The sequence below is a fragment of the Leptosomus discolor genome, unplaced genomic scaffold (genome assembly GCF_034619465.1).
Source record: "Leptosomus discolor isolate bLepDis1 unplaced genomic scaffold, bLepDis1.hap2 HAP2_SCAFFOLD_41, whole genome shotgun sequence".
Lineage (NCBI taxonomy): Eukaryota > Metazoa > Chordata > Aves > Leptosomiformes > Leptosomidae > Leptosomus > Leptosomus discolor.
In genome coordinates this window covers 59,505-130,105 of record NW_028237908.1, presented here as the reverse complement: position 1 = coordinate 130,105, position 70,601 = coordinate 59,505, and the positions used below count along the sequence as shown (strand labels likewise).

The 70,601-nt window shown below is 50.8% G+C and overlaps 3 protein-coding genes across 3 annotated transcripts; 2 read left to right on the top strand and 1 right to left on the bottom strand.

Moving 5' to 3' along the window:
* Nucleotides 1-14,587: 14,587 nt before the first annotated feature.
* On the top strand, nucleotides 14,588-15,385 carry LOC147412393 (olfactory receptor 14J1-like). Its single transcript, XM_086481383.1, has one exon. The coding sequence runs from the start codon at nucleotides 14,588-14,590 to the stop codon at nucleotides 15,383-15,385; it is 798 nt and encodes a 265-aa protein (XP_086337509.1).
* A 21,341-nt stretch (nucleotides 15,386-36,726) lies between these two features.
* LOC147412392 (olfactory receptor 14C36-like) lies at nucleotides 36,727-37,692 on the bottom strand. Its single transcript, XM_086481382.1, has one exon. The coding sequence runs from the start codon at nucleotides 37,690-37,692 to the stop codon at nucleotides 36,727-36,729; it is 966 nt and encodes a 321-aa protein (XP_086337508.1).
* Nucleotides 37,693-55,420: 17,728 nt separating this feature from the next.
* Nucleotides 55,421-56,041, top strand: LOC147412391 (olfactory receptor 14J1-like). The gene has a single exon (XM_086481381.1). The coding sequence runs from the start codon at nucleotides 55,421-55,423 to the stop codon at nucleotides 56,039-56,041; it is 621 nt and encodes a 206-aa protein (XP_086337507.1).
* The last annotated feature ends 14,560 nt before the right edge of the window (nucleotides 56,042-70,601 follow it).

Here is a 70,601-nt window from a genome sequence, read left to right as displayed (position 1 = left end):
AATGCCTGAGGGACATGTTGTCCCTTCCCAGAGTCTGGACATCAGGACCTGTATCCTTCATGGAACACCCCCAGGTTTCCTCTGCATCAGAGCCACCTTGACCTTGCCTTTGCCTGCCTGGGACAAAGGGAGCTCCTGGCAAGAGGGCAGTGCTGCCAAGAGCTCTGCAGTGTCCCTCTCCTCCCACAATCACAGAACCAAGGAGGCTGGAAGGCAGCCAGCCGCCACCTTTTCTGGGCTTCCCCTTCATGCTTGGTTTTAGCCAGCAGCTCCTTTCTCAGCCATGCCAGTCTCCTGCCACCTTTATGTGACTTCCAGAATGTCATAGGTGAACCATTGTGGATCATGGTAAGAAGATCCTCGAGCATCAAACAAGGCTCTGTACCCGTCTTCTCTGCAGGGCTGTAGCCAATGAGATTCTTCCAAGGAGATCCCTCAGCAGGCCAGAGTCTTTTCTCTTTTTGCCTTCTTCCCTTTTCTCAGGATCCTCAACTCTAACTTCTCATGGTGGACTTTTCCATTCCTCATCACCTCTTCCTTGTTTATAGATGTTGTGAGTTAACCCCAGGAAGAAATTAGGCACCACCCTGCAGCTTGATCACCTCCCTCGTCCAACCTGAGTGGGACGGGGGTAAAGGAAGAGTAAAAAGCAAGAAAACTTGGGGTTTGAGATGGTCATTTGGGGTCATTGGCCTGGTTGTGTCTCCCCCCAACCTCTTGCAGCCTCACTACTCCGGTCTATTCACTGGTGGGGCAAAGTCAGAAACAGAGCAGTCCTTGACACTGTGCAAAAAATCTTCAGCAACAGCTTCTGCCCAGGCTGCATCCCACCCCTTGTATTTCCCAACCCCCTTTGCTCTCACACTTGCCCTTAACATTCCCTTCTCTCGGTCACTCATTCCGGAGGCTGGTGCGTGACAGGGGATGTGGCACACCCAATCATTGCCACGTTCCCTGGCCCAGGGGCTTCTGAGGGTGTTTCAGAATGAATCCTGCTGTCTGCCTCAGGTCTTTCTGGGGTGCCACAGCACTTGCTCTTCAAGGCCCAGGATGGTGCTTTGGGGGGTGGTTTGGGTCACGGGGCATGTTGCCAACCATCTGGTTGTCACTTCCACCACAGTAAGCACATGGTGCTTGCCTTGGCAGGTTCGTGGCAGTGTGATATAACCCATCTGTGAGGCCTCTCTGTACTGATATCGCAGCCACCATCCTTCACACCACAGAGGCTTTGCTCGCTTGGCTCACTTGACTACGGTGCATGTTTCACACTCCTGAATAACACCTGCAATGGCTTCAGTGGTCAAGTCCACCCCTCCATCTCAAGCCCATCTGGACATCTGCTGGGGTGATTCCTCTAGTGAGTTGGGGCTTGGGTTCCTATCTCATCTCCGATGCCTTCAAGTGTGGTTTGTGTTCACATCCCAACCATGGTGTCCTCTAATGTTATGTCTGTGTCACAATCATGGAATCCTAAGAGGTGGCTTGGGTCCATATCTCAACCATGCTCTTCTGACAGCACCAAACAGTGACTCGATGGGTTTCACTGGAGTAGGCAAGGAACTCTTCTGTTAGGTAGTGTGTCCATGTAGCGGGATTACCTGCCTTTTCAGGCTGCAAAGAACAGGCACTGGGAGGTGATAACCACCCTAGGCACCTGCCCACACACCCTGACACCCAGGGACTGGCTGCCTCAGGGCATCTCTCAGGATCTCCTCACCATCAACTTCTCTCCTCTGATGCCACAATTCCACACCTGATTGCACAGGCATTAGGAGACAGGAACACTGTTCCCATATAATTGCTGCACCATTATCTGGAGACCCAAGACTTATCACCTCCCCTTACTGAGAAGAACAAGTGTTCAACAAAGAAAAGGACACCTCTGTTCTCCCAAAAGTAACAGATGGATCCACATTGAAGAGAAACACAAGTTGCTGATGCCCAATCACTTTGCACAAGTCAATGATGGAAACATAGAATCACAGAATCATGTAATTGTTTGGGTTCAAAGTGACCTCAAATATCATGTAGTTCCAACCATCCTGCTATGGCCGGGATTACTTCCATTGGACCAGGTTGCTCAAGGCTCCTTCCAACCTCATCTTGAAGACTTCCAGGGATGGAGGTGAGGCTGACAGCTCTGTAGTTACTCGAGTCCTCCTTCTTGCCCTTTTGAAGCCTGGAGTGAAATTTGCTTTCCTCCAGACCTGAGGCACCTCTCCTGTTCCCCATGACTTACCAAAGATGATGGAGAGTGATCTAGCAATGACTTCTGCCAGCTCCCTCAGTACCCACGGGTTCATTCCATCAGGGCCCATGGATCTATGTATGTACAGCTTGCTTAACTGATCCCTAATCCAGTCCTCATAAACCAAGGCAAACTCCTCCTTTCTCCTGACTTCCTCTGGGGCCTCAGGGGTCTGGGGCTCCTGAGGACAGTCTCCAGCAGTATAGCCAGAGGCAAGGAAGCATTCAGTAGCTCACCCTTCTTTGTATCCTCTGTCACGAGGACACCCTCCTCATTCAACGGTGGGTCTGCATTGCCTCTGGTGTTAGTTTCATCTGCAACGTGTTTGAAGAAGCCCTTTCTGCTGTCCTTGACCTCCCTTGCAAGGTTAAACTCCAAGGAGGCCTTAGCTTTCCAAGAGCCTTACAGTCCTCCCAAGTGGCCATCCCCTCCTTCCAAGATCTATAGACTCTCTTCTTCCACTTGAGTTTGACCATTAATTCCCTGTTTAACCATGCGGGTCTCCAGTTCCTTTTCTTGATTTCCTACCCACTGGGATGCTCACATCTTGAGCTTAGAAGAACTGTCCTTGAACATAAACTGACTACTTTGGGCCTGTTTACCTTCTAGTACCGTGTTCCATGGGATTTCCCCAAGCAATTGCTTGAAAAGGCCAAAGTTTACCCTGCTGAAGTCCAAGGTTGTGATCTTGCTTGCTATTCTGTTCCTATCGCACAAGATCCTGAACTCCACCATCTCATGGTCGCTGCAGGCAAGGCTGCCCTTGACCTTCACTTCTTCAACTAGTCCTGGCTTGTTAGTGAGGAGGAGATCCAGCAGTGCTCCCCTCATTGTTGGCTCATCCACCAATTGTATCAAGAAGTTATCATCGATGCACTGGAGGAACCTTCTGGACTGTGAATGGCTGGCTGTGTAGGCCTTTACAGCAGATATCTGGGTAGTTAAAAACCCCCTTGAGAACCAGGGTCTGTGATTGTGAGGCTGCTGTCAGCTGCCTGTACAAGGCCTCATCTACTTCCTCATCCTGGTCAGGTGGCCTGTAACAGACACCCACAACAGTATCTCCCATGCTAGCCTGCCCTTTGAGTCTCACACACAAACTCAGCTCGCTCCTCATCCACCCCTTGCCGGAACACCACACATTCTAGTTGCTCTCTTGTGTAAAGAGCAACTCCACCACTTTGCCTTGTTGGCCTGTCTTTCCTGAAAATGACACAGCCATCCATGACCACATTCCAGTCACATGAGCTGTCCCACCATGTCTGTGTAACTTCCACCAGATCATAGCCTCTGGCCCGCACAAGAGCGCATGGCTGGCTCATGGCCATCCTGCTGCCCACCAGGACCCCTGCCTGTCTTTCCTAAAGAGCCTATACCAGTCATAGGAGCTGTCCCACCACGTCTCAGTGATGCCTGTAACATCATCAGCATTGTAGATGTGCACAAATCTCTAACTCCTCTTATTTGTTCCCCACACTCCGTGAGTTGCATAGAGGCATTTATGTGGGCTCCTCCCCCCACTGAAGCCGACTTACGAGCTGGAGTGCTTTCTGGCTGGAATTCGTTCTCTTACACTTGATGTGCTCTCTCACTGGCCTGCGATCCATTTCCACGACCAGGGCATCTATTTCTGGCACTGGCCTCAAAGTGAGATGGATTGAGGATCCCCTCCCCAGCAAATCTAGTTTAGAGCCCTCCTTCCTAGATTGGCTAACATTTGTCCAAAGGTGTTCTCCCCTTCTCTGAGAGATGTACCCCATCAGCCCCCAGGAGACCAGGCTTCTCACAGGGAGTCCCATGGTCCAAGTAGCCAAAGCCTTGGCTGTGGCACCGCTCCTTCAGCCGTTCATGGATTTTCCTGAATCTGGTGGCTCTTTCAAGTGCCTTTCCTTTGACTGGGAGGACTGGTGAAAAGATGACCTGGGCCCCTGAGTCCTTCACTGCCTCTCCTAGGGCTCTGGAATCCCTCTTGATGCTCTTGAGATTGCTTCTGGTTGTGTTAATGATGCCCAAGGGAAACAGCAGCAATGGAGAGTGCTCCGTGGGAGGTGCCAAGTTTGATAGCCTCTCTGTGACATCCCTCATCCTAGCCCCCAGTGAGCAGCAAAACTCTCTAGACAGCAGGTCGATAAATGGGCGCCTCAGTAACCCTAAAAAGTGTCTCCCACTACTATTGCCCATCACTTTTTCTTGGTTGCCCTTGTAATTCGGGGAACCAATCTATCCGCCTTCCCCAACTCTAAGGCATTGTCTATGTCCCTCCTCATTCTGCAGAGCCATGAAGTGGTTCTGCAGGAGCACCTCAGGCTTTGAGGAAATCTTCTTCCTCCTTCTGGATCTTCCTTGCACCAGTTCCCAGTCCTCACTGTTGTTGGCTTCCCCCTTTGTTTTGGGTGTGCCAGTGGCAGAGTTTTGGCTCTTTGGCCGGAGGGAGCGGTTTTGGGTGTGCTGGTGGAAGAACCTCAGGCTCTTTGGCCAGAGGCTGTGGTTCCGCTGCTGCGTTCCCCTGCATCCAGCTAGCTCTCTCCTTGTTTGCCTCCTGGCGCTCTGCAGCCTTGTGACCATCTCCTGCAGCTCAGCCACCTGCCGCAGGAGGTCCTCCACCTGAGCACAGCTTTTGCAGCTGCGTTTGTTCCCCACCCCTTCCCCAGGAGGAAGGTCTAGGCACTTCCCCCAGGCTGAGGGCTGAACCGCAGCCTCTCCCTTCAGCAGCTCCGTCTGGCTGGAGGCACTGGTCACCGCCGGGGCCGGTGGTGCAGAGTGTCCAGCCAGAGCTGCAGCCTTGGCTCTGCCACGAGTGCCCACCCTTCTGCCTCGAGGGTCAGGGAGGATGAGCGCCCTCGGCCTCTCCAACTGGCGGAGCTTCAGCGCCCTCCCCGCACAATGCCGCGGGAGCTGCTCGCTCCGCTCCTTTGCTCCCCACAGGCTCCCGTTGTGGGCAGGCAGTGACAGCCGGGGACAGCCGTTGCTCTGGCCATGCCGACGGCCCCTCTGCCTCTCCCCGCAAGAGCTGCTGGCTCTGGGCGGGTCTCGTCGCTCCCCTGGTGTTTCCCTACAGCAGGAAAACCTCTGGAAAGCTCCTGAACACCGAGATCCGCTGGTGGCTGGGCCCAACCCCAAGCAGCTGATCTCAGCGACTGATGTTTAATATGTTTGAGTTTCATCTTGAGAAAATGTCATGTCATTTTCTGTGGCAGCAGAGTGTCATTTTCTGTATCTGCCTTCCTGTTTAAAGGAATGGATTTATTGCTGACAATATCTATTTCCTGAAATCCTTGAGTGTGAGGTTTTTTATGGTTGTGGGTTGGTTTTTTTTTTAAGACTGCTGTAATGATTCTATTAAAATTAGGTGGCAAACTGTTTACAGTTTCTTCATACGTTTGTTGGGAAGAAATGGACCTTAGGAATCAGAAAACATGTAGGAGAGCTCTGCCTTGTTCAGTGCAAGCTTACTTCTCAAATTCCAATTGCATGAAGGATTTGTCAGGTTTCTTTTGTAATGCTTTTTATTACATTGAAACTCTGTGCGTGTTCCGATGGGCAGTAGAGCACATTTTTAGCCTTAGTTCTTCCATCCAGAAGGTGTCAAATTCAGGAGTAATAGAGGAGGTTCCAGGCAGGGCCTTAATCATTCCTCACTGTGGAATCTTTCATCCTAGTCAGGTGTCCGCTTCTTGTGGAGTGTCTGCGTTTGTGGGGCGTGTAACAGGGGTCAGCTCGTAACCTTTGGAGTGAATCACTGACATGTGACGCCCAGCAATGAAGTAAAACATCCCTTGAGCTGCCTGAAGAACTTCTCTGGGGGAAAACTCATCCCCATGACTGCTCGGAAGAAGCTGCGGTTGGCTGGGGCAGACGTGGTAACCGGCTCCGTAAGGAAGTGTCAGTGTCAAAAGTGCAAGTGGAGCATTCCCCACCTCTGGTTTTTTGAGTGAGGTGCGTGTGAGTGAACTACACTCGCAGCTCAGACATGAAGGCTTTTATTGCCCAGAACAGGCTGCCGGAGGGCTAAAGTACTGCATGGGTCGCTGAGAGCCGCCAGACTCTCCGGAGTGCTCTGAGGTTCCTTTGTGGAAGGAAAATTCAGAATATTTGGGTCAGTGCTACCCCTGCTGTTCTTGCTTCACATTAAAACAGGACACTAAGCTAAATGGGTCGTGCTGGGTGGCGTCATAGGTGGCTGCACAGGGGACAGGTCAAGAGCAGCCCCTGCCTTGTGCAGCTCCTCCTGCTGTCCCTGATGGCTCAGGAGCTGCTAGGGCAGGAGTGTGCAGCAGGCTTGTGCCGCTGCAGGGGGTGTCAGTGATGGCTGAGGAGGGGACAGGACAGAAGCATGTCCTGGATCTCTTCCCGTTTCTGGCTAGCTCCTCTTGGCTGAGGAGCCAGGAGGTGCGGAGCAGGACCACGGCATGTGCAGCTGCTGGTGATGTCACCTGTGCCTGAGTAGGAGACAGGGCAGAAGCAAGATCCTGGCAGGTAGAGGTGCCTGTGATCTCACAGGGGGTTGAGGAAATGGGAGGCCAGGAGGCAGCCCCTGGGTTTGCAGCTGCTGCTGAGGTCCCAGGTGCCTGGGGAGTTGGGAGAGCAAGAGCTTGCAGCTGGGCTGTGCAGGGGCTGGTGATGGCCATGGTGGCTGAGGAGGTGTGAGGCCAGGGGCCAGCTGGGTCTTTGCCAAAGCAATGGTGATCTTCCTCTGTAACTGCACTACCACTACTCTGCCTGTCACACGCTGTATTTGATTTCTCTACCTTTTCATGGAATTTCACCTGTCCTGATAAAATGACCATTTCTAAAGTCATCTTTTCAGATGCCAGCTGCCCAGGCAAAGGCCTTTTCTATCATTCTCCATGTTCCACCTTCCTTTACACTTTGTTCATTCAGACACCTCTCACCTATGCAGCTGCTGTGAGCTTCAGGGGCTAAAAGAATTTCAGTAGTTTAGTTTTCTCTCGCCAGCTCATTCATTAGGTTTATACCTACCTTTGTGTATCTATTGATCTAACACATTTCTCACAGGATTATCCTTTGTCAAAGACACCTTATTAGAGACACCTTGTGCTTAGCACACAGTTGAGGAGTGTGTTTTATTGTTGATGAGACTTGGTCATTCTTTTGTTTTCTTTGCTTGCACATGGGAGAAGACCTTCTGTGCCTGTGTGCAGGCAGTTCTCTAAGGAAAGCAGGTGGGAGATGGTGCAATGGAGATGTGACATTTGTCTGCAGACTTGAGTGGAGAAGTCTGAGGTAAGAGAGGATGTAAATCCCCGTTGGCCAAAGACAGCAATGGGGAGGTAGAGGAGGTGAGCAGCAAAGCTGTCCGTACAGTGTCAGACCTCAAGGGACTGCTATTCCCAGCTGTCCAGAGCTCCTGAGGAGACACTGTGCATCAATATCAATTGCAGAATGCTTCTGTCACCTCTTCTCTAAAGTGAAAAGTAAATAAAGATACATTTTATATTTAATTTTAATTAGGTGCACATTTCGATTTTCATCTGTACCTACATTCTGAAAGGATTCCAATTAGCTGTAGAAATCTCTAAGACTTGAAAAAAAATGAAAGGAATAGAAATCGCTCCTTAGGGCTTTCTGTCTTTTAATGAGCCCCGTGGGGTATTTGGCCTTAAGTAAAGGAGTCTCAGCTACTTAGAAGAGACAGAGCAAACTTCTGAAGTCGTCAAAGTCAGAAGCAAATCCCGAAGTCCCTTGAAGGACTGATTGGCCCCACTGAGGGCCACTGCTGACACAGCCTCCCCAGGGACTCCTTAGAGCAGAGAACTGGAGGCTGTGCTTGCAGGCAGGCAAAGGCCCTGTGCAGGGGGCTGGAGTGCTGAGAAAACCCTGGCTTTGTTTCACCCAGCAGAAAGTCCAAAGCCTGAGCCTCAGGCCCTGGACAGGCAGATCCTGCCCCTCGCGGGGGGCTCAGGGCTCTTCCCGGGGGCAGTGGGGTGTGAGGGGGAGCAGTGCCAAAGGCAAGGAAACTGGACAAGCCCTCCCGCCTTCCCCAAGCAACGGGCAAGGAGAAACGGAAAGTTCTGCCTGGGAGGCCTTGGTGGCAGAGGCCACTGCCATAGCCAAGGGGCCCAAGGCCTTGCTCCTGTTGGGCCTTTGAGCCTTGCCAGAGCCCTCGGCCATCTCTGCTGCAGGCTGTCCTGCACTCTGCCACGCCTGCCCCTCTTCCCTTGCCGGCTGCACACACCCATCTTGCTTTCCCACACAGCTCTGCCCTCAGCATTTCTAGACCTTTACTGATGTCTGTCCACCCTCACCACCTGTTCCTTGAAACACAAAGCCATGGGCTGATCCAGACTCCCTCTGGGGCACCTCTTGCACCACAAGGCTACCCTTTGAGGGAAATTTCTTTTTCCTCATATGCAGTCTGTACCTTCCAAGCGGCACTTTGTGGAGGTTTCCTTCTCTTCCCACTAGCGACAAAAGCTCCATCATCTCTGGGACCACCCTTCAAGCAGTTACTATAGAGCCCTAGGCTTGCACTTCATCAGCCTAAAGAACGCCAGGTCCCTCAGCCCTCCACATAGGCCCCAAACCCCATCCTGGCAGATCCCATCTGGAGCCTCTCCCATTCCTTCTCATTCCTTCAGAACAGAGCGCTCCACTTGCAGATACACTAGTGCAGATGTGGCCACACCAGTGCTCAGTCAAGGGCCATGATAACTCCTGTCTGGGTGGCCACGCTCCCCCTAATATAACCCTGTGTGCAGCAGGACTTATTCATGGTCAGCATGTGCCACTGGCTAATGCAGCATCCCTCATCATGCCCAGGCTCCTCTCCTCAAGGTCACAGAATCGCAGAAGGGTGGGGGTTGGAAGAGAACTCTGGAGATCATCTAGTCCAACCCCCCTGCTAAAGCAGGTTCACCCAGAGCAGGTTACACCGGACTGCATACAGGTGGGTTTTGAATATCTCCAGAGAAGGAGACTCCACCACTGCCCTGGGCAGCCTGTTCCAATGCTCTGCCATCCTCAATGTAAACGAGTTTTTCTTCATGTTGAGGCGGAACTTCCTGTGCTAAAGTTTGTGCCCGTTGCTCTTGTCCTGTCGCTAGACACCACTGAGGAAAGCCTGGCTCCATCCTCTTGACACCCACCCTTTACATATTTATAAATGTTGATAAGCTCCCCTCTCAGTCTTCTCCAGGCTAAAGAGCCCCAGGTCTCTCAGCCTTTCCTCACAAGAGAGATGCTCCAGTCTCCTCATCATCTTAGTAGCCCTCCATTGGACACTCTCCACTAGTTCCATGTCCCTCTTGAACTGGAGGGCCCAGAATTGGATACAGCACTCCAGTTGTGGCCTCACCATGGCAGAGTAGAGGGGGAAGAGAACCTCCCTCCACCTGCTGGCCACACACTTCTTCACGCACCCCAGGATAACACTGGCCTTTTTGGCCACAAGGGCACATGACTGGCTTATGGTTAACTTGCTGTCCACCACAGCTCCCAGGTCCTTTTCTGCAGAGCTGCTTTCCAAGACATCGAACCCCGCCTGTACTGGTGCATGGGATTATTCTTCCCCAGGTCCAGGACCCTATATTTACCCTTATTGAATGTCATTATGTTCCTCCCCGCCCACCTCTCCAGCCTGTCCAGGTCTCACTGAACGACAGCACAGCCTTCTGGTTTGTCAGCCATTCCTCCCAGTTTATTATCAACAGCAAGTTTTAGTTGTATATTTTAGCAAGTACTGCAGCAGGTATCACCTAACTGAACGTTTCAAAAATCTAGGCAAGTGCAACAATCAGAATCATGGAATCGTGTTTCTTGAGCACCTCCAGGGATGGTGGCTCCACCACTTCCTGTCCAGCCTGTTCCAATGTTTCACAACTCTTTCAGTAAAGAAGCGTTACTTCATGTCCAACCTAAACTTCCCCTGGCGCAACTTGAGGTCATTTGCTCTTGTCCTACCACTATTTCCTAGGGAGAAGAGAGTGACCCCAACCTCACTACAACCTCCTCTCAGGTAGTTGTAGAGAGCGATGAGGTCTGCCCTCAGCCTCCTTTTCTCCAGACTAAAGAACCCCCGTTCCCTCAGCTGCTCCTCATAAGATCTCTTCTACAGACCCTTCACCAGCTTCGTTGCCCTTCTCTGAACACACTCCAGCACCTCAGTGTCTTTCTTGCAGTGAGGGGCCCAAAACTGCACACAGCATTCGAGGTGCGGCCTCACCAGTGCAGAGCACAGGGGCACAAACACCTCCCTATTCCTGGTGGACACACCATTGCTGATACAGACCAGGATGCTGTTGGCCTTCTTGGCCACCTGGGCACACTGCCAGCTCATGTTCAGCTGCCTGTCATGCAGCACCCCCAGGGCCTTTTCTGCCAGGCAGCTTTCAAGCTACTCATCCCCAAGCCTATAGTGCTGCTTGGGGTTGTTGTGCCCCAGGTGCAGGACTTGGGCTCTTGGCCTTGTTGAACTTCATACAATTGGCCTCAGCCTATCGATCCAACCTTGCCATATCCATCTGCAGAGCCCTCCTGCTCTCAAGGAGATCAAACTCCCACCCAATTTAGTGCCATCTGCAAACTCACTGAGGCAACACTCAATCCCTTCATCCAGATCATTGATAAAGATGTTAAGATCGGCCCCAACACTGAGCCCTGGGGGACACTGCTTGTGACCAGTCACCATCTGGATTGAACTCCATTCACCACCAACCCTGTGCTCGGCCATCGAGCCAGTTACCTTGACCCAACTTGAGCCAGTTGTCATGATCAGTAACTCCACACAACACACCTTTCCTGTCCTGCGTAACCACCATAAAAATCGGAACTGAAGTTATGGATGACATGAACTTAGTGGACACTTCACAGACAATTTCTTAGACATTTGAGAGGGGTGGTCCATAGGTAAAGCAATGATACCTGTCTGTAAACAGCAGGATTGAATGGGGGTGGTTGTATATGAAGGTATTTTGGTTAGTGTGGGACCTGACTATGACAGAAATGGGATGGAATAATGTGGGGAGATTGGACTGGGCCTGGCTGGGCTGGACTTCCTTCTTTTGTGAAAGCTCCTGTGGTGCTATGTCTCAGATTTGTGACTAAAACAATGCTGAGAACACACGAATGTTCTAGCTGATACTGAAAAGTGTTTGAAAAGCCTCAAGGCCATCTCTGTTTTGACTGTGCCCCACTAGGGAATAGAGGGGTGAGGGTGCAAGAGGTTGAAGACAGACACAAGCAGGCCAATGACCCCAAATCACCATCTTAAATATTCTTGCTTTTACTCTACATTTCCTCTTCCCCTGTCGCACCGAGTTTGGGGGAGGGATATAAGCAAGCTGCAGGGTGGTGCCTAACATCTAGTGGGGGTTAAACCACAATGTTTACAAATCAAGAAAGGCTGGTTAGGAATGGAAAAGTCCAGGGTGAGAAGGTAGATTGGAGGATGAGGAGAAAAGGGAAGAAGGCAAAGATCAGGGTTTCAAGAGAGCAGATTTTGGCCTGCTGAGGGACCACCTTGGAAAAATCCCATGGGCTACAGCTATCAGAGAAGACAAGTGCAGAGAGGTGTTTATGATCAAGGATCTCCTCTTCACAATCCAGAATGGTCCACCTTGACATGCTGAAGGTCACATTAAGGTGGCAGGAGGCTGGCACGGCTGAGAAAGGAGCTGCTGGCTAAAACCAAGCATGAAGGGGAAGCCCAGAAAAGGTGGCGGCTGGCTGCCTTCCGGCCTCCTTGGTTCAGTGATTCTGGGAGAAGAGTGACACTGCAGAGCTCTTGGCAGCACTGCCCTCTTGCCAGGAGCTCCCTTCATCCCAGGCAGGCAAAGGCAAGGTCACTCTGATGTTGAGTAAACCTGGGGGTGTTCCATGAAGGCTACAGGTCCTGACCTCCAGCCTCTGGGAAGGGAGAACAGATCCCTCAGGCGTTGCTCAGGCCTCTCCTGGGGGCAGTCTGATCTGCACGGTGCAATGGCAAGCGCAGGTGTGGGACACTGTAGGACATCCTGTGGTGGAGATGCTCAAGGGCTCTGGCAAGAGAAAAAGCCCCCAAGAGAGCTGAGGTCTTTATCCCCTTGGCTAGGGCTGTTGTCTCAGCCCCCAAGGCCTACCAGAAGACCCCTTTACCTTACGGCACCAGCACCTCAGTGCCTCCTCAGCCCACCCAGGACAAATGCAGAAGCAGAGCACCTTGGCCCTGCCCTTGGCACTGCACATCCCCACATCACCCTGCCCCAGGAAGAACCCTGAGGAATGGGTGAGGGACAGGGTCTGCCTTGCAGGGCCTGAGGATTCAGGGCTTTCTTTTGGTTTCCTAAAGAACACCAAGGTTTACTCAGGATCAGAGCCACCTTCACCTTGCCTTTGCCTACCTGTCCTCACTGCCTCCAGTTTTCTCCTTCAACCAGCCATCAGGGAGACTTTGTCAGTAATGTCCCTCAGTGGAACCCATTAGGTCTCCAGGAAAGTTTGGAGTTTGCATCTGACTTTGACTCCTTAAGAGTTTTCCTCAGCCTTCCCTCAGTGTCTGAGTTTCACGGACTAAGCACTAAAACCACCAGAGATATCATGTAAAGATCTTGAGCTGCTTCTCTGGTGCTGATCTGGGCTGGGCTCCTGGGACAGAGAGAGCTCCTAGCAAGCAGGCAGAGCTGCAGGGAGACAGCTCTGCCCAGCAGCAGCTGCTCTGCCAAGCGCAGCAGGGCTGAGGGGGCTGCCTGTGGGCACCAAGGAGAAAGGAGCGGGGCAGAGAGAGGTTGAAGGCAGGGGAGAGTGGGAGGATGGGTGAGAGCTCACTGGAGGAGAACTCTTCCCAGCCTCTGACACAGTAAGTCTCTGGGTGCAGGGCGATGTGTCGGTGGTTCCTTGCAGGATCTCCTGAATGTGTCCAACCTCTGGGATCTGTCTGTGATGGAGAAGAGGAAGACGGGCTGCAGAGCAGGGCTTCCCTAGTGCAGTGTGAGAGGGACAGGGCATGACGGCTGCCTTCTGGTGGGGATGGCTGTGGGGTGTGAAGCCCAGTGGGGGTGGCTTGAAGGTGTGAAGGTGGGTGTGCAGCCAGGGGTGCCCAGGGCTCTCCTTCCAAGCAGTGTCTCTTCACCTCATGTGGCTGTTACCTTGGGCAGGGAATCTGTCATCAGCCAGGATCAGCACTCAGCCTGCCCAGGTATCTCCTCATGCAGCTATGGGGAGAAGCTGCGGGTGGAAGGACAGATCCCCAGTAAAGATGCATCTCTCCTGACACATAAACCTTTTCCTTCTGCAGAGAAAAAGGACTGAGAGTAACTGGCCTGCGATGTCACCAATGTGGAGGTGCTGTGTTCTGCTGTGTAAGGAGAAGGCTTTCCTGAGTGCCAGCTGTCTTCCTCTGCTGTTTCACATTCAGAGAAGGATCAGGGTATTTCCCTGCAATTCTTCCTGCTCTTTTTCTTGCTTGTGGAAGTTCTGGATTGTCGGGAGAGTGTAACGTATCACAGATACATTTGAGACACTGTTCCTGGCTGCCTCTGGGCAATTCAGTGTGTGGGACTTGGAATCAAGTTAAGGCTCCATTTAGGAGATGCTGGGCACTGTCTTTTGTGCACCTGACCATCTCCCTGGGATGATGAGTTTGAAGTGACTTTCGCCTGTGCTGGGGGCAATTCAGCAGGGGAGGGTGGGAACCTAGTGACAGCCCCATTCTCCCCCACAGGCATGGTGCTGTTATGTCTGGAGAGAGCCTGGAGATGGAAAATGGGGGGGAGAAAGGTTCTGTGTCGGCCGTGAGTGATTCCGACCCAGACTTTGCTGTTCAGGAGAGCAGAGTTGGAAGGGCTGGGTCCCTCCCTGGGCTCTTCCCTCTCAGACACAGCTGGTCTGGGTGCTGACTCCATCGCACTGCAATAAACAGGGACAATTTTCACACAGTCACTGAGGCAAATACCTCTCACTGGACTGAAGGCAGCCATTGCCAGGAACACCTACCGAATGCACGGGCTGTTTGACAGCACTGCAATAGCACAGGTCTGACTTCTCTGGAGCCCATGGGCAGAGCCCCTGCTCGTCAATCCTGAACTCACAAAAAGGTACTGACTGAAGGTCTTCTAAAAAAAAGTAGCCATTGCGGGGATTATCAGTGAGAAACGGCATAAGACTGGCTCAGAGAAATCTGTCGTCACTTGTCAATGTCTTCTCATCTTTCAACAGTTCACCATTCCTGCAGTGAAAATGTCGAATGCCAGCTCCATCACCCAGTTCCTCCTCCTGGCATTCGTAGACACACGGGAGCTGCAGCTGTTGACCTTCGGACTCTTCCTTGGCATCTACCTGGCTGCCCTCTTGGGCAACGGACTTATAATCACCACCATAGCCTGTGACCACCACCTCCACACCCCCATGTACTTCTTCCTCCTCAACCTCTCCATCGTCGACCTGGGCTCCCTCTCCACCACTCTCCCCAAAGCCATGGTCACTTGCCTCTGGAATACCAGGGCCATCTCCTACTCAGGATGTGTTACCCAGTGTTTTCTATTTGTCCTCTTGATTTCAGCAGAGTTTTATCTTCTCACAGTCATGGCCTATGACCGCTACGTTGCCATCTGCAAACCCCTGCACTACGGGACCCTCCTGGGCAGCAGAGCTTGTGTCCACATGGCAGCAGCTGCCTGGGGCAGTGGGTTTCTCTATGCTGTGCTACACACGGCCAATACATTTTCACTGCCCCTCTGCCGAGGCAATGCTGTGGACCAGTTCTTCTGTGAAATCCCCCAGATCCTCAAGCTCTCCTGCTCAGATGACTATCTAAGAGAGGTTGGGTTGCTTGTGGTTACTGTAATTTTTTCTTTTCTTTGTTTCGTGTTCATCGTGCTGTCCTACGTGGGGATCTTCATGGCCGTGCTTAGGATCCCCTCGGAGCAGGGACGCCACAAAGCCTTTTCCACCTGCCTCCCTCACCTGGCCGTGGTCTCCCTTTTTGTCAGCACTGCCATGTTTGCCTACCTGAAGCCCCCCTCCATCTCCTCCACATCGCTGTACCTGGTGATGGCAGTTCTGTATTCAGTGGTACCTCCAGTAGTGAACCCCCTCATCTACAGCATGAGGAACCAGGAGCTCAAGGATGCCCTGAGGAAACTGATGACTGGTTGCTTTGCAGAAGCATCAATGAACTGCCCATCTTCCCCTGCATATCATTAATAAAAGAACCCATTACAGGGCCAGCCTCTTTCGTAGGTTGTTTGGTTTCTTTGGTTTTATCTTTTCTTGGTTGTATTAAGGCTGTCCATAAACCCTCCCTATATTTTTATTTTTCATCGTATTTCTATGTCAGTGTCTGCCTGCCTTGTGTGACCCAGAGACTTTGTGTAAATAAGGAGCTGTGCTCTCCACGTGTTTAATCCAAATAAAGGACCCTGCACCGACTTGCTTGTCTGAGTTAATTTCTCCAAGATCTTCTGTGGAGCTGCGGGGGCAGTGTCTGTGTACTGAAGGGGAGGGGGCACTAGTTACCCTGAGCTGGGTCTGCCTCTCAACCTCACCAGTATGGCCCTGGCTACCACAGCCCACTTGCTCTGCAGAGCAGCACCACCAGTTCAGGGGCTGTGGGAGCCTGGGGAGGGGGTGCAGGAATGGCCATCTGGGTCAACATAGATGAGCTCTGTAGGGAAAAGTCTCTGTGGGGAGATGGGATGTCCAAGGAGAAGTGCAGGGCACCATTTGTGTGTGCAGGGGGGACATGGAAGAAGAAACTCTTTGGTGTGGGTGGCAGCTCGGGTCAGGCTGCCCTTTCCCTGGGGCAAAAGGACCTTCCTGAGGATCCCCAAGGCCAGTTGTTTCTTGCTGTCCTGGGGAGCAAGTTTGGCATATGGGGCTGCAAGGTGCCCGGCGTGGGGATCTCCTCAGCATGCCGGCTGGATGAACGTTCTCAGTGGCCTCCGTTCCCTGCTGTGGGACCAATCCCAGCAGGGCTGCTTTGCTTGTGGGGACAGGGCAGGAAGGTGCCAATATTCAGAGCAGCTCAAGTGTGTGACTGTGCAGGGTAGGGGGCACACAGCAGTGACCTGCACAACCAAGCTCCTGTGAGAGACCCGCAGAGCAGAGTCTGGCTGTGCCTGTGCTCCCTGCACACCCCAGAGGAGCTGCCCCAGGGCCATCCTCACAGAGCGGCCAGTAACAATCACCATGTCCAGCACTGGCCTCTCACCCCGGCTCACAGAGGTTGCTTGTTCCTCCACAGAGGGACACCAAAGGACTGGGTCAGGAGTCCATGTTCGCATTGTACAGAGCAGACATAAGCATGCCCATCGTGTATGTGTAGGGAGGTCATCCTGAGCAAGCATAAGGGCCATCAGCTATTCTTAGGGGTGCCATGAAGGCCTGTGAGACAGACAGTGTCTTGAGGTCACTTCTCATTGAGAGTAACTTCCCCTGGGAAACACCTGAATGCAGTCCTGGGATGGGCTTCCTTGAACCAAGATCAGAAGTAGCGCCCTGGCCTGCAAAGGTGCTTTTGAGACAACTTCTGTCTGAGTATGGGATAGTGGATGAAAGGCCATGTGGCTTGTAAAGGTGCTTGTGTTGTCCTATTTCCATGGAGATGTGAGTGGGCGGGAGGAGGCAGCTGGGTTGTGCAGGAGCTTGTGATGTCACTTGTGGCTGAGGAGCTCTTAAGATTCCTTCAGTTGTCAACAAGCTGCTTGTGATATCACATGATCCCAAGCAGGGTACAGGCCCAGAGGTGTCCCCTGGCATGTGCATCTCCTTGTAATGACCGTGGTGGCACTGTAGCTATTAGGGTAGGAGCAAGCTCATGGTTTATGCAGGTGCCTGTAACGTCCTAGGTGGCTGAGCCCTGTCTCCTGCCAGGTTCCGGCCTGGCTGATGTGAATAGCTCCCGTCAGGAGGCTCTTCCTGCCCAGGGCTGTGGATGGAGCACAGACAGATTCAGATTTTGAGAAAGCCTTGCTGATCTGGGGCAAAGCCATGGCAGCTCCCCTCCCCTCTCCTCCTTTCTATCCTTTCCCTTTTTTCCACCCTGTCTTCCCCCCCTGAGCAGGCTCAGACATCAGGCGTGGATCTGTGTTCTACATCAACTCGTGTTTTGAACACCTCCACCACCTCCCTGGGCAGCCTGTTCCAACGTTTGATCACTCTTTCAGTAAAGAAATTTTTCCTCATGTCCAATCTAGAACTTCCCCTGGTGCAACTTGAGGCCATTTCCTCTTGTCCTATTGCTCGTTACTTGGGAGAAGAGACTGATCCCCACCTCACCACAACCTCATCTCAGTTGTAGAGAGTGATGAGGTCTGCCCTCAGCCTCCTCTTCTCCAGACTAAACAACTCCAGTTCCCTCAGCCGCTCCTCGTAAGAGCTGTTCTCCAGGACGCTCACCACCTTTGTTGCCGATCCCTGGAGACACTCCAGCACCTCAGTGTCTTTCTTGGAGTAAGGGCCCAAAACTGTACACAGCAGTAGAGGTCCCACCAGTGCTGAATACTGGGACACGATCACCTCCCTACCCCTGGTGGCCACACCATTGCTGATACAGACCAAGATACTGTCGGCCTTCTTGACCACCTGGGCACACTACCGGCTCATGTTCAGCCGCCTGTCGACCAGCACCCCCAGGACATTTTCTGCCAGGCAGCTTCCCAGCCACTCATCTCCAAGCCTGTAGCGTTGCGTGGGGTTGTTGTGCCTCAGGTGTAGGACCCAGCACTTGGCCTTGTTGAACCTCATACAATTGGCCTCAGCCTATCGATCCAACCTTGCCATATCCATCTGCAGAGCCTTCCTGCTCTCAAGGAGATCAAACTCCCACTCAATTTAGCGCCATCTGCAAACTCACTGAGGCAACACTCAATCCCTTCATCCAGATCATTGATAAAGATGTTAAGATCGGCCCCAACACTGAGCCCTGGGGGACACTGCTTGTGACCAGTCACCATCTGGATTGAATTTCATTCACCACACCTGTCCGTATTCTGCTGTTCAGACAGTTTTTAACCCAGTGTAGAGTGGACCAGTCTAGGCCATGAGCCACCAGCTTTCCTAGGAGAATGCTGTGGGAGACGGTGTCAAAGGCTTTACTCAAGTCCAGATAGACAACATCCACAGCCTTTCCCTTATCAACTACTTGGGCTCCCTGGTCATAGAAGGAGATCATGTTGGTCAAGCAGAACCTGCCCTTCAAGAACCCCTGTAGACTGGGCCTTATCCTCTGGTTGTCCTGCACATGCCATGTGAGTTCCATAATCTTCCCCGGTACCGAGGTCAGGTCGACAGGCCTGTAGTTCCCCAGAACCTCCTTCCGGCCCTTCTTGGAGATGGGTGTCACATTGGCAAGCCTCCAGTCATCCGGGACCTCCGCTATTGTCCAGGACTGGTGATAATGATGGGTAGTGCTTCGGACAGCTCCTCCGCCAGCTCCCTCAGTCCTCTTGGGCAGATCCCATCTGGCCCCATAGACTTGTGAATGTCCAGGTGGCAAAGCAGGGCATTAACTACTTTCTTCTGAATTACAGGGCAGGTATTCTGCTCTTGGTCCCTATCTTCCAGCTCAAGGGGTTGATTACCTTGCAGATTGCTTGTCTGACTATTAAAGACTGAGGCAAAGAAGGCATTAAGTACTTCAGCCTTTTCCTCATCCTTGGAGGCAAAGTTCCCCCCCACATCCAATAGAGGATGGAGATTCTCCTAGGCTCTCTTTCTGTTGTTATTGTATTTGCAAAAACATTTGTTGTTGTCTCTCATGACTGTGGCCAGCTTGAGTTCTAGTTGAGGCCTATTTGGGGTTTTACCCCTCTAATTTTCCCTCTGCATGACTGAACAATATCCCTGTCCTCTTCTCGAGTTGTCTTCCCTTTCTACCAAAAGTGGTAAACTCTCCTTTTCTCCCTGAGTTCCAGCAAAATCTCCCTGTTCAGCCAGCCCGGTCATCTTTCCCACCGGTTCATCTTCCAGCACATGGGGACAGCCTGCTCCTGTGTTTTTAACAGTTGCTCCTTGAAGAATGTCCAGCCTTCCTGGACCCCGTTGCCCTTCAGGACTGTCTCCCAAGGGACTCTCTCGACCAGTGACCTGAACAGCCCAAAGTCAGCCCTCTGGAAGTCCATGGCAGTGATTTTGCTGCCCCCCCCCTCCCTTATTTCACCAAGAATCGAGAACTCTATCATTTCATGGTTGCTAAGCCTAAGACAGCCTCTGACTACCACATCTCCCACCAGTCCTTCTCTGTTCGTAAACAGTAGGTCAAGCGAGGCACCTCCCCGTTAGGCTCCCTTACTGGCTGTGTCAGGAAATTACCTCCCACACACTCCAGGAGCCTTCCAGGCTGTTTCTGCCCTGCTGTGTTTTATTTCCAGCAGACATCTGGTAAGTTGAACTCTCCCACAAGAACATGGCCTAGCGATTGTGAGACTTCTCCCAGTCACTTGTAGAATGCTTCATCTGCCTCTTCATCCTGGTTGGGTGATCTACCCCAGCAGGATATCTGCCTCCTCTGGCTTCTCCCTCATGCTTACCCATGGAGAGTCGTTTGACCATCTCACTCAGCACTCTTGGGTGGATCCCTTCTAGTCTCTAGACTTGTGGATGTGCAGGTGGCAAAGCAGGTCTTTAATATATTCCTCCTGAATTACAGTGATGGTCAATCATAGGACAAGGGGCAATGGGTGCAAGCTGGATATTAGGAAGTTTCACATTAACATAACGAAAAACTTTTTCACTGTGAGGGAGACAGAGCACTGGAACAGGCTGCCCAGGGAGGTTGTGGAGTCTCCTTCCTGGAGACATCCAAAACCCAACTGGGTATGTTCCTGTGTGACCAACTGTAATTGGTCCTGCTTTGGCAGGGGGGTTGTACTAGGTGATCTTTCAGGGTCCCTCCCAACCCCTAACATTCTGTGATTCTGTGATTCTGTGATCAAGGATAATGAGAGCTACAACCAGTTCTTAAATACAACACACCTTCCCCACCACCACCCCTCTGGTCTTGACGGGCTCAGCTCTCTTCCCCCCCCCCCCAGCAGTGCAGGGGGGTGGCAGGGAATGGGGGTTGCAGTCAGTCTGGCACAAGATGTTTCCACTGCTCCTTCATCCTCAGAGAGAGAGCTCCTCGTGGCCCACCCCTACCCCACCGTGGGGTCCCTTTCATGGCAGACATTCCTCCACCAACTGCTGCAACGTCAGTCCTTTCCCGTGGGGCCGCAGCTCGCCATGAATCACCCCAGCGTGGGTCCCTCCCGGGGCTGCCGCCCTCCCAGTGACGGGCTGCTCCAGTGCAGCTGGAGTCATGGTCTGCTTCAGGCCCAGTCCCCACTCCGGCCTGGGCTCCTCCACAGGCTGCAGGCCAACCTCTGGGCCAACGCTGGTCTCCATGCTCAGCAGGGGCTCAGCCCGCCACCCCACCACAGGCTGCAGGGGAATCTTTGCCCAGGCACACCTCCCCCTCTCCTTCCTCACTGACCTGAGTGTCCACATGGTTGTCTCTAACCTGCTCACCAAAACAAACAGACAAAACAAAGAGAGCAATCAAACGCTTCTTTCACTCTTAAATAGTTACTTGCAGAGGCGCCATTGGTCTGGCCTTTGCTAGAGGAGTGTCCAAAATTGGAGCTGGGAGAGCTTCTCCAAGCCTCTTAAAGGAGCCATCTCTGTAGCCCTCTTCCCCGCTACTAAAATCACACCAAAACCCTGCCAGACATCAAACTACCACACCTCGTGAAACCCCACCTGGAATACTGCATCCAGTTCTGGAGCCCCCAACAGAAGAAAGACACGGATGAGCTGGAGCGAGTCCAGAGGAGGGCTACCAAGATGGTCAGAGGGTTGGAACAGCGTTCCTATGCGGACAGGCTGAGAGAGTTGGACTTGTTCAGCCTGGGAAAGAGAAGGCTCTGGGGAGACATTTGATACCTTCCAGTACCAGAACGGGGCCTGCAAGAAGGCTGGGAAGGAACTTTTTACAAGGGTCTGCAGTGGTAGGACGAGGGGTAATGGTTAGAAGTTGGGAAAGGGCAGATTTACACTAGGTACAAGGAAGAAGCTGTTCACCCTGAGGGTGGTGAGGCACTGGAACAGGATCCCTGATGAAGGTGATGATGCTCCATCTCTGGCAGTGTTCAAGACCAGGTTGGACGGAACCTTGAGCAACCTAGTCTAGTGGGGGGTGTCTCTGTCATGGCAGGATGGTTGAAACTAGGTGAAATTTGAGGTCCCTTGGAACCCAAACTATTGCATGATTCTATGATCTATGTTTCCATCATTGACTAGTGCAAAGTCATTGGGCTTGAGCAACTTGTGTTTCTCTTCAATGTAGATCCATCTGTTACTTTTGGGAGAACAGAGGTGTCCTTATCTTGATTGAAGACTTGTTCTTCTCAGGAAGGGGAGGTGATAAGTCTTGGGTCTCGATATAATGATGCAGCAATTACATGCTAAGAGTGTTCCTGTCTCCTAACGCCTGTGCAATCTGGTGTGGAATTGTGGCAGCAGAGGAGAGAAGTTGATGGTGAGGAGATTCTGAGAGATGCCCTGAGGCAGCCAGTCCCTGGGTGTCAGGGTGTTTGGGCAGGTGCCTCGGGTGGTTATCACCTCGCAGTGCCTGTGCTTTGAAGCCTGTAATAGCAGGTAATCTGGCTACACGGACACACTATCTAGCAGAAGGGTGCCTTACCTACCCCAGTGAAACCCAGCAGCTCCTGTGGCTGTACTGGGGCTTGGCCTGTGTCTATCGGTTCAGTGCTATCAGAAGAGCCTGGCTGAGATATGGACCCAAGCCACCTCTGAGGATGCCATGACTATGACATGGACATAACACTGGAGGACACCATGGATGGGATGGGAACCCAAACCACACCTGAGGGCACCTGGGATGAGATAGGAACCCAAGCCCAAACTCACTAGAGGAATCACCCCAGCAGTAAAGAAGCAGCACTAGACACAGAGGTGGACAGGTCTGTACCATCTATTAGTAAGGCAGGAGAACAAGTTGAAGTATGAAGCTGTTCTTTGGCATGGATATAGAAGGAAGAATTGATAAAAATCACCAAAATAGACCAAAACTACGAGGTCACTGAACTTGAGAGACCTTGGAGAAATGCAGCAATATAACAGGTGCCAGAGAGGCAAGCAGAGCGGTGCCTGGCTCCTCCACTACTGGAATGGTGGGGCCACCAGTCAGGAGTTAGAGGGTGAGGTAGTTCAACAGCTGGAGTCGCTCACCAGGGGCAAGGGAAGTGACAGAGAAATCCCTGAGGAACATCAACACAACAAGCAAGTAGACCAGGTACAACAATGGAAGTGGCTGAGGTGGACCTAGACTGGGAACACAACAGAACTAGTCATAACTTGGTGGAATCCTGTAGGGTCAGGACATCTAGGGAGAGCTTCAATGTCCAGATGGGCTTGAGATGGAGGGGTGCACTTGACCACTGAAGCTATTGCAGGTGTTATTCAGGAGTGTGACACATGCACCATAGTCAAGTGAGCCAAGCGAGCAAAGCCTCTGTGGTGTGAAGGATGGTGGCTGCGATATCAATCCAGAGAGGCCTCACAGATGGGTTATATCACACTGCCACGAACCTGCCAAGGCAAGCGCCATGTCCTTACTGTGGTGGAAGTGACAACCAGATGGTTGGCAACATGTCCCGTGACCCAAACCACCTCCCAAAACACCATCCTGGGCCTTGAAGAGCAAGTGCTGAGGCACCCCAGAAAGACCTGAAGCAGACAGCAGGATTCATTCTGAAACACCCTCAGAAGCCCCTGGGCCAGGGAACGTGGCAATGATTGGGTGTGCCACATCCCCTGTCACACACCAGCCTCCGGAATGATTGACCGAGAGAAGGGACTGTTAAGGACAAAAGTGAGAGCAAAGGGGGCTGGGAAATACAAGCAGTGGAATGCAGCCTGGGCAGAAGCCACCTGCCTAGTTAATACCAGAGGATCAACTGACTGACCTGACCCTGCCCAAACAGAAACCTCCCTATTGTAGAAGGAGATAAGGTCCTCATAGTGCACGTAGGGACCAGGCTGAGAAAGACAGTATGGGTTGGAAATGGACAACCTGGTTGTGGGATTGCTTTTGCTCAAGGGTGCACTGTGTGGATGATGGGGGAATATGACGTGTACCTCCAGTAGATTTAACCTGGGTCAGAAATAATCTATGATTTGAGTTACATATTTTAGGAAGTTCTACAGCAGATACCTCCTAAATGTACCTTGTAAAAAGCTGACCCAACCTGAGCTAGGTTTCCTGTTCAGAAACTCCACACAACACACCACTCTTGTCCTGAGAAACCACCATACCAAATGGAACCCAAGTCATGGACAACATGAACTCAGTGGACACTTTATGGACAATTTATTGGATATTTGAGAGATATTTGATTGATATTTTGTGGCAAAACCAATGCTGAGAACAAACTGATGTTCCAGCTGTTTGCACAGCATCAAGGCCTGCTCTGTTTCTGATTCTGCCCCTTCAGTGAACAGACTGGGGGGGTGGGGGTACAAAAGCCTGGGAGTGGACATAACCAGGTCAATGTACCAACTGAGCATGCTCTTCAGCTGTTTGAATGAGGTTGGAAGAGGGAGGTGACCAAGCTGCAGGGTGGTGCTAAATATCTTGCTGGAGTTAACACGCAACATTTACAAACATTACAAAGGAAGAGCTAGTGAGGAATGGAAAAGTCCAGGGAGAGAAGTTTGGGTTTAAAATCCTGAGAAAAGGATAGAAACAAAAGATTAAAGCCTCTGGAAGGCAGATTTTGGCCTGTTGAGGGACCTTCTTGGAAGAATCCCGTGGGCCGCAGCCCTGCAGAGAAGTCGGGTGCAGAGAGGTGTTTGATGTCAAGGATCTCCTTGTCAGGATCTACAATGGTCCTCCTTGACATGCTGGAGGTCACATTAAGGTGGCAGGAGGTTGGCACGGCTGAGAAAGGAGCTCCTGGCTAAAACCAAGCATGAAGGGGAAGCCCAGAAAAGGTGGAGGTTGGCTGCCTTGCAGCCTCATTTGTTCTGGGATTCTGGGAGGAGAGGGACACTCCAGAGCTCTTGGCAGCATTGCCCTCTTGCCAGGAGCTCCCTTCGTCCCAGGCAGGCAAAGGCAAGGTCAAGGTCGCTATCATGGCTTTAACCATGGGTCACCTGTCACAAATGTTTATGAACTTGTCCATAAAGTGCCCGCTCCTTTGATGTCATCCATGACTTGGGTTCCATTTGGTATGGTGGATACTCAGGACAAGAAAGGTTTATTTTGTGGAGTTACTGGTCATGACAACGAGCTCAGGTTGGGTCAGGGTAACTGGCTGGAGGACTGAGCACAGAGTGGTGGTGAATGGAGTTCAATCCAGATGGTGACTGGTCACAAGCAGTGTCCCCCAGGGCTCAGTATTGGGGCTGGTCTTGTTTAACATCTTTGTTGGTCATCTGGATGAGGGGATTGAGTGCTCCCTCAGTGAGTTTGGAGGTGGCACTATATTGGGTGGGAGTGTTGATCTGCTCAAAGGTAGAGAGGTTCTGCAGAGGGATCTGGACAGGCTGGATCAATGGGATGAGGCGAATGCTATGAGGATCAACAAGGCCAAGTACCCGAGTCCTGCACCTGGGTCACAACAACCCCACGCAGCGCTACAGGCTGGGGATGAGTGGCTGGAAAGCTGCCCGGCAGAAAAGGCCCTGGGGGTGCTGGTCGACAGGTGGCTGAACATGAGCCAGCAGTGTGCCCGGGTGGGCAAGAAGGCCAACAGCATCCTGGCCTGTATCAGCAATGGTGTGGCCAGCAGGCGTAGGGAGATCATGGCGCCCCTGTGCTCTGCACTGGTGAGGCCACACCTCAAATCCTGTGTGCAGTTTTGGGCCCCTCACTGCAAGAAAGACGTTTTGGTGCTAGAGCGTGTCCAGAGAGGGGCAACAAATCTGGTGAAGGGTCTGGAGAACAGGTCTTGTTAGGAGCGGCTGAGGGAACTGGGGTTGTTTACTCTGGAGAAGAGGAGGCTGAGGGGAGACCTTATTGCTCTCTACAACTACCTGAGAGGAGGTTGTAGTGAGGTGGGGGTCAGTCTCTTCTCCCATGTAAGAAGTGATAGGTCAGGGGGAAATGGCCTCAGATTGCACAAGGGCAGGTTTAGATTGGATATGAAGAAATATTTCTTTACTGAAAAAGTGGTCAAACAATGGAACAGGCTGCCCAGGGTAGTGGCGGAGTCACCATCCCTGGAGGTGTTCAAAAAACATGATTCTATGATTCCATGATTGTTGCATCTGTCCAGATATTTGCAACGCTCATTTAGGTGACATCTGCTGCAGTACTTGCTAAAATAGACAACTAAAATATGCTGTTGATATTAAACTGGGAGGAGGGGCTGACACGCCAGAAGGCTGTGCTGCCATTCAGCGAGACCTGGACGGGCTGGAGTGGTGGACAGAGTGGAATCTCATGAGGTTCAACAAGGGCAAGTGTAGGGACCCACACCTGGGGAAGAATAACCCCCTGCACCAGTACAGGCTGGGGGGCAACCTGCTGGAGAGCAGCTCTGCTGAGAAGGACCTGGGAGCTGTGGTGGACAGCGAGTTAACCATGAGCCAGCCATGTGCCCTTGTAGCCAAGAAGGCCAGTGGTATCCTGGGGTGCGTGAAGAAGTGTGTGGCTATCAGGTGGATGGAGGTTCTCCTCCCCCTCTGCTCTGCCCCGGTGAGGCCAAATATAAAGTACTATGTTCAGTTCTGGGACCCCCAGGTCAAGAGGGACAGGGAACTGCTGGTGAGACTCCAGTAGAGGGCTACAAAGATGATGAGGGGACTGGACCATCTCTCTTTTGAGGAAAGGGATAGGACCCTGGGTCTGTTTAGCCTAGAAAAGGGAAGAAATTTTTTGTGCGCATCACCTCCTATAACCATTCTACCTGCAAAGCCAAAGCAAGAAGTATTGCCATAGCTAGAACCTACCAAATCTAATTCCTGCGGATCCCGCGGTAATGTTTTGTTGAGGTGTTGAATGATCAATGCCGTTGTCAACCCCGTCTTATTTTTACCTCCTTTTTTACAATTAGGCAGAACCTGGGTTTGTTTGAATATTGCAAAGCATGTGCGATTGACAACACTTTCGATTAAGATGGAACTATTTGAGACAAACCTGGTCCAATCTTGCGGATTGAAATATGGAACTCCAACCAAGCATGTTCGAAAAGGATCAGAAGGAGTGGCCATAGATAGACAAAAGGCATTGTTCCCTGTTTCATTGGCCCATGTTACCCACATATTCTGTCGGATGTCAATTCTATGCAGAGCAGTTGTCATCGTCAGTAGACTGCAGGCTATCACTGTTTGTCTCCACATCCTTGTTTGTGTCCGGTATATATGGCCTCACCCACTTTGCTGGAACCCACAGTGGTCCATTACCTGTAAGTAAGCACATATATCCCCTACCCGTTACTTTTAATTCTGCTGGTCCTTCCCATTTTCCTGTTTTTAAATCCTTATAGAGCACTAGGCCTCGTGTTTCTTCCTTCCAGCACGAACCCATTCCTCTGCCGTGCATTAACATAGGTGGCTCCTCACTGTTCCCTGCTAAACGTAAAAAATTCAAAACATACAATGCTTTCATTAATCGATCATTAGGTGACCAACCCTGGGTTCCTCCTTTTTGTTTTAACAACATCGCTTTTAGTGTCTGGTGAGAGCGTTCAACAATTGCCTGACCGGTAGGAGAGTGAGGTATACCTGTATGATGGTTAATACCCCAAAGATTGCAAAAGCGTGCCAAGCGAAGTGAAGCGTAAGCAGGTGCATTATCTGTCTTAATTTCAAGTGGAATACCTAAAACAGCGAAGCATGCATAAAGATGTCGCTCAACATGTCGTGTGGTTTCTCCAGTCTGTGCGGTAGCCCAAATTGCCATAGAGTAAGTATCTATACAAACATGCACATATTTCGAACGTCCAAATTCTGCAATATGAGTTACATCCATTTGCCATAGCTGAAGCGCATGCAATCCTCGTGGCTTGACACCTTGACCCAGACCAAAGCCTAATTTCTGACATGAAGCACAGGATTTAACTATACCTTGTGCATCTGCTAAGGGAATATGGAATTGTTTGTGAAGCACTTTAGCTGACTGATGGAAAAAATCACGAGACATGCGAGCTTGTTGAAATGCATCTACAGGTGGTCCTGCCCATACAGGCGCTACTAACTGATCAGCACGGTTATTTCCTACTGCCAAACCTTCATTAGCTAGATGACTACGAATACGCATGATAAAGTAAGGATCAGAATGCATGTTCAATAAATGCAGTAACTGACTTAACAATTTGCCTAAAATTGGATTAGATACTGTTTTTAACATAGCTCTCTCTAAACGACGCACTATACCTACTACATACAATGAATCCGAAACAATATTAACAGGTTGTTGCGTCCAGTTTGAAAATGTCCGTACCACCGCTTGTAGTTCAAGAGTCTGTAGTGAATCATTTGAGTCTCCTTGGATGATGTGTTCCTCCCAGGTACCTGTAGGTGATTGCCATGTACTGACAGCCTTTTTTGATTTTCGTCCTGCATTGGTGAATATTGTAAGTCCTTCCACTGGAACCTCAGATAATTTTGGAGTTGAAACAAAATCTTGATTAGTTAAAAATGTTAACATTTTGTGAGCAGGAAATTGATCAGTTAATTGGCCTGAAAAGTCACATAATGATGTTTGTGATTCCATAGAATGTCGTAAATTCCAATCAAGCCAGACAGATGCTACTGGTAACACTATTATTTCTGGATCTTTCCCTGAAATCTCTAGTAGTCGTGATCGTCCTTTCATAATCAGAAGAGCAAGTAATTCAATTCTTGTTACAACAGTTTTATGTAATTGCCTAGGTAAGAAAAGCCATTCCAAAATTGATAAAGGGTCAGTTTTTGATTTGTCCCATTGCATAATAAAAGCAAATGGATATTTTCTGTTTTGACTAGAATTAACAACCATTAACATAATTGGTTCGTTCTTTACAAATCTTGATCCATAATGAGATGTTAATTTTGCTGAAATTTTTTGTAATGCAGTTTTTTGAGATGGGCCGATTTCTCTAAACTCATTTGCATGATTGCTCGTTCCCAACAGTTGAATCAGAGGGCTTAAATCATCATTAGTAATTCCACAAATATTTCGTACCCACTGGGTGTCACCAACCAATCTTTGTACATCTGACAATGTTTTAATGTCTGTTTTCAATTCAATTTTCTGTGGCCTTATTTGGGATTCAGTTATAATCCATCCTAAATAGTACCATGGAGCTTTTTCTTGAATTTTTTCTGGAGCAATTTTCAATCCTTTTTCTCCTAATTGGGCGATGAGTTCAAATATGAGCATTTTTGTGTCCAGGTGTTCCCCAGCAATTAATATATCATCCATATAATGATATATCAAGTACTGTGGATACTTTTTCCGAATTGGTTCTAGCGCCCAGGCCACAAACATTTGAGACATTGTAGGTGAATTTTTCATGCCTTGTGGCAGCAAAATCCAATGATATCTTTTTGCTGGTTCAGCTCTATTCACAGAGGGTACTGTAAAGGCAAAACGTTCCGCATCATCTGGATGTAAAGATATTGTGAAAAAACAATCTTTTAAATCTATTACCAGTCAATTCCATTTTTCTGGAATCATGGATGGCAATGGTAAGCCTGGTTGTAAGGCTCCCATATCCTCCATTACTGCATTTATAGCTCGTAGGTCATGTAGCAATCTCCACTTTCCATTTTTCTTTGGTATTGTAAAAATTGGAGTGTTCCATGGACTTACTGACTGCACAATATGGCCTGCACACAATTGTTCTTGTACTAATTCCGAAATTTTGAGAAGCTTTTCACGGGTGAGCGGCCACTGATCAATCCACACTGGTGTCTTTGTTTTCCAATGTATCTTGAGGATAGGCTGCTCCCCAGTAGCCGCAACTAAAAAGGGTGAGTCACAATTTGTGCTTTCATTTGGCTTAGTAGGTCTCTACCTACCAGTGTAATTGATGTATTCATGACATAGGGCCTAGTAGATACCTGCGCCCCATCTGGAAATGTGAATAAAATTACTTCTTTGCTAATTCTAGTGGATTGTGTCCCTCCAATACCAAACACACCCAATTGAGAGCTAAGAGTTGGCCAAGTAGTGGGCCAATTGTGTGCAGCTATGATTGTAACATCAGCGCCAGGATCAATTAACATTTTTCTAGTTATTTTAAGTCCATCTGGTCCTGTCATCATTATCATCATTTCAGGTTTTGTCCGTTTTAGATCCAAAGCAAAGTATACGTCTGGTCGACCAATAGAGCTGAACCCTCCATCGTTGCGTTCAATGTCATTGGATGAAGGTACACAGGCATGGAAAGGCACTTGTTGAGCAATTTTGCCACCTTTTGGAATAAGAACAGGTGGAGTTAATGTATATACCATGATTTTAATTATCCCTGTGTAGTCTGCGTCAATAACTCCTGGTAATACAAAAATACCTTGACGTGATGTGGATGACCTGCCAATTAATAATGCTGATAGTCCCTTTCCTAATGGTCCCTTTAAATTTGTGTCTATTAAGGCTACTTCAGTATTGAAAAGTGTTGAATCTATTGTGGTTTCCAGATCCACTCCGGCACTTCCTGAGGTGGCAGCATGGAGGGAACTGATTCCGGATTTGATTTTTGAGTCAGAATTGGAGAGTGTGCAGGTAATCCCTGATTTACTGTCATCACACGAGGGAATAACGCGCTCGATTTCCAGTTTCCCTGCCTATGGCAGTCACGAGTGTGGTGATTATCCTTTTTGCAATTTACACACCAGTTTTTACCAGCGTGTTGAGCGTGCTGTTTACATTGGCTCACAAGGTGACCCATTTTTCCACAATTGAAACATTTCTTTTGCTTACTTCCTGCCATTCTATTAAAGAAGGGTCGAACTGCACTGTATACCACAGCAGCAAGCATAGATGCAGTACCAGTAGTGCGTTCTACAACTTCAAGCATATCCGCTACTTGAGCATCTCTAGGTAGTGTACTTAAAACTCTTTTTGTTCTATCATTAGCATTTTCAAAAGCAAAAATTTTAAATACCTTTTCCTTCATTGCCTCATCCAAATCTGGATGACTTTTAATAACCTGATGTAAACGGTCAATGAAAGCAGAAAAGGTTTCTTGTGGATTCTGCTTAATATTGGCAAAGGAATATACTTTTCCTGGTTCCCTGATTGAAAACATTGCTTGGTAAGCTAACCGCTGTGATAATTGTAATGCCTCTCCTAAAAAACCTTGTTGTAAAGCCGCGTTTGCAAAAGGACCTTGGCCTGTTAGCATTTGTGCTTGTACCCCATACAATGGATCCCCTTGCTGCCTTGGTCGTGCAGCCTCCTGGTCACAGAGTTGTTGCCAGGCCTTGGAGAACATAAGCTGCTGAGAAGGGGACAAAAGAATGTTAGCAATCTGTTGTGAATCAAGTGGTAACAAAACACCTGCTGTAAAAATAGTTTGTAATAATTGCTGAGTATAACTAGATTGAAGCCCATATTGTGATACTGTTAAACGTGCTTTTTCAAAGATTTTCCAATCAAATGGTTCCCATTTTCTACCTCCTGCTTGATCTGTAACAATAGGAAAGGCAGACGGAAGAAAATTTCCTTCAATTAAAGCATCACGAATAACTCCTTTCCATCTTCATCCTGGTTCTTGTTCATTTAATAACGTATTTGAAAATGAAGTAGTTGGCACAGGCATTTCTGACAAAGGCACTGGTGGTGACGATGGTACAGCAAAAGAATTATTTTGAATAATAGTGTCCGGAGACTCTTGTGGATGTTTTTTATTATCATCTTCTCTAGTGTTCAATTCCGATAGCTTGTTCACGACTTACCGCAAAAGCTCATCAAACAGCTCTTTTTTTTTCTCTTTCGTTTTCCGGAAGAGAAAACTCTTCCTGTTGGCGAGAGGGGCGGGATTCTGGGTGGGATTCTGGGTGGGATTCCGGGTGGGTCGCTGTGATGCGGGGATAAGGGCGGGATTCTGGGCGGGTCACTGTGACACGGGGGTAAGGGTGGGATTCTGGGCGGGTCGCTGTGACGTCGCCATAAGGGCAGGATTCTGGGTGGGTCGTTGTGTCGTCAGGATAGGGGTGGGATTCGGGTGGGTCTGCTGGTTCTCGTACTTCCCCCTTTTCTTTGCCCACGCCCCCTGGTAGTTTTTCCACGTTCTCTTCTGAGTCCCTTCTCATTGCGATCGGGTCGGCACCATTATGGCGCACCTCCTCCTCCGAGGGTGCGGTCCCCGCAGAGGCCCCACTAGCCCCCAAACTCGCTGTCTGTGTCTGATTAGCAGGGGTCAAGGGAGGTGGAACAGGAACAGAAATTCACGTAGAAAAGGTAGAAGTAGTAGTTGTTGGCAAAAAATCGCCTGAGGAGGGGGTAAAGGCAGCAAAGGCAGAAGCTGCAGCAGCCCTTTCAGCTTTCATACTATGCAACATCTCCATAAGCAATTTCCATAACGTGGTGTACTTGCCTGCTTCTTTTGCTCTCGCTCCCCCCGAGCTTATATCTTCCCATAACTCTTTCCCTATGGCCTCCCACATAGCGAGTTCAAAAGCAACTCCCATGGAAGAGATTAAACTTCTATTCCATGCCCATAATAACAGCCCTTTAAGAGCCGAGGATTCATACTTGAGTCCTCTCACTAAGAGTATGTGCTGGAGCAGATTTAGGACAGCCTCCTGTTGCTTGTCCAACCCCATCTGTCTCCCCGACCGCTCACCTGGTGAGGGTGAGATTCCATAACCGTTTCACGATGAGGTGCGCACCTTCCTTTTCTCTCCTCCTTCCTGGTAACTATGTGAGTCACCGCGTAGCGACTGGGCGGATCGCTGATACTCTTTGTATCTTTTTTTTTTTTTTTTTTTTTTTAATTACTCCGCCGGGACAGCGGATCTCTTTCGGTCGGCCTTCCACCCTCTTCCTCTCCAAGTATTGCAACTTTGTTCTGAGGAATCTGAGGGTCCCTGTTCGGGCACCACTTGCGGGAGCTGCGTGAGGACACTGACACGATCAATGTGATCTAACAAGTGAACCTTTATTTCCGTGTTTCCAGTGCAATTTATAACCCTCCACCACACCCAATAAATACTGATTGGCTTCATCGCAAATAACGGCCCATAGTCCAACCCGACTGGCCACATTGTGAGTCCTTTTCAAGTCACGTTCACAAATGTTCACACCCATCTTCTTTAGGAAATTAAAACTGCGTCATTAATGGCGGCTGTCTCTTCTCCTGCCCCTGTAAGATGTTCATGCCCCCTGCACCGCAAGTTGTTTACGCTTTCAGCAGTTCCGGTACGTCCCAGCTCGGATTCTCTGGAAAGGCTGGATTGTTCACATGTCCCTTATTTCATGAGTGTCCTCCCACACACACCAATCTTTGTCATTAAGATAAAGACTGGGAAATGACACTTGTTACATGACCTGAGGCAGATCAACGCTGTGATAGAAAGTATGGGAGCCTTACAACCCGGAGTCCCCTCTCCCACAATATTTCCATCAAATTGGCCGATAATAGTAATGGATCTAATTGTTTCTTTACAATTCCCCTCGCAAAGCAGGATTGTTTTCGCTTTGCTTTCTCCGTTCCAGCTATTAACAATAGTGCACCCATGCAACGCTGTCACTGGACTGTCTTGCCTCAGGGAATGAAGAACAGCCCTACTATCTGTCAAATGTGTGTGGCAAGGGCACTCTCTGGGGTTCGTGAACAGCCCCCGCAGATACTGGTGTATCATTCTATGGACGATATCTTGATTGCAGGGACTGAGTTGACAATTTAGAAGGAAGTGGTCAATGAAGCGTTGAAGGCCCTACAGTTTTATGGACTCGAGGTAGCACCTGAAAAAGTACAAGAGGAACCCCCTTGGCGCTACCTGGGGTGGAAAATAATGGAACGAACTGTAGAACCCCAGAAGGTGGTCTTGAAATGGGAAATCACAACGCTAAATGATCTGCCAAAAATCTTAGGTGCTGTCAATTGGGTTAATCACTACTGGGAATCAATAATGATACTTTACAGCCTTTGTTCATGTTGTTGAAGGGTGATCTTGCCTTGGATTCGTGACGTAGTCTAACACTGGAAGCGCAACAAGCTCTAGCCCTTGTTGAACTTGCAATTCAGTCAAGGCAAGCAGGCCGACTAAGGGAGGGTCCTGGCCTCCAACTTTTTATTATAAACACATCCTCTCAACCCATGGCATTATTAGGACAATAGGTGGAGACTGAAGCAGACCCCCTCATCCTCATAGAGCGGATCTTCCTGCTACATCAGCCAACAAAGACCATTATAACCAGGGCAGAGATGTTTACAATGTTAATTTGTAAAGGGCGGAAACGGGCAGTACAATTACAAGGACAAGAAGTATTAATTCTCTATGTACCATTTACAAAAGACTGTCTGGGATGGAGAATGGCAAATAGTCTACCCCTTCAAACTGCGCTGCTGAATTTTACTGGAAATATCAGTATTCATTTACTGTCACACAAATTATTCGTGTCTTTTAAAGACAAGCACATCATCGCCCGACCCTGACGCAGCCCAGTTCCCGTACCTGGGCGCACAGTATTTACCGATGGCTCAGGAAAATGAGGACGAGCAGTGATAGTTTGGAAAGAAGGATGAAAATGGGAGAGGGAGATTCGTACAGTCTCAGGAATGCCCCAAATTGTAGAACTGGTTGCAGTTATTAAGGTGTTCCAAAGGTGGAGTGAACCTTTGAACATAGTCACTGACTCACAGTAGGTTTGCAGGCTCGTTCAAAGAATAAAAAAAGCTTCATTAAAAGATGTCAATAATGAGCAGTTATTTTCCCTGTTTAAACAACTATGGAGTTTGGTCAACAACCGGGTAAGTGATTTTTACGTACTACATATACGAGGCCGTACTACTTGACCTGGAGCTATAGCAGAAGGGAATTGGGAAGCAGACAGATTGACTGCCCTGGCCTGGGCGGCGCCTACACCACAAATCTTCAAACAAGCCCAATTATCACATGAATTTTTCTACCAATCTGCTCGAGCTCTTCAAAAACTACTTTGTTTTTCCTGCAATGATGCTCATGCAATTGTGCGTATGTGTCCTGATTGTCAACAATTTGCGGCCGCAGGCCCAACTGGAGTTAACCCTCGAGGTCTCCAAGCGCTTAAATTATGGCCATCAGATGTGACACATCTCAGAATTGGGAAGCCAGAAGTGGGTACGTGTTTCAGTTGATACCTATTCAGGGACGATATGGGCAACAGCTGAATGCAGGGAAAAAAGCAAGGGACGTTCTTAGACACGGGACTGCTGCCTTTGCAGTATTAGGAATACCAGCAACTATAAAGACAGATAATGGTCCCAGATATAACAGCAAAAAGACACAAATGTTTTTACAAATGTGGGGTGTAAAACACGTCATGGGCATTCCACACTCTCCACAAGGACAAGCAATCGTTGAACGCACTCACCAAATTGTAAAAAACATGCTGCAAAAACCAAAAGGGGGAATGCAGGGGGAAAGCCCGCAGATAAGCTTATGGAAGCTGGTCTGTGTCTTGAATTGTGTAGACCTTAGAAACGACATAGGGGACCAACAACCACCTCTAATTAAACATTTTTTAAGCCTAGGTTCCAGAATGTCAGATACACTAAACCCAAATGTGAAGGTCTGGGTGCGTTCGCTAGAGAGAGGGAAATGGGAAGGACCATTCATGTTAATAACGTGGGGTAGAGGGTATGCTTGTGTTTCCTCAGATGAAGGACCAGAGTGGATTCCAGTGCAGTGTGTAAGGCTGTGGCTTGAAAAAACAAAATATGGGGATGGCGATCTACCTAATCACGCTGCTGGGAGTGGAAGTGTTGATCACATCAATACAGACTATGGGACATATGATGAAGACGCTGACACCGACGCTGACACCCCAGAACAGCAGTAACATACGGGTATCTTTGGCTCATGCCTTGAACCAGACAGCCTTCTACGTCTTGATGGCACAACCAGAACAGCCTTTTCACACGTGCCTTGTTGGACTACACATAGATAATGTAGAAGTAATTGGGAAAGAAGTAACTGGATTACGAGGGTTGATAGGTGTGCATTGTAATGCAGCTAGCATCCTCATGGCTCCTTTGGCTACCTTATTAAACAATCGGGGCCTGAGGGAACGGTTGGAGATCTTAATCAAGGTTGGGTTATTGATTTTATGTATAATCACATGTATAATTTTAATATTACCATGTTTCTTATCTTGCATATAGGGAATGATCCTCTGAACGTTAGTAACTGTCTATACGGTAGAAAAACGAAAAGGGGGAATTAAGGAGGAACAAGGGATGGAAAGAGTTGACAGGATTCAGGCAGGTCCTGCCCTGAGCCTTGAAGAAGAGTAAAGGAAGAGAACAGGGAAGTAAATAGGTGCAGACCCTTAGACTCGAGAAGAACACAAGCCTGCAGGACAGCACCCAATGGTGTTAGTGGTAGTGGCACGTGGACAATGCCTGTACACCAGTCACAGCTTACTTAGTGGTGCGTGTGCTAGTAGAGAAAAGGATATAATGATGCTGTGGCAAACAATAAAGGTCTTCAGTTTCTCCCCAATAGGAGTCCGTGCCCTAAATCCGCCCCAGCTCAATGCTGTTTCCTGTCGGGGGCACTCGCCAGCCCAGCCAGCCCAGCCCTTCCCTGAATCTTGACTCCTTTCTGCCGTCTCCCCAGTCGAGCCCAGCAAAGCAGCTCTGCTAGGACTGGTGTCACAGAAGGAAACGGAGGCCACAGAGAACCTTCATCCAGCCGGCATGCTGAGGAGATCCCCAACCCAGGTACCTTGCAAACCCATGTGCCAAACTTGCTCCCCACGACAGCAGGAGAAAACTGGCCTCGGGGATCCTCAGGAAGGTCCTTTGGACCCAGGGAAAGGGCAGCCTGACCTGAGCTGTCACCCACACCAAAGGGTTTCTCTTTCCATGTCCCCCCTGCACACACACACACGGTGCCCTGCTCTTCTCCCAGGACATCCCATCTCCTCACAGAGACTTTTCCCTACAGAGCTCATCTCTGCTGACCTGGACAGGCATTCCTGCACCCCCTCCCCAGGCTCCCCACAGACCCTGAACTGGTGGTGCTGCTCTGCAGAGACAGTGGGCTGTGGTGGCCATGGCCATGCTGGTGAGGCTGAGAGGCAGACCCAGCTCAGGGTGGCTACTGCCCCCTCCACCTCTGCACACAGATGCTGACCTTGCAGCTCCAGAAAAGAACTTGGAGAAAGGAACTCAGACAAACAAGTCGGTGCAGGGTCCTTTATTTGGTTTAAACACGCAGACAGCACAGCTCCTTATTTACACAAAGTCTCTGAGGCACACAAGGCAGGCAGAGACTGACATAGAAATAGGATGAAGAATGGCAACATTTTTGAGGACAGAATACTCCCCGAGCAAGCTAAACCCCAAAGAAACCAAATCAAACAACCCACCAAAGAGAGGCTGGGCCTGTAATGAGTTCCATTACTAGTGATATGCAGGGGAAGATGGGCAGTTCATTGGTGCTTCTGCAAAGCAACCAGTCATCAGTTTCCTCAGGGCGTCCTTGAGCTCCTGGTTCCTCATGCTGTAGATGAGGGGGTTCACTGCTGGAGGCACCACCGAGTACAGAACTGCCAGTAGAAGGTTCAGGAGTGGGGAGGAGATGGAGGGAGGCTTCAGGTAAGCAAAGAAGCCAGTGCTGAGAAACAGAGAGACCACGGCCAGGTGAGGGAGGCAGGTGGAAAAGGCTTTGTGGCGTCCCTGCTCCGAGGGGATCCTCAGCACGGCCCTGAAGATCTGCACGTAGGACACCACAATGAACACAAAACACCCAAAGCCTAAACAGACACTGACCACAAGGACCCCAGCCTCCCTGAGGTAGGTGTCTGAGCAGGAGAGCTTGAGGATCTGGGGGATTTCACAGAAGATCTGGTCCACAGCATTGCCCTGGCAGAGGGGCAGTGAAAATGTATTGGCCGTGTGCAGCACAGCATAGGGAAAAGCAGTGCCCCAGGCAGCTGCTGCCATGTGGACACAAGCTCTGCTGCCCAGGAGGGTCCCGTAGTGCAGGGGTTTGCAGATGGCAACGTAGCGGTCGTAGGCCATGACGGTGAGAAGACAAAACTCTGCTGTGATCAAGAAGATAAAGAGAAAAACCTGGGCAACACATCCCGAGTAGGAGATGGCCCTGGTGTTCCAGAGGGCATTGGCCATGGCTTTGGGGAGAGTGGTGGAGAGGGAGCCCAGGTCGATGAGGGAGAGGTTGAGGAGGAAGAAGTACATGGGGGTGTGGAGGTGGGGGTCACAGGCTACAGCAGTGATGATGAGTCCATTGCCCAGGAGCGCAGCCAGGTAGATGCCCAGGAAGAGCGTGAAGGTTAAAAGCTGCAGCTCCCATGTGTCTGCAAATCTCAAGAGTAGGAACTCTGTGATGGAGCTGCCGTTGGACATTGTTTCACCGCAGGAATGGGAGACTGTTGAAAGAGGAGAAGACATTGACAAGTGAGGAGAGTTTTGTCTGAGCCTGTTTTATGCCATTTCTCAGAGAAAACACACAAAATGACTTCTTTTTTGGGAGGAACTTCGATCAGTTCCTTTTTGTAGGTGCAGGATTGACGAGCAGGGGCTCTGCCCACGGGCTCCAGAGAAGTCAGACCTGTGCTATTGCAGAGGTGACAAACAGCCCGTGCATTCGGTAGGTGTTCCTGGCAATGGGTGCCTTCAGTCGAGTGAGAGGCTTTTGCCTCAGTGACCATGTGACAATTGTCCCTATTTATTGCAGTGTGATGGAGTCAGCACCCAGACCAGCTGTGTCTGAGAGGGTAGAGCCCAGGGAGGGACCCAGCCCTTCCAACTCTGCTCTCCTGAACAGCAAAGTCTGGGTCGGAATCACTCACGGCCAACACAGAACCTTTCTCACAGCCATTTTCCATCTCCAGGCTCTCTCCAGACATGATACCAGCAGCGTGCCTGTCGAGGAGAATGGGGCTGTCAGTAGGTTCCCATCCTCCCCTGCTGAAGTGCCCCCAACACGGGGGAAGGGCACTTCAACCCCTTTACCCCTGGGAGATGCTCAGGTGCCTGAAAAACTCTGCCCAGCATCTCCTGAAGGGAGAGTCAGCTTGTTTGTAATTTCCACACGCTGCATTGCCCACAGCCTCCCAGAGCCAGTATCTCAAAGTGCATCTGAGATATCCCCACAACCCAGAGCTTCCATAAGCAAGAAAAAACAGCAGCAGAAAGAAGAAAAGAAAAACACGAAGCAATACCCTGATCCTTCTGCAAATGGGGAAAAGGAAAGAAAGACAGCTGGCACATGGGAAAGCCTTCTCCTTACACAGCAGAGCACAGCACCTCCACGTTGGTGACATCCCAGGCCGGTTGCTCTCAGTCCCTTTTCTCTGCAGAAGGAAGAGGTTTATGTGTCAGGAGAGATGCACTTTGGCTCTACTGCAGCTCTTGCTGCAGAAGAGACAGCATCTGCCCTGGACCCCCCTCAGCTTGAGGGCAGAGGGTCTGCTGGGGGGCAGAGGTGACCAGGGAGGCTTGCTCAGAAGCAGCTCTCTGTGTTGGGTCAGGAGCTTTCTGAATTCCCGCTGCCATGACATTTCTAGTTTTCTCTGCCCAGGTCTCTGCTGCCTGGAGCTGTCCCTGTCAGGAACTCTTTCTCTGTCCCCACATCTCCTCCCTGGCAGCACTCACACACCCCATCCCATGCTCTGTGTACGCAGCTCAGCCTTGCATACACCTCCTGGCAGCCAAGAACTGCCCAGGGGCACCTCCGTGGCACCAGGCTCTGATGGGAACATGAGTTCATTGCTGATGAGGATGGAGAGTTGATGCTGGGAAGGCCTGTAATCCAAAGGTGGTTTGTTTTTGATACTCCCGGACTTAGAAAGCTCCAAGTGAAACACATCTGGAGTTTCAGTGTCTTCTCCCAAACGGAGAGAATAATTTCCATGTCCAAACCCTCCCTCCACCCCTGAGGTGATTAAGAGTAGAAGACTGAAAGCACAGGTTCCATCCCATTCAGGTAAACCCTGCCTTGATGTGTTTCTTGAGAAGCTTCCTCTGCCATTGTTCTGGGGGTGATCTGGAACAGTGAGAAGTCCTGAGCAGCACAGCACCCTTTGAACAGCAGAAGATCCTTGCCCTGCCCTGCTAGGAATCTCCCTTCCACCCACAACTTCTCCCCACAGCTCCATGAGGAGCTCACTGGGAAAGCTGAGTGCTGATCCTGGCTGATGACAGAGTCCCTGCTCCAGGTCACAGCCCCCTGGGTGAGGACAACCTGTTTGGGAGGACAGCTCTGGGCACCGCAGGCTGCATGCCCAGGTCCATAGCCCACAGCCATCCCCACCAGAAGGCAACCGTCATGCCCTGTCCCTCTCACACTGCACTAGGGAAGCCCTGCTCTGCAGCCCGTCTTCCTCTTCTCCATCACAGACAGATCCCAGAGGTTGGACACATTCAGCAGATCCTGCAAGGAACCACCGACACATCGCCCTGCACCCAGAGACTTACTGTGTCAGAGGCTGGGAAGAGTTCTCCTCCAGTGAGCTCTCAGCCATCCTCCCACTCTCCCCTGCCTTCAACCTTTCTCTGCCCCGCTCCTTTCTCCTTGATGCCCACAGGCAGCCCCCTCAGCCCTGCTGCGCTTGGCAGAGCAGCTGCTGCTGGGCAGAGCTGTCTCCCTGCAGCTCTGCCTGCTTGCTAGGAGCTCTCTCTGTCCCAGGAGCCCAGCCCAGATCAGCAGCACAGCAACAGCCCAAGAACTTTTTAATTATCTCTCCGGTGGTTTAGTGTGAAGTTCATGGATCACAGAGACTGAGAGGAAGTTGAGGAAACCTCTGGAGGAGTCAAAGTCAGATGCAAACTCCGAAGTTTCTTGAAGCACTAATGGGTTCCGCTGAGGGACGTTACTGACAAAAACTCCCTGGGGGCTGGTTGAAAGAGAAACTTGGATTCAGTGATGACAGGTAGGCAAAGGCAAGGTGAAGGGGGCTCTGATGCTGAGTAACCCTTGGTGTGCTTTATCAAGCCAAAAGACCAAGCCCTGTCCCCCAGCCCCTGCAAGGCAGACCCTGTCCCTCACCCATTCCTCAGGGTTCTTCTGGGGCAGGGTGATGTGGGGATGTGCAGTGCCAAGGGCAGGGCCAAGGTCCTCTGCTTCTGGGGTTGTCCTGGGTGGGCTGAGGAGGCACTGAGGTGCTGGTGCCGAAAGGCTGAGGTGTCTTCTGGTAGGCCTTGGGGGCTGAGACAACAGCCCTAGCCAAGGGGAGAAAGACCTCGGCTCTCTTGGGGGCTTTGTGTCTTGCCAGAGCCCTTGAGCGTCTCCACCACAGGATGTCCTACAGTGTCCCACACCTGCGCTTGCCATTGCACCGTGCAGATCAGACTGTGCCCAGGAGAGGCCTGAGCAATGCCTGAGGGACATGTTGTCCCTTCCCAGAGTCTGGACATCAGGACCTGTATCCTTCATGGAACACCCCCAGGTTTCCTCTGCATCAGAGCCACCTTGACCTTGCCTTTGCCTGCCTGGGACAAAGGGAGCTCCTGGCAAGAGGGCAGTGCTGCCAAGAGCTCTGCAGTGTCCCTCTCCTCCCACAATCACAGAACCAAGGAGGCTGGAAGGCAGCCAGCCGCCACCTTTTCTGGGCTTCCCCTTCATGCTTGGTTTTAGCCAGCAGCTCCTTTCTCAGCCATGCCAGTCTCCTGCCACCTTTATGTGACTTCCAGAATGTCATAGGTGAACCATTGTGGATCATGGTAAGAAGATCCTTGAGCATCAAACAAGGCTCTGTACCCGTCTTCTCTGCAGGGCTGTAGCCAATGAGATTCTTCCAAGGAGATCCCTCAGCAGGCCAGAGTCTTTTCTCTTTTTGCCTTCTTCCCTTTTCTCAGGATCCTCAACTCTAACTTCTCATGGTGGACTTTTCCATTCCTCATCACCTCTTCCTTGTTTATAGATGTTGTGAGTTAACCCCAGCAAGAAATTAGGCACCACCCTGCAGCTTGATCACCTCCCTCGTCCAACCTGAGTGGGACGGGGGTAAAGGAAGAGTAAAAAGCAAGAAAACTTGGGGTTTGAGATGGTCATTTGGGGTCATTGTCCTGGTTGTGTCTCCCCCCAACCTCTTGCAGCCTCACTACTCCGGTCTATTCACTGGTGGGGCAAAGTCAGAAACAGAGCAGTCCTTGACACTGTGCAAAAAATCTTCAGCAACAGCTTCTGCCCAGGCTGCATCCCACCCCTTGTATTTCCCAACCCCCTTTGCTCTCACACTTGCCCTTAACCTTCTCTCGGTCACTCATTCCGGAGGCTGGTGCGTGACAGGGGATGTGGCACACCCAATCATTGCCACGTTCCCTGGCCCAGGGGCTTCTGAGGGTGTTTCAGAATGAATCCTGCTGTCTGCCTCAGGTCTTTCTGGGGTGCCACAGCACTTGCTCTTCAAGGCCCAGGATGGTGCTTTGGGGGGTGGTTTGGGTCACGGGGCATGTTGCCAACCATCTGGTTGTCACTTCCACCACAGTAAGCACATGGTGCTTGCCTGGGCAGGTTCGTGGCAGTGTGATATAACCCATCTGTGAGGCCTCTCTGTACTGATATCGCAGCCACCATCCTTCACACCACAGAGGCTTTGCTCGCTTGGCTCACTTGACTACGGTGCATGTTTCACACTCCTGAATAACACCTGCAATGGCTTCAGTGGTCAAGTGCACCCCTCCATCTCAAGCCCATCTGGACATCTGCTGGGGTGATTCCTCTAGTGAGTTGGGGCTTGGGTTCCTATCTCATCTCCGATGCCTTCAAGTGTGGTTTGTGTTCACATCCCAACCATGGTGTCCTCTAATGTTATGTCTGTGTCACAATCATGGAATCCTAAGAGGTGGCTTGGGTCCATATCTCAACCATGCTCTTCTGACAGCACCAAACAGTGACTCGATGGGTTTCACTGGAGTAGGCAAGGAACTCTTCTGTTAGGTAGTGTGTCCATGTAGCGGGATTACCTGCCTTTTCAGGCTGCAAAGAACAGGCACTGGGAGGTGATAACCACCCTAGGCACCTGCCCACACACCCTGACACCCAGGGACTGGCTGCCTCAGGGCATCTCTCAGGATCTCCTCACCATCAGCTTCTCTCCTCTGATGCCACAATTCCACACCTGATTGCACAGGCATTAGGAGACAGGAACACTGTTACCATATAATTGCTGCACCATTATCTGGAGACCCAAGACTTATCACCTCCCCTTACTGAGAAGAACAAGTGTTCAACAAAGAAAAGGACACCTCTGTTCTCCCAAAAGTAACAGATGGATCCACATTGAAGAGAAACACAAGTTGCTGATGCCCAATCACTTTGCACAAGTCAATGATGGAAACATAGAATCACAGAATCATGTAATTGTTTGGGTTCAAAGTGACCTCAAATATCATGTAGTTCCAACCATCCTGCTATGGCCGGGATTACTTCCATTGGACCAGGTTGCTCAAGGCTCCTTCCAACCTCATCTTGAAGACTTCCAGGGATGGAGGTGAGGCTGACAGCTCTGTAGTTACTCGAGTCCTCCTTCTTGCCCTTTTGAAGCCTGGAGTGAAATTTGCTTTCCTCCAGACCTGAGGCACCTCTCCTGTTCCCCATGACTTACCAAAGATGATGGAGAGTGATCTAGCAATGACTTCTGCCAGCTCCCTCAGTACCCACGGGTTCATTCCATCAGGGCCCATGGATCTATGTATGTACAGCTTGCTTAACTGATCCCTAATCCAGTCCTCATAAACCAAGGCAAACTCCTCCTTTCTCCTGACTTCCTCTGGGGCCTCAGGGGTCTGGGGCTCCTGAGGACAGTCTCCAGCAGTATAGCCAGAGGCAAGGAAGCATTCAGTAGCTCACCCTTCTTTGTATCCTCTGTCACGAGGACACCCTCCTCATTCAACGGTGGGTCTGCATTGCCTCTGGTGTTAGTTTCATCTGCAACGTGTTTGAAGAAGCCCTTTCTGCTGTCCTTGACCTCCCTTGCAAGGTTAAACTCCAAGGAGGCCTTAGCTTTCCAAGAGCCTTACAGTCCTCCCAAGTGGCCATCCCCTCCTTCCAAGATCTATAGACTCTCTTCTTCCACTTGAGTTTGACCATTAATTCCCTGTTTAACCATGAGGGTCTCCAGTTCCTTTTCTTGATTTCCTACCCACTGGGATGCTCACATCTTGAGCTTAGAAGAACTGTCCTTGAACATAAACCGACTACTTTGGGCCTGTTTACCTTCTAGTACCGTGTTCCATGGGATTTCCCCAAGCAATTGCTTGAAAAGGCCAAAGTTTACCCTGCTGAAGTCCAAGGTTGTGATCTTGCTTGGTATTCTGTTCCTATCGCACAAGATCCTGAACTCCATCATCTCATGGTCGCTGCAGGCAAGGCTGCCCTTGACCTTCACTTCTTCAACTAGTCCTGGCTTGTTAGTGAGGAGGAGATCCAGCAGTGCTCCCCTCATTGTTGGCTCATCCACCAATTGTATCAAGAAGTTATCATCGATGCACTGGAGGAACCTTCTGGACTGTGAATGGCTGGCTGTGTAGGCCTTTACAGCAGATATCTGGGTAGTTAAAAACCCCCTTGAGAACCAGGGTCTGTGATTGTGAGGCTGCTGTCAGCTGCCTGTACAAGGCCTCATCTACTTCCTCATCCTGGTCAGGTGGCCTGTAACAGACACCCACAACAATATCTCCCATGCTAGCCTGCCCTTTGAGTCTCACACACAAACTCAGCTCGCTCCTCATCCACCCCTTGCCGGAACACCATACATTCTAGTTGCTCTCTTGTGTAAAGAGCAACTCCACCACTTTGCCTTGTTGGCCTGTCTTTCCTGAAAATGACACAGCCATCCATGACCACATTCCAGTCACATGAGCTGTCCCACCATGTCTGTGTAACTTCCACCAGATCATAGCCTCTGGCCCGCACAAGAGCGCATGGTTGGCTCATGGCCATCCTGCTGCCCACCAGGATCCCTGCCTGTCTTTCCTAAAGAGCCTATACCAGTCATAGGAGCTGTCCCACCACGTCTCAGTGATGCCTGTAACATCATCAGCATTGTAGATGTGCACAAATCTCTAACTCCTCTTATTTGTTCCCCACACTCCGTGAGTTGCATAGAGGCATTTATGTGGGCTCCTCCCCCCACTGAAGCCGACTTACGAGCTGGAGTGCTTTCTGGCTGGAATTCGTTCTCTTACACTTGATGTGCTCTCTCACTGGCCTGCGATCCATTTCCACGACCAGGGCATCTATTTCTGGCACTGGCCTCAAAGTGAGATGGATTGAGGATCCCCTCCCCAGCAAATCTAGTTTAGAGCCCTCCTTCCTAGATTGGCTAACATTTGTCCAAAGGTGTTCTCCCCTTCTCTGAGAGATGTACCCCATCAGCCCCCAGGAGACCAGGCTTCTCACAGGGAGTCCCATGGTCCAAGTAGCCAAAGCCTTGGCTGTGGCACCGCTCCTTCAGCCGTTCATGGATTTTCCTGAATCTGGTGGCTCTTTCAAGTGCCTTTCCTTTGACTGGGAGGACTGGTGAAAAGATGACCTGGGCCCCTGAGTCCTTCACTGCCTCTCCTAGGGCTCTGGAATCCCTCTTGATGCTCTTGAGATTGCTTCTGGTTGTGTTAATGATGCCCAAGGGAAACAGCAGCAATGGAGAGTGCTCCGTGGGAGGTGCCAAGTTTGATAGCCTCTCTGTGACATCCCTCATCCTAGCCCCCAGTGAGCAGCAAAACTCTCTAGACAGCAGGTCGATAAATGGGCGCCTCAGTAACCCTAAAAAGTGTCTCCCACTACTATTGCCCATCACTTTTTCTTGGTTGCCCTTGTAATTCGGGGAACCAATCTATCCGCCTTCCCCAACTCTAAGGCATTGTCTATGTCCCTCCTCATTCTGCAGAGCCATGAAGTGGTTCTGCAGGAGCACCTCAGGCTTTGAGGAAATCTTCTTCCTCCTTCTGGATCTTCCTTGCACCAGTTCCCAGTCCTCACTGTTGTTGGCTTCCCCCTTTGTTTTGGGTGTGCCAGTGGCAGAGTTTTGGTTCTTTGGCCGGAGGGAGCGGTTTTGGGTGTGCTGGTGGAAGAACCTCAGGCTCTTTGGCCAGAGGCTGTGGTTCCGCTGCTGCGTTCCCCTGCATCCAGCTAGCTCTCTCCTTGTTTGCCTCCTGGCGCTCTGCAGCCTTGTGACCATCTCCTGCAGCTCAGCCACCTGCCGCAGGAGGTCCTCCACCTGAGCACAGCTTTTGCAGCTGCGTTTGTTCCCCACCCCTTCCCCAGGAGGAAGGTCAAGGCCCTTCCCCCAGGCTGAGGGCTGAACCGCAGCCTCTCCCTTCAGCAGCTCCGTCTGGCTGGAGGCACTGGTCACCGCCGGGGCCGGTGGTGCAGAGTGTCCAGCCAGAGCTGCAGCCTTGGCTCTGCCACGAGTGCCCACCCTTCTGCCTCGAGGGTCAGGGAGGATGAGCGCCCTCGGCCTCTCCAACTGGCGGCGCTTCAGCGCCCTCCCCGCACAATGCCGCGGGAGCTGCTCGCTCCGCTCCTTTGCTCCCCACAGGCTCCCGTTGTGGGCAGGCAGTGACAGCCGGGGACAGCCGTTGCTCTGGCCATGCCAACGGCCCCTCTGCCTCTCCCCGCAAGAGCTGCCGGCTCTGGGCGGGTCTCGTCGCTCCCCTGGTGTTTCCCTACAGCAGGAAAACCTCTGGAAAGCTCCTGAACACCGAGATCTGCTGCTGGCTGGGCCCAACCCCAAGCAGCTGATCTCAGCGACTGATGTTTAATATGTTTGAGTTTCATCTTGAGAAAATGTCATGTCATTTTCTGTGGCAGCAGAGTGTCATTTTCTGTATCTGCCTTCCTGTTTAAAGGAATGGATTTATTGCTGACAATATCTATTTCCTGAAATCCTTGAGTGTGAGGTTTTTTATGGTTGTGGGTTGGTTTTTTTTTAAGACTGCTGTAATGATTCTATTAAAATTAGGTGGCAAACTGTTTACAGTTTCTTCATACGTTTGTTGGGAAGAAATGGACCTTAGGAATCAGAAAACATGTAGGAGAGCTCTGCCTTGTTCAGTGCAAGCTTACTTCTCAAATTCCAATTGCATGAAGGATTTGTCAGCTTTCTTTTGTAATGCTTTTTATTACATTGAAACTCTGTGCGTGTTCCGATGGGCAGTAGAGCACATTTTTAGCCTTAGTTCTTCCATCCAGAAGGTGTCAAATTCAGGAGTAATAGAGGAGGTTCCAGGCAGGGCCTTAATCATTCCTCACTGTGGAATCTTTCATCCTAGTCAGGTGTCCGCTTCTTGTGGAGTGTCTGCGTTTGTGGGGCGTGTAACAGGGGTCAGCTCGTAACCTTTGGAGTGAATCACTGACATGTGACGCCCAGCAATGAAGTAAAACATCCCTTGAGCTGCCTGAAGAACTTCTCTGGGGGAAAACTCATCCCCATGACTGCTCGGAAGAAGCTGCAGTTGGCTGGGGCAGACGTGGTAACCGGCTCCGTAAGGAAGTGTCAGTGTCAAAAGTGCAAGTGGAGCATTCCCCACCTCTGGTTTTTTGAGTGAGGTGCGTGTGAGTGAACTACACTCACAGCTCAGACATGAAGGCTTTTATTGCCCAGAACAGGCTGCCGGAGGGCTAAAGTACTGCATGGGTCGCTGAGAGCCGCCAGACTCTCCGGAGTGCTCTGAGGTTTCTTTGTGGAAGGAAAATTCAGAACATTTGGGTCAGTGCTACCCACGCTGTTCTTGCTTCACATTAAAACGGGATACTAAGCTAAATGGGTCGTGCTGGGTGGCGTCATAGGTGGCTGCACAGGGGACAGGTCAAGAGCAGCCCCTGCCTTGTGCAGCTCCTCCTGCTGTCCCTGATGGCTCAGGAGCTGCTAGGGCAGGAGTGTGCAGCAGGCTTGTGCCGCTGCGGGGGGTGTCAGTGATGGCTGAGGAGGGGACAGGACAGAAGCATGTCCTGGATCTCTTCCCGTTTCTGGCTAGCTCCTCTTGGCTGAGGAGCCAGGAGGTGCGGAGCAGGACCACGGCATGTGCAGCTGCTGGGGATGTCCCCTGTGCCTGAGTAGGAGACAGGGCAGAAGCAAGATCCTGGCAGGTAGAGGTGCCTGTGATCTCACAGGGGGTTGAGGAAATGGGAGGCCAGGAGGCAGCCCCTGGGTTTGCAGCTGCTGCTGAGGTCCCAGGTGCCTGGGGAGTTGGGAGAGCAAGAGCTTGCAGCTGGGTTGTGCAGGGGCTGGTGATGGCCATGGTGGCTGAGGAGGTGTGAGGCCAGGGGCCAGCTGGGTCTTTGCCAAAGCGATGGTGATCTTCCTCTGTAACTGCATTACCACTACTCTGCCTGTTACACGCTGTATTTGATTTCTCTACCTTTTCATGGAATTTCACCTGTCCTGATAAAATGACCATTTCTAAAGTCATCTTTTCAGAAGCCAGCTGCCCAGGCAAAGGCCTTTTCTATCATTCTCCATGTTCCACCTTCCTTTACACTTTGTTCATTCAGACACCTCTCACCTATGCAGCTGCTTTGAGCTTCAGGGGCTAAAAGAATTTCAGTAGTTTAGTTTTCTCTCGCCAGCTCATTCATTAGGTTTATACCTACCTTTGTGTATCTATTGATCTAACACATTTCTCACAGGATTATCCTTTGTCAAAGACACCTTATTAGAGACACCTTGTGCTTAGCACACAGTTGAGGAGTGTGTTTTATTGTTGATGAGACTTGGTCATTCTTTTGTTTTCTTTGCTTGCACATGGGAGAAGACCTTCTGTGCCTGTGTGCAGGCAGTTCTCTAAGGAAAGCAGGTGGGAGATGGTGCAATGGAGATGTGACATTTGTCTGCAGACTTGAGTGGAGAAGTCTGAGGTAAGACAGGATGTAAATCCCCGTTGGCCAAAGACAGCAATGAGGAGGTAGAGCAGGTGAGGAGCAAAGCTGTCCGTACAGTGTCAGACCTCAAGGGACTGCTATTCCCAGCTGTCCAGAGCTCCTGAGGAGACACTGTGCATCAATATCAATTGCAGAATGCTTCTGTCACCTCTTCTCTAAAGTGAAAAGTAAATAAAGATACATTTTATATTTAATTTTAATTAGGTGCACATTTCGATTTTCATCTGTACCTACATTCTGAAAGGATTCCAATTAGCTGTAGAAATCTCTAAGACTTGAAAAAAAATGAAAGGAATAGAAATCGCTCCTTAGGGCTTTCTGTCTTTTAATGAGCCCCGTGGGGTATTTGGCCTTAAGTAAAGGAGTCTCAGCTACTTAGAAGAGACAGAGCAAACTTCTGAAGTCGTCAAAGTCAGAAGCAAATCCCGAAGTCCCTTGAAGGACTGATTGGCCCCACTGAGGGCCACTGCTGACAAAGCCTCCCCAGGGACTCCTTAGAGCAGAGAACTGGAGGCTGTGCTTGCAGGCAGGCAAAGGCCCTGTGCAGGGGGCTGGAGTGCTGAGAAAACCCTGGCTTTGCTTCACCCAGCAGAAAGTCCAAAGCCTGAGCCTCAGGCCCTGGGCAGGCAGATCCTGCCCCTCGCGTGGGGCTCAGGTCTTTTCCCGGGGGCGGTGGGGTGTGAGGGGGAGCAGTGCCAAAGGCAGGGAAACTGGACAAGCCCTCCCGCCTTCCCCAAGCAACGGGGAAGGAGAAACGGAAAGTTCTGCCTGGGAGGCCTTGGTGGCAGAGGCCACTGCCATAGCCAAGGGGCCCAAGGCCTTGCTCCTGTTGGGCCTTTGAGCCTTGCCAGAGCCCTCGGCCATCTCTGCTGCAGGCTGTCCTGCACTCTGCCACGCCTGCCCCTCTTCCCTTGCCGGCTGCACACACCCATCTTGCTTTCCCACACAGCTCTGCCCTCAGCATTTCTATACATTTACTTACGTCTCTCCACCCTCACCACCTGTTCCTTGAAACACAAAGCCGTGGGCTGATCCAGACTCCCTCTGGGGCACCTCTTGCACCACAAGGCTACCCTTTGAGGGAAATTTCTTTTTCCTCACATGCAGTCTGTACCTTCCAAGCGGCACTTTGTGGAGGTTTCCTTCTCTTCCCACTAGCGACAAAAGCTCCATCATCTCTGGGACCACCCTTCAAGCAGTTACTATAGAGCCCTAGGCTTGCACTTCATCAGCCTAAAGAACGCCAGGTCCCTCAGCCCTCCACATAGGCCCCAAACCCCATCCTGGCAGATCCCATCTGGAGCCTCTCCCATTCCTTCTCATTCCTTCAGAACAGAGCGCTCCACTTGCAGATACACTAGTGCAGATGTGGCCACACCAGTGCTCAGTCAAGGGCCATGATAACTCCTGTCTGGGTGGCCACGCTCCCCCTAATACAGCCCTGTGTGCAGCAGGCCTTATTCATGGTCAGCATGTGCCACTGGCTAATACAGCATCCCTCATCATGCCCAGGCTCCTCTCCTCAAGGTCACAGAATCACAGAAGGGTGGGGGTTGGAAGAGAACTCTGGAGATCATCTAGTCCAACCCCCCTGCTAAAGCAGGTTCACCCAGAGCAGGTTACACCGGACTGCATACAGGTGGGTTTTGAATATCTCCAGAGAAGGAGACTCCACCACTGCCCTGGGCAGCCTGTTCCAATGCTCTGCCATCCTCAATGTAAACGAGTTTTTCTTCATGTTGAGGCGGAACTTCCTGTGCTAAAGTTTGTGCCCGTTGCTCTTGTCCTGTCGCTAGACACCACTGAGGAAAGCCTGGCTCCATCCTCTTGACACCCACCCTTTACATATTTATAAATGTTGATAAGCTCCCCTCTCAGTCTTCTCCAGGTTAAAGAGCCCCAGGTCTCTCAGCCTTTCCTCACAAGAGAGATGCTCCAGTCTCCTCATCATCTTAGTAGCCCTCCATTGGACACTCTCCACTAGTTCCATGTCCCTCTTGAACTGGAGGGCCCAGAATTGGATACAGCACTCCAGTTGTGGCCTCACCATGGCAGAGTAGAGGGGGAAGAGAACCTCCCTCCACCTGCTGGCCACACACTTCTTCACGCACCCCAGGATAACACTGGCCTTTTTGGCCACAAGGGCACATGACTGGCTTATGGTTAACTTGCTGTCCACCACAGCTCCCAGGTCCTTTTCTGCAGAGCTGCTTTCCAAGACATCGAACCCCGCCTGTACTGGTGCATGGGATTATTCTTCCCCAGGTCCAGGACCCTATATTTACCCTTATTGAATGTCATTATGTTCCTCCCCGCCCACCTCTCCAGCCTGTCCAGGTCTCACTGAACGACAGCACAGCCTTCTGGTTTGTCAGCCATTCCTCCCAGTTTAGTATCAACAGCAAGTTTTAGTTGTATATTTTAGCAAGTACTGCAGCAGGTATCACCTAACTGAACGTTTCAAAAATCTAGGCAAGTGCAACAATCAGAATCATGGAATCGTGTTTCTTGAGCACCTCCAGGGATGGTGGCTCCACCACTTCCTGTCCAGCCTGTTCCAATGTTTCACAACTCTTTCAGTAAAGAAGCGTTACTTCATGTCCAACCTAAACTTCCCCTGGCGCAACTTGAGGTCATTTGCTCTTGTCCTACCACTATTTCCTAGGGAGAAGAGAGTGACCCCAACCTCACTACAACCTCCTCTCAGGTAGTTGTAGAGAGCGATGAGGTCTGCCCTCAGCCTCCTTTTCTCCAGACTAAAGAACCCCCGTTCCCTCAGCTGCTCCTCATAAGATCTCTTCTACAGACCCTTCACCAGCTTCGTTGCCCTTCTCTGAACACACTCCAGCACCTCAGTGTCTTTCTTGCAGTGAGGGTCCCAAAACTGCACACAACATTCGAGGTGCGGCCTCACAAGTGCTGAGCACAGGGGCACAAACACCTCCCTACTCCTGCTGGCCACACCATTGCTGATACAGGCCAGGATGCTGTTGGCCTTCTTGGCCACCTGGGCACACTGCTGCCTCATGTTCAGCCAGCTGTCAAGCAGCACCCCCAGGGCCTTTTCTACCGGGCAGCTTTCCAGCCACTCATCCCCAAGCCTATAGTGCTGCTTGGGGTTGTTGTGCCCCAGGTGCAGGACTTGGGCTCTTGGCCTTGTTGAACCTCATACAATTGGCCTCAGCCTATCGATCCAACCTTGCCATATCCATCTGCAGAGCCCTCCTGCTCTCAAGGAGATCAAACTCCCACTCAATTTAGTGCCATCTGCAAACTCACTGAGGCAACACTCAATCCCTTCATCCAGATCATTGATAAAGATGTTAAGATCGGCCCCAACACTGAGCCCTGGGGGACACTGCTTGTGACCAGTCACCATCTGGATTGAACTCCATTCACCACCAACCCTGTGCTCAGCCATCGAGCCAGTTACCTTGACCCAACTTGAGCCAGTTGTCATGATCAGTAACTCCACGCAACACACCTTTCCTGTCCTGCGTAACCACCATAAAAATCGGAACTGAAGTTATGGATGACATGAACTTAGTGGACACTTCACAGACAATTTCTTAGACATTTGAGAGGGGTGGTCCATAGGTAAAGCAATGATACCTGTCTGTAAACAGCAGGATTGAATGGGGGTGGTTGTATATGAAGGTATTTTGGTTAGTGTGGGACCTGACTATGACAGAAATGGGATGGAATAATGTGGGGAGATTGGACTGGGCCTGGCTGGCCTGGACTTCCTTCTTTTGTGAAAGCTCCTGTGGTGCTATGTCTCAGATTTGTGACTAAAACAATGCTGAGAACACACGAATGTTCTAGCTGATACTGAAAAGTGTTTGAAAAGCCTCAAGGCCATCTCTGTTTTGACTGTGCCCCACTAGGGAATAGAGGGGTGAGGGTGCAAGAGGTTGAAGACAGACACAAGCAGGCCAATGACCCCAAATCACCATCTTAAATATTCTTGCTTTTACTCTACATTTCCTCTTCCCCTGTCGCACCGAGTTTGGGGGAGGGATGTAAGCAAGCTGCAGGGTGGTGCCTAACATCTAGTGGGGGTTAAACCACAATGTTTACAAATCAAGAAAGGCTGGTTAGGAATGGAAAAGTCCAGGGTGAGAAGGTAGATTGGAGGATGAGGAGAAAAGGGAAGAAGGCAAAGATCAGGGTTTCAAGAGAGCAGATTTTGGCCTGCTGAGGGACCACCTTGGAAAAATCCCATGGGCTACAGCTATCAGAGAAGACAAGTGCAGAGAGGTGTTTATGATCAAGGATCTCCTCTTCACAATCCAGAATGGTCCACCTTGACATGCTGAAGGTCACATTAAGGTGGCAGGAGGCTGGCACGGCTGAGAAAGGAGCTGCTGGCTAAAACCAAGCATGAAGGGGAAGCCCAGAAAAGGTGGTGGCTGGCTGCCTTCCGGCCTCCTTGGTTCTGTGATTCTGGGAGAAGAGTGACACTCCAGAGCTCTTGGCAGCACTGCCCTCTTGCCAGGAGCTCCCTTCATCCCAGGCAGGCAAAGGCAAGGTCACTCTGATGTTGAGTAAACCTGGGGGTGTTCCATGAAGGCTACAGGTCCTGACCTCCAGCCTCTGGGAAGGGAGAACAGATCCCTCAGGCGTTGCTCAGGCCTCTCCTGGGGGCAGTCTGATCTGCACGGTGCAATGGCAAGCGCAGGTGTGGGACACTGTAGGACATCCTGTGGTGGAGATGCTCAAGGGCTCTGGCAAGACACAAAGCCCCCAAGAGAGCTGAGGTCTTTCTCCCCTTGGCTAGGGCTGTTGTCTCAGCCCCCAAGGCCTACCAGAAGACACCTCAGCCTTATGGCACCAGCACCTCAGAGCCTCCTCAGCCCACCCAGGACAAACTCAGAAGCAGAGGACCTTGGGCCTGCCCTTGGCACTGCACATCCCCACATCACCCTGCCCCAGGAAGAACCCTGAGGAATGGGTGAGGGACAGGGTCTGCCTTGCAGGGCCTGAGGATTCAGGGCTTTCTTTTGGTTTCCTAAAGCACACCAAGGTTTACTCAGCATCAGAGCCACCTTCACCTCGCCTTTGCCTACCTGTCCTCACTGCCTCCAGTTTTCTCCTTCAACCAGCCATCAGGGAGACTTTGTCAGTAATGTCCCTCAGTGGAACCCATTAGTTCTCCAGGAAAGTTTGGAGTTTGCATCTGACTTTGACTCCTTAAGAGGTTTCCTCAGCCTTCCCTCAGTGTCTGAGTTTCACGGACTAAGCACTAAAACCACCAGAGATATCATGTAAAGATCTTGAGCTGCTTCTCTGGTGCTGATCTGGGCTGGGCTCCTGGGACAGAGAGAGCTCCTAGCAAGCAGGCAGAGCTGCAGGGAGACAGCTCTGCCCAGCAGCAGCTGCTCTGCCAAGCGCAGCAGGGCTGAGGGGGCTGCCTGTGGGCACCAAGGAGAAAGGAGCGGGGCAGAGAGAGGTTGAAGGCAGGGGAGAGTGGGAGGATGGCTGAGAGCTCACTGGAGGAGAACTCTTCCCAGCCTCTGACACAGTAAGTCTCTGGGTGCAGGGCGATGTGTCGGTGGTTCCTTGCAGGATCTCCTGAATGTGTCCAACCTCTGGGATCTGTCTGTGCTGGAGAAGAGGAAGACGGGCTGCAGAGCAGGGCTTCCCTAGTGCAGTGTGAGAGGGACAGGGCATGACGGCTGCCTTCTGGTGGGGATGGCTGTGGGGTGTGAAGCCCAGTGGGGGTGGCTTGAAGGTGTGAAGGTGGGTGTGCAGCCAGGGGTGCCCAGGGCTCTCCTTCCAAGCAGTGTCTCTTCACCTCATGTGGCTGTTACCTTGGGCAGGGAATCTGTCATCAGCCAGGATCAGCACTCAGCCTGCCCAGGTATCTCCTCATGCAGCTATGGGGAGAAGCTGCGGGTGGAAGGACAGATCCCCAGTAAAGATGCATCTCTCCTGACACATAAACCTTTTCCTTCTGCAGAGAAAAAGGACTGAGAGTAACTGGCCTGCGATGTCACCAATGTGGAGGTGCTGTGCTCTGCTGTGTAAGGAGAAGGCTTTCCTGAGTGCCAGCTGTCTTCCTCTGCTGTTTCACATTCAGAGAAGGATCAGGGTATTTCCCTGCAATTCTTCCTGCTCTTTTTCTTGCTTGTGGAAGTTCTGGATTGTCGGGAGAGTGTAACGTATCACAGATACATTTGAGACACTGTTCCTGGCTGCCTCTGGGCAATTCAGTGTGTGGGACTTGGAATCAAGTTAAGGCTCCATTTAGGAGATGCTGGGCACTGTCTTTTGTGCACCTGACCATCTCCCTGGGATGATGAGTTGGAAGTGACTTTCGCCTGTGCTGGGGGCAATTCAGCAGGGGAGGGTGGGAACCTAGTGACAGCCCCATTCTCCCCCACAGGCACGCTGCTGTTATGTCTGGAGAGAGCCTGGAGATGGAAAATGGGGGGGAGAAAGGTTCTGTGTTGGCCGTGAGTGATTCCGACCCAGACTTTGCTGTTCAGGACAGCAGAGTTGGAAGGGCTGGGTCCCTCCCTGGGCTCTTCCCTCTCAGACACAGCTGGTCTGGGTGCTGACTCCATCGCACTGCAATAAACAGGGACAATTTTCACACAGTCACTGAGGCAAATACCTCTCACTCAACTGAAGGCACCCATTGCGAGGAACACCTACCGAATGCACAGGCTGTTTGACAGCACTGCAATAGCACAGGTCTGACTTCTCTGGAGCCAATGGGCAGAGCCCCTGCTCGTCAATCCTGAACTCACAAAAAGGTACTGAATGAAGGTCTTCTAAAAAAAAGTAGCCATTGCGGGGATTATCAGTGAGAAACGGCATAAGACTGGCTCAGAGAAATCTGTCCTCACTTGTCAATGTCTTCTCATCTTTCAACAGTTCACCATTCCTGCAGTGAAAATGTCGAATGCCAGCTCCATCACCCAGTTCCTCCTCCTGGCATTCGTAGACACACGGGAGCTGCAGCTGTTGACCTTCGGACTCTTCCTTGGCATCTACCTGGCTGCCCTCTTGGGCAACGGACTTATAATCACCACCATAGCCTGTGACCACCACCTCCACACCCCCATGTACTTCTTCCTCCTCAACCTCTCCATCGTCGACCTGGGCTCCCTCTCCACCACTCTCCCCAAAGCCATGGTCACTTGCCTCTGGAATACCAGGGCCATCTCCTACTCAGGATGTGTTACCCAGTGTTTTCTATTTGTCCTCTTGATTTCAGCAGAGTTTTATCTTCTCACAGTCATGGCCTATGACCGCTACGTTGCCATCTGCAAACCCCTGCACTATGGGACCCTCCTGGGCAGCAGAGCTTGTGTCCACATGGCAGCAGCTGCCTGGGGCAGTGGGTTTCTCTATGCTGTGCTACACACGGCCAATACATTTTCACTGCCCCTCTGCCGAGGCAATGCTGTGGACCAGTTCTTCTGTGAAATCCCCCAGATCCTCAAGCTCTCCTGCTCAGATGACTATCTAAGAGAGGTTGGGTTGCTTGTGGTTACTGTAATTTTTTCTTTTCTTTGTTTCGTGTTCATCGTGCTGTCCTACGTGGGGATCTTCATGGACGTGCTTAGGATCCCCTCGGAGCAGGGACGCCACAAAGCCTTTTCCACCTGCCTCCCTCACCTGGCCGTGGTCTCCCTTTTTGTCAGCACTGCCATGTTTGCCTACCTGAAGCCCCCCTCCATCTCCTCCACATCGCTGTACCTGGTGATGGCAGTTCTGTATTCAGTGGTACCTCCAGTAGTGAACCCCCTCATCTACAGCATGAGGAACCAGGAGCTCAAGGATGCCCTGAGGAAACTGATGACTGGTTGCTATTCAGAAGCATCAATGAACTGCCCATCTTCCCCTGCATATCATTAATAAAAGAACCCATTACAGGGCCAGCCTCTTTCGTAGGTTGTTTGGTTTCTTTGGTTTTATCTTTTCTTGGTTGTATTAAGGCTGTCCATAAACCCTCCCTATATTTTTATTTTTCATCGTATTTCTATGTCAGTGTCTGCCTGCCTTGTGTGACCCAGAGACTTTGTGTAAATAAGGAGCTGTGCTCTCCACGTGTTTAATCCAAATAAAGGACCCTGCACCGACTTGCTTGTCTGAGTTAATTTCTCCAAGATCTTCTGTGGAGCTGCGGGGGCAGTGTCTGTGTACTGAAGGGGAGGGGGCACTAGTTACCCTGAGCTGGGTCTGCCTCTCAACCTCACCAGTATGGCCCTGGCTACCACAGCCCACTTGCTCTGCAGAGCAGCACCACCAGTTCAGGGGCTGTGGGAGCCTGGGGAGGGGGTGCAGGAATGGCCATCTGGGTCAACATAGATGAGCTCTGTAGGGAAAAGTCTCTGTGGGGAGATGGGATGTCCAAGGAGAAGTGCAGGGCACCATTTGTGTGTGCAGGGGGGACATGGAAGAAGAAACTCTTTGGTGTGGGTGGCAGCTCGGGTCAGGCTGCCCTTTCCCTGGGGCAAAAGGACCTTCCTGAGGATCCCCAAGGCCAGTTGTTTCTTGCTGTCCTGGGGAGCAAGTTTGGCATATGGGGCTGCAAGGTGCCCGGTGTGGGGATCTCCTCAGCATGCTGGCTGGATGAACGTTCTCAGTGGCCTCCGTTCCCTGCTGTGGGACCAATCCCAGCAGGGCTGCTTTGCTTGTGGGGACAGGGCAGGAAGGTGCCAATATTCAGAGTAGCTCAAGTGTGTGACTGTGCAGGGTAGGGGGCACACAGCAGTGACCTGCACAACCAAGCTCCTGTGAGAGACCCGCAGAGCAGAGTCTGGCTGTGCCTGTGCTCCCTGCACACCCCAGAGGAGCTGCCCCAGGGCCATCCTCACAGAGCGGCCAGTAACAATCACCATGTCCAGCACTGGCCTCTCACCCCGGCTCACAGAGGTTGCTTGTTCCTCCACAGAGGGACACCAAAGGACTGGGTCAGGAGTCCATGTTCGCATTGTACAGAGCAGACATAAGCATGCCCATCGTGTATGTGTAGGGAGGTCATCCTGAGCAAGCATAAGGGCCATCAGCTATTCTTAGGGGTGCCATGAAGGCCTGTGAGACAGACAGTGTCTTGAGGTCACTTCTCATTGAGAGTAACTTCCCCTGGGAAACACCTGAATGCAGCCCTGGGATGGGCTTCCTTGAACCAAGATCAGAAGTAGCGCCCTGGCCTGCAAAGGTGCTTTTGAGACAACTTCTGTCTGAGTATGGGATAGTGGATGAAAGGCCATGTGGCTTGTAAAGGTGCTTGTGTTGTCCTATTTCCATGGAGATGTGAGTGGGCGGGAGGAGGCAGCTGGGTTGTGCAGGAGCTTGTGATGTCACTTGTGGCTGAGGAGCTCTTAAGATTCCTTCAGTTGTCAACAAGCTGCTTGTGATATCACATGATCCCAAGCAGGGTACAGGCCCAGAGGTGTCCCCTGGCATGTGCATCTCCTTGTAATGACCGTGGTGGCACTGTAGCTATTAGGGTAGGAGCAAGCTCATGGTTTATGCGGGTGCCTGTAACGTCCTAGGTGGCTGAGCCCTGTCTCCTGCCAGGTTCCGGCCTGGCTGATGTGAATAGCTCCCGTCAGGAGGCTCTTCCTGCCCAGGGCTGTGGATGGAGCACAGACAGATTCAGATTTTGAGAAAGCCTTGCTGATCTGGGGCAAAGCCATGGCAGCTCCCCTCCCCTCTCCTCCTTTCTATCCTTTCCCTTTTTTCCACCCTGTCTTCCCCCCCTGAGCAGGCTCAGACATCAGGCGTGGATCTGTGTTCTACATCAACTCGTGTTTTGAACACCTCCACCACCTCCCTGGGCAGCCTGTTCCAACGTTTGATCACTCTTTCAGTAAAGAAATTTTTCCTCATGTCCAATCTAGAACTTCCCCTGGTGCAACTTGAGGCCATTTCCTCTTGTCCTATTGCTCGTTACTTGGGAGAAGAGACTGATCCCCACCTCACCACAACCTCATCTCAGTTGTAGAGAGCGATGAGGTCTGCCCTCAGCCTCCTCTTCTCCAGACTAAACAACTCCAGTTCCCTCAGCCACTCCTCGTAAGAGCTGTTCTCCAGGACGTTCACCACCTTTGTTGCCGATCCCTGGAGACACTCCAGCACCTCAGTGTCTTTCTTGGAGTAAGGGCCCAAAGCTGTACACAGCAGTAGAGGTCCCACCAGTGCTGAATACTGGGACACGATCACCTCCCTACCCCTGGTGGCCACACCATTGCTGATACAGACCAAGATACTGTCGGCCTTCTTGACCACCTGGGCACACTACCGGCTCATGGTCAGCCGCCTGTCGACCAGCACCCCCAGGACATTTTCTGCCAGGCAGCTTCCCAGCCACTCATCTCCAAGCCTGTAGCGTTGCGTGGGGTTGTTGTGCCTCAGGTGTAGGACCCAGCACTTGGCCTTGTTGAACCTCATACAATTGGCCTCAGCCTATCGATCCAACCTTGCCATATCCATCTGCAGAGCCTTCCTGCTCTCAAGGAGATCAAACTCCCACTCAATTTAGCGCCATCTGCAAACTCACTGAGGCAACACTCAATCCCTTCATCCAGATCATTGATAAAGATGTTAAGATCGGCCCCAACACTGAGCCCTGGGGGACACTGCTTGTGACCAGTCACCATCTGGATTGAATTTCATTCACCACACCTGTCCGTATTCTGCTGTTCAGACAGTTTTTAACCCAGTGTAGAGTGGACCAGTCTAGGCCATGAGCCACCAGCTTTCCTAGGAGAATGCTGTGGGAGACGGTGTCAAAGGCTTTACTCAAGTCCAGATAGACAACATCCACAGCCTTTCCCTTATCAACTACTTGGGCTCCCTGGTCATAGAAGGAGATCATGTTGGTCAAGCAGAACCTGCCCTTCAAGAACCCCTGTAGACTGGGCCTTATCCTCTGGTTGTCCTGCACATGCCATGTGAGTTCCATAATCTTCCCCGGTACCGAGGTCAGGTCGACAGGCCTGTAGTTCCCCAGAACCTCCTTCCGGCCCTTCTTGGAGATGGGTGTCACATTGGCAAGCCTCCAGTCATCCGGGACCTCCGCTATTGTCCAGGACTGGTGATAATGATGGGTAGTGCTTCGGACAGCTCCTCCGCCAGCTCCCTCAGTCCTCTTGGGCAGATCCCATCTGGCCCCATAGACTTGTGAATGTCCAGGTGGCAAAGCAGGGCATTAACTACTTTCTTCTGAATTACAGGGCATGTATTCTGCTCTTGGTCCCTATCTTCCAGCTCAAGGGGTTGATTACCTTGCAGATTGCTTGTCTGACTATTAAAGACTGAGGCAAAGAAGGCATTAAGTACTTCAGCCTTTTCCTCATCCTTGGAGGCAAAGTTCCCCCCCACATCCAATAGAGGATGGAGATTCTCCTAGGCTCTCTTTCTGTTGTTATTGTATTTGCAAAAACATTTGTTGTTGTCTCTCATGACTGTGGCCAGCTTGAGTTCTAGTTGAGGCCTATTTGGGGTTTTACCCCTCTAATTTTCCCTCTGCATGACTGAACAATATCCCTGTCCTCTTCTCGAGTTGTCTTCCCTTTCTACCAAAAGTGGTAAACTCTCCTTTTCTCCCTGAGTTCCAGCAAAATCTCCCTGTTCAGCCAGCCCGGTCATCTTTCCCACCGGTTCATCTTCCAGCACACGGGGACAGCCTGCTCCTGTGTTTTTAACAGTTGCTCCTTGAAGAATGTCCAGCCTTCCTGGACCCCGTTGCCCTTCAGGACTGTCTCCCAAGGGACTCTCTCGACCAGTGACCTGAACAGCCCAAAGTCAGCCCTCTGGAAGTCCATGGCAGTGATTTTGCTGCCCCCCCCCCCCCCTTATTTCACCAAGAATCGAGAACTCTATCATTTCATGGTTGCTAAGCCTAAGACAGCCTCTGACTACCACATCTCCCACCAGTCCTTCTCTGTTCGTAAACAGTAGGTCAAGCGAGGCACCTCCCCGTTAGGCTCCCTTACCGGCTGTGTCAGGAAGTTACCTCCCACACACTCCAGGAGCCTTCCAGGCTGTTTCTGCCCTGCTGTGTTTTATTTCCAGCAGACATCTGGTAAGTTGAACTCTCCCACAAGAACATGGCCTAGCGATTGTGAGACTTCTCCCAGTCACTTGTAGAATGCTTCATCTGCCTCTTCATCCTGGTTGGGTGATCTACCCCAGCAGGATATCTGCCTCCTCTGGCTTCTCCCTCATGCTTACCCATGGAGAGTCGTTTGACCATCTCACTCAGCACTCTTGGGTGGATCCCTTCTAGTCTCTAGACTTGTGGATGTGCAGGTGGCAAAGCAGGTCTTTAATATATTCCTCCAGAATTACAGTGATGGTCAATCATAGGACAAGGGGCAATGGGTGCAAGCTGGATATTAGGAAGTTTCACATTAACATAACGAAAAACTTTTTCACTGTGAGGGAGACAGAGCACTGGAACAGGCTGCCCAGGGAGGTTGTGGAGTCTCCTTCCTGGAGACATCCAAAACCCAACTGGGTATGTTCCTGTGTGACCAACTGTAATTGGTCCTGCTTTGGCAGGGGGGTTGTACTAGGTGATCTTTCAGGGTCCCTCCCAACCCCTAACATTCTGTGATTCTGTGATTCTGTGATCAAGGATAATGAGAGCTACAACCAGTTCTTAAATACAACACACCTTCCCCACCACCACCCCTCTGGTCTTGACGGGCTCAGCTCTCTTCCCCCCCCCCCCAGCAGTGCAGGGGGGTGGCAGGGAATGGGGGTTGCAGTCAGTCTGGCACAAGATGTTTCCACTGCTCCTTCATCCTCAGAGAGAGAGCTCCTCGTGGCCCACCCCTACCCCACCGTGGGGTCCCTTTCATGGCAGACATTCCTCCACCAACTGCTGCAACGTCAGTCCTTTCCCGTGGGGCCGCAGCTCGCCATGAATCACCCCAGCGTGGGTCCCTCCCGGGGCTGCCGCCCTCCCAGTGACGGGCTGCTCCAGTGCAGCTGGAGTCATGGTCTGCTTCAGGCCCAGTCCCCACTCCGGCCTGGGCTCCTCCACAGGCTGCAGGCCAACCTCTGGGCCAACGCTGGTCTCCATGCTCAGCAGGGGCTCAGCCCGCCACCCCACCACAGGCTGCAGGGGAATCTTTGCCCAGGCACACCTCCCCCTCTCCTTCCTCACTGACCTGAGTGTCCACATGGTTGTCTCTAACCTGCTCACCAAAACAAACAGACAAAACAAAGAGAGCAATCAAACGCTTCTTTCACTCTTAAATAGTTACTTGCAGAGGCGCCATTGGTCTGGCCTTTGCTAGAGGAGTGTCCAAAATTGGAGCTGGGGGAGCTTCTCCAAGCCTCTTAAAGGAGCCATCTCTGTAGCCCTCTTCCCCGCTACTAAAATCACACCAAAACCCTGCCAGACATCAAACTACCACACCTCGTGAAACCCCACCTGGAATACTGCATCCAGTTCTGGAGCCCCCAACAGAAGAAAGACACGGATGAGCTGGAGCGAGTCCAGAGGAGGGCTACCAAGATGGTCAGAGGGTTGGAACAGCGTTCCTATGCGGACAGGCTGAGAGAGTTGGACTTGTTCAGCCTGGGAAAGAGAAGGCTCTGGGGAGACATTTGATACCTTCCAGTACCAAAACGGGGCCTGCAAGAAGGCTGGGAAGGAACTTTTTACAAGGGTCTGCAGTGGTAGGACGAGGGGTAATGGTTAGAAGTTGGGAAAGGGCAGATTTACACTAGGTACAAGGAAGAAGCTGTTCACCCTGAGGGTGGTGAGGCACTGGAACAGGATCCCTGATGAAGGTGATGATGCTCCATCTCTGGCAGTGTTCAAGACCAGGTTGGACGGAACCTTGAGCAACCTAGTCTAGTGGGGGGTGTCTCTGTCATGGCAGGATGGTTGAAACTAGGTGAAATTTGAGGTCCCTTGGAACCCAAACTATTGCATGATTCTATGATCTATGTTTCCATCATTGACTAGTGCAAAGTCATTGGGCTTGAGCAACTTGTGTTTCTCTTCAATGTAGATCCATCTGTTACTTTTGGGAGAACAGAGGTGTCCTTATCTTGATTGAAGACTTGTTCTTCTCAGGAAGGGGAGGTGATAAGTCTTGGGTCTCGATATAATGATGCAGCAATTACATGCTAAGAGTGTTCCTGTCTCCTAACGCCTGTGCAATCTGGTGTGGAATTGTGGCAGCAGAGGAGAGAAGTTGATGGTGAGGAGATTCTGAGAGATGCCCTGAGGCAGCCAGTCCCTGGGTGTCAGGGTGTTTGGGCAGGTGCCTCGGGTGGTTATCACCTCGCAGTGCCTGTGCTTTGAAGCCTGTAATAGCAGGTAATCTGGCTACACGGACACACTATCTAGCAGAAGGGTGCCTTACCTACCCCAGTGAAACCCAGCAGCTCCTGTGGCTGTACTGGGGCTTGGCCTGTGTCTATCGGTTCAGTGCTATCAGAAGAGCCTGGCTGAGATATGGACCCAAGCCACCACTGAGGATGCCATGACTATGACATGGACATAACACTGGAGGACACCATGGATGGGATGGGAACCCAAACCACACCTGAGGGCACCTGGGATGAGATAGGAACCCAAGCCCAAACTCACTAGAGGAATCACCCCAGCAGTAAAGAAGCAGCACTAGACACAGAGGTGGACAGGTCTGTACCATCTATTAGTAAGGCAGGAGAACAAGTTGAAGTATGAAGCTGTTCTTTGGCATGGATATAGAAGGAAGAATTGATAAAAATCACCAAAATAGACCAAAACTACGAGGTCACTGAACTTGAGAGACCTTGGAGAAATGCAGCAATATAACAGGTGCCAGAGAGGCAAGCAGAGCGGTGCCTGGCTCCTCCACTACTGGAATGGTGGGGCCACCAGTCAGGAGTTAGAGGGTGAGGTAGTTCAACAGCTGGAGTCGCTCACCAGGGGCAAGGGAAGTGACAGAGAAATCCCTGAGGAACATCAACACAACAAGCAAGTAGACCAGGTACAACAATGGAAGTGGCTGAGGTGGACCTAGACTGGGAACACAACAGAACTAGTCATAACTTGGTGGAATCCTGTAGGGTCAGGACATCTAGGGAGAGCTTCAATGTCCAGATGGGCTTGAGATGGAGGGGTGCACTTGACCACTGAAGCTATTGCAGGTGTTATTCAGGAGTGTGACACATGCACCATAGTCAAGTGAGCCAAGCGAGCAAAGCCTCTCTGGTGTGAAGGATGGTGGCTGCGATATCAATCCAGAGAGGCCTCACAGATGGGTTATATCACACTGCCACGAACCTGCCAAGGCAAGCGCCATGTCCTTACTGTGGTGGAAGTGACAACCAGATGGTTGGCAACATGTCCCGTGACCCAAACCACCTCCCAAAACACCATCCTGGGCCTTGAAGAGCAAGTGCTGAGGCACCCCAGAAAGACCTGAAGCAGACAGCAGGATTCATTCTGAAACACCCTCAGAAGCCCCTGGGCCAGGGAACGTGGCAATGATTGGGTGTGCCACATCCCCTGTCACACACCAGCCTCCGGAATGATTGACCGAGAGAAGGGACTGTTAAGGACAAAAGTGAGAGCAAAGGGGGCTGGGAAATACAAGCAGTGGAATGCAGCCTGGGCAGAAGCCACCTGCCTAGTTAATACCAGAGGATCAACTGACTGACCTGACCCTGCCCAAACAGAAACCTCCCTATTGTAGAAGGAGATAAGGTCCTCATAGTGCACGTAGGGACCAGGCTGAGAAAGACAGTATGGGTTGGAAATGGACAACCTGGTTGTGGGATTGCTTTTGCTCAAGGGTGCACTGTGTGGATGATGGGGGAATATGACGTGTACCTCCAGTAGATTTAACCTGGGTCAGAAATAATCTATGATTTGAGTTACATATTTTAGGAAGTTCTACAGCAGATACCTCCTAAATGTACCTTGTAAAAAGCTGACCCAACCTGAGCTAGGTTTCCTGTTCAGAAACTCCACACAACACACCACTCTTGTCCTGAGAAACCACCATACCAAATGGAACCCAAGTCATGGACAACATGAACTCAGTGGACACTTTATGGACAATTTATTGGATATTTGAGAGATATTTCATTGATATTTTGTGGCAAAACCAATGCTGAGAACAAACTGATGTTCCAGCTGTTTGCACAGCATCAAGGCCTGCTCTGTTTCTGATTCTGCCCCTTCAGTGAACAGACTGGGGGGGTGGGGGTGCAAAAGCCTGGGAGTGGACATAACCAGGTCAATGTACCAACTGAGCATGCTCTTCAGCTGTTTGAATGAGGTTGGAAGAGGGAGGTGATCAAGCTGCAGGGTGGTGCTAAATATCTTGCTGGAGTTAACGCGCAACATTTACAAACATCACAAAGGAAGAGCTAGTGAGGAATGGAAAAGTCCAGGGAGAGAAGTTTGGGTTTAAAATCCTGAGAAAAGGATAGAAACAAAAGATTAAAGCCTCTGGAAGGCAGATTTTGGCCTGTTGAGGGACCTTCTTGGAAGAATCCCGTGGGCCGCAGCCCTGCAGAGAAGTCGGGTGCAGAGAGGTGTTTGATGTCAAGGATCTCCTTGTCAGGATCTACAATGGTCCTCCTTGACATGCTGGAGGTCACATTAAGGTGGCAGGAGGTTGGCACGGCTGAGAAAGGAGCTCCTGGCTAAAACCAAGCATGAAGGGGAAGCCCAGAAAAGGTGGAGGTTGGCTGCCTTGCAGCCTCATTTGTTCTGGGATTCTGGGAGGAGAGGGACACTCCAGAGCTCTTGGCAGCATTGCCCTCTTGCCAGGAGCTCCCTTCGTCCCAAGCAGGCAAAGGCAAGGTCAAGGTCGCTATCATGGCTTTAACCATGGGTCACCTGTCACAAATGTTTATGAACTTGTCCATAAAGTGCCCGCTCCTTTGATGTCATCCATGACTTGGGTTCCATTTGGTATGGTGGATACTCAGGACAAGAAAGGTTTGTTGTGTGGAGTTACTGGTCATGACAACGAGCTCAGGTTGGGTCAGGGTAACTGGCTGGAGGACTGAGCACAGAGTGGTGGTGAATGGAGTTCAATCCAGATGGTGACTGGTCACAAGCAGTGTCCCCCAGGGCTCAGTATTGGGGCTGGTCTTGTTTAACATCTTTGTTGGTCATCTGGATGAGGGGATTGAGTGCTCCCTCAGTGAGTTTGGAGGTGGCACTATATTGGGTGGGAGTGTTGATCTGCTCAAAGGTAGAGAGGTTCTGCAGAGGGATCTGGACAGGCTGGATCAATGGGATGAGGCCAATGTTATGAGGATCAACAAGGCCAAGTACCCGAGTCCTGCACCTGGGTCACAACAACCCCACGCAGTGCTACGGCTTTGGGTTGAGTGGCTGGAAAGCTGCCCGGCAGAAAAGGCCCTGGGGATGCTGGTCGACAGGCGGCTGAACATGAGCCAGCAGTGTGCTCAGGTGGGCAAGAAGGCCAACAGCATCCTGGCCTGTATCAGCAATGGTGTGGCCAGCAGGTGTAGGGAGATCATGGCGCCCCTGTGCTCTGCACTGGTGAGGCCACACCTCAAATCCTGTGTGCAGTTTTGGGCCCCTCACTGCAAGAAAGACGTTTTGGTGCTGGAGCGTGTCCAGAGAAGGGCAACAAATCTGGTGAAGGGTCTGGAGAACAGGTCTTGTTAGGAGCGGCCGAGGGAACTGGGGTTGTTTATTCTGGAGAAGAGGAGGCTGAGGGGAGACCTTATTGCTCTCTACAACTGCCTGAGAGGAGGTTGTAGTGAGGTGGGGGTCAGTCTCTTCTCCCATGTAAGAAGTGATAGGTCAGGGGGAAATGGCCTCAAATTGCACAAGGGCAGGTTTAGATTGGATATGAAGAAACATTTCTTTACTGAAAAAGTGGTCAAACAATGGAACAGGCTGCCCAGGGTAGTGGCGGAGTCACCATCCCTGGAGGTGTTCAAAAAACATGATTCTATGATTCCATGATTGTTGCATCTGTCCAGATATTTGCAACGCTCATTTAGGTGACATCTGCTGCAGTACTTGCTAAAATAGACAACTAAAATATGCTGTTGATATTAAACTGGGAGGAGGGGCTGACACTCCAGAAGGCTGTGCTGCCATTCAGCGAGACCTGGACGGGCTGGAGTGGTGGACAGAGTGGAATCTCATGAGGTTCAACAAGGGCAAGTGTAGGAACCCGCACCTGGGGAAGAATAACCCCCTGCACCAGTACAGGCTGGGGGGCAACCTGCTGGAGAGCAGCTCTGCTGAGAAGGACCTGGGAGCTGTGGTGGACAGCGAGTTAACCATGAGCCAGCCATGTGCCCTTGTAGCCAAGAAGGCCAGTGGTATCCTGGCGTGCGTCAAGAAGCGTGTGGCTATCAGGTGGATGGAGGTTCTCCTCCCCCTCTGCTCTGCCCCGGTGAGGCCAAATATAAAGTACTATGTTCAGTTCTGGGACCTCCAGGTCAAGAGGGACAGGGAACTGCTGGTGAGACTCCAGCAGAGGGCTACAAAGATGATGAGGGGACTGGAGCATCTCTCTTTTGAGGAAAGGGATAGGACCCTGGGTCTGTTTAGCCTAGAAAAGGGAAGACTGAGAGGGGACCTTATCAACACTTATAAGTATCTAAAGAGTGACTGTCAGGAGGATGAGGCCAGGCTGTTTTTACTGGTGCCCAACAATAGGACAAGAGGCAATGGGCACAAACTGTAGCACATAAAGATCTGCCTCAACATGTGGAAAAACTTGCTTATATTGAGGGTTAGAGAGCACTGGAACAGGCTGCCCAGGGACATTGTGGAGTCTCCTTCTCCGGATATATTCAAAACACACCTGGACACCAACGAGTGTAACCTGCTCTAGGTGAACCTGCTTTAGCAGGGGGGTTGGACTAGATGATCTCCAGAGGGCCCTTCCGACCCCCACCGTTCTGTGATTCTGTGATTCTGTGACCTTGAGGAGAGGAGCCCGGGCATGATGAGGGAAGCCGCATTAGCCAGTGGCACATGCTGACCATGAATAAGGCCTGCTGCACACAGGGCTGTATTAGGGGGAGCGTGGCCACCCAGACAGGAGTTATCATGGCCCTTGACTGAGCACTGGTGTGGCCACATCTGGACTAGTGTGTCTGCAAGTGGAGCGCTCTGTTCTGAAGGAATGGGATAGAACGGGAGAGGCTCCAGATGGGATCTGCCAGGATGGGGTTTGGGGCCTGTGTGGAAGGCTGAGGGGCATGGCGTTCTTTGGGCTGATGAAGTGCAAGCCTAGGGCTCTATAATAACTGCTTGAAGGGTGGTTCCAGTGATGATGGAGCTTTTCTTGGTAGTGGGAAGAGAAGAAAATCTCCACAAAGTGTCGCCTGGAAGATTAAGACTATATATGAGGAACAACAAATCTCCCTCAAAGGGTAGCCTTTTGGTGCAAGGGGTCCCCAGAGGGAGTCTGGATCAGCCCATGGCTTTGTGTTTCATGGAACAGAGAGTGAGGGTGGACAGACATCAGTAAAGGTCTAGAAATGCTGAGGGCAGAGCTGTGTGGGAAAGCAAGATGGGTGTGTGCAGCCGGCAAGGGAAGAGGGGCAGGCGTGGCAGAGTGCAGGACAGCCTGCAGCAGAGATGGCCGAGGGCTCTGGCAAGGCTCAAAGGCCCAACAGGAGCAAGGCCTTGGGCCCCTTGGCTATGGCAGTGGCCTCTGCCACCAAGGCCTCCCAGGCAAAACTTCCCATTTCTCCTTGCCCGTTGCTTGGGGAAGGCGGGAGGGCTTGTCCAGTTTCCCTGCCTTTGGCACCGCTCCCCCTCACACCCCACTGCCCCCGGGAAGAGCCCTGAGCCCCCCGCGAGGGGCAGGATCTGCCTGCCCAGGGCCTGAGGCTCAGGCTTTGGACTTTCTGCTGGGTGAAGCAAAGCCAGGGTTTTCTCAGCACTCCAGCCCCCTGCACAGGGCCTTTGCCTGCCTGCAAGCACAGCCTCCAATTCTCTGCTCTAAGGAGTCCCTGGGGAGGCTTTCTCAGTTGTGGCCCTCAGTGGGGCCAATCAGTCATTCTAGGGACTTTGGGGTTTGCTTCTGACTCTGGCAAATTTAGCAGTTTGCTCAATCTCTTCCCAGTCGCTAAGATTCCTTTACTTAAGGCCAAATACCCCATGGGGCTCTTTAAAAGACAGAAAGGCCTAACGAGATATTTCTATTCCTTTCATTTTCTTCAGGTATTTGAGATTTCTACAGCTAATTGGAATCCTTTCAGAATGTAATTACAGATGAAAATTTAAAATGCACTTAATTAAAATTAATTTTATAGTGTAATTCTATTTACTGTTCAATTTAAAGAAGAGGTGATAGTAGCATTCTGCAATTGACACTGATGCACAGTGTCTCCTCAGGAGCTCTGGACAGCTAGGAACAGCAGTCCCTTCAGGTCTGACACTGTATGGACAATTTGCTCCTCACCTGCTCTACCTCCCCATTGCTGTCTTTGGCCAACGGGGATTTACATCCTCTCTTACCTCAGACTTCTCCACTCAAGCCTGCAGACAAATGTCACATCTCCATTGCATCATCTCCCACCTGCTTTCCTTAGAGAACTGCCTGCACACAGGCACAGAAGGACTTCTCCTATGGCAAGCAAAGAAAATTAAAGCATGACCAAGTCTCATCAACAATAAAACACACTCCTCAACCGTGTGCTAAGTACAAGGTGTCCCTAATGAGGTCGCCTTTTGACAAGGGATAATCCTGTGAGAAATGTGTTACATCGATAGATACACAAACATAGGTTTAAACGTAATGAAAGAGCTGGCAAGAGAAAACTAGACTTCTGAAATCTTTTAGTCGCTGAATCTCGAAGCAGCTGCATATGTGAGAGGTGTCAGAATGAACAAAGAGTAAAGTGCGGGAGCTGCGTGAGGACACTGGCACGATCAATGTGATCTAACAAGTGAACCTTTATTTCCGTGTTTTTCAGTGCAATATATAACCCTCGACCACACCCAATAAATACTGATTGGCTTCATCGCAAATAACGGCCCATAGTCCAACCCGATTGGCCACATTGCGAGTCATGTTCAAATCACGTTCACAGATGTTCACACCCATCTTCTTCAGGAATTAAAACTGCGTCATTAATGGCGGCTGTCTCTTCTCCTGCACCTGCAAGATGTTGATGCCCTCTGCACCGGAAGTTGTTTATGCTTTCAGCAGTTCCGGTACGTCCCAGCCCAGGCTCTCTGAAAAGACTGGATTGTTCACATGTCCCTTACTTTGTAAATATACTGCCACACATCCCCCTTTCTTTTTTTTGAACAATCCAGACTTGTTTTACAGCCTGCTCGACCATTGAGCTTACGTACCGTAGGATACAAGGTAGCATCAGCAGTACAATTAATATCATAATAATAATAAGGATACCATACTTTACCCAGTGTAGTAACCATCCACTTATACCCCAAGAACTCAACCACGTGTCCAACGGAGAACGATCAATGCCAATCTTTTCGATTTTCTTTTGCAGATTTTGTATGTGCTTGTGAATTGATTGAGAATGATCAGAAAGATTCATGCAACACAATCCCTCAAATTCTTTGCACCCGTGACCTAATGCCAATAACAAGAAATCTATGGTTGCTCTATTCTGTAATACTGCATGTCTAACACTATCTACATCTTCCAGCAATTCTGTTAGTATGCTTGAGGCCAGATTAATTTGCTTAGCAGTCCAGCATGCTAAATGCGATAGTTCTCGCAAGGCATTGACTCCAGCAGCTCCTGGCAAAAATAATGATAAAGCAATTCTAGAAGCCCTTCCCAAAAGCTGCACGTTATCGCTACAATCAGGCGTCAGCTGTGCTAAGTCTCTCTTTAAGCGATTACGACTTCTAAGCTGTAGTATAGAAGGTGCAAAAAGTGTCAGTTTCCCAAGATAACATGGTCACCCAATTACTTTTTTCGGAATCCCTTGCCACGCTCTATCTCCGCAAATTAAAAAGATACCCTCCGGTAACGCCTTAGCACTACCATTGTTCCAAATACTCACTTCGTTCCCTAGTGTTTCCCATCCAACTGCTCCGTCACAGTCACCATTTTTGCTCCTGTAATCATACCATGGGGAAGGACTGGTTACGTTCGTCCATCCAGTCCAGTCAAATTTTTTGTGCGCATCACCTCCTATAACCATTCTACCTGCAAAGCCAAAGCAAGAAGTATTGCCATAGCTAGAACCTACCAAATCTAATTCCTGCGGATCCCGCGGTAATGTTTTGTTGAGGTGTTGAATGATCAATGCCGTTGTCAACCCCGTCTTATTTTTACCTCCTTTTTTACAATTAGGCAGAACCTGGGTTTGTTTGAATATTGCAAAGCATGTGCAATTGACAACACTTTCGATTAAGATGGAACTATTTGAGACAAACCTGGTCCAATCTTGCGGATTGAAATATGGAACTCCAACAAAGCATGTTCGAAAAGGATCAGAAGGAGTGGCCATAGAT

Bases quoted from the DNA above. Each gene is read 5' to 3' on its own strand.
- LOC147412393 (XM_086481383.1), top strand. From the start codon at position 14,588: ATGTACTTCTTCCTCCTCAACCTCTCCATCGTCGACCTGGGCTCCCTC.
- LOC147412392 (XM_086481382.1), bottom strand. From the start codon at position 37,692: ATGTCCAACGGCAGCTCCATCACAGAGTTCCTACTCTTGAGATTTGCA.
- LOC147412391 (XM_086481381.1), top strand. From the start codon at position 55,421: ATGGCCTATGACCGCTACGTTGCCATCTGCAAACCCCTGCACTATGGG.